Here is a 60,948-nt window from a genome sequence, read left to right as displayed (position 1 = left end):
TAAGGGTCTTAATGATTATCTTGGCAAACATTTTTCCCTACCAGTTCTCAAGTCGTAAACACAGGAGAGAAAATTAAATCACACTTGGATGGATCACCAGAAAAAAAAAAAGTCCTCACTTGCCCTTCAGGGCTTCCGTATATCTTATTTGTAATGTCAGAATTTGGAGTTACTAATTGTGTGAAAACTTTTCATCACTTTGTATCAATCAATTCACAATTTGTACAAATCAAACTTATAATTCAACTTTTGTGGCTGTTTGTGTTGTAAGTTGTTGCATAATTTAGCGTATTTGCATGACGGTTATCTTTGATGTATTTTTATATGGATGTACATGTTATCCCTCCTGTTATTCTGTACATATAGACAGTCCACCCGCCGTTGTCATGAAGCAGCATGATCCCTCATTCCTCTAAAAAGAAAACAACAGCAGCAAATCACCCTGATGAAATAAAAAGAATTTATTCACTTTACAAAGGTAAAACTCTGACCATGACCTGTTCTCTCACACACCTCCAGGCTCAAGTGCCCTAGTAAGCGTCTACCCATGATATTGGCTTCTTTTGCATTATTACATGCACACGCACATACACACCAGACACCAGTAGGACCATTGGTAAAACACTTAAGATACATACAGTACACATAGTGGGCAGAAAGAGGGAGAGAAACACAAATCTCTTTAATAAATACCATACATACACTTAACAAAAGTTACAACTAATCCAGCTGGTATGATACAAACCAAAAATAAAGAAATGCTTTAATGTTTGTACAAGCTGTTGTGGTATTTCATATATATATATATATTTATATTTATATAATTTATATATTAAAACTATTTCAAACGTTTTACTACTAGGCCAAATAAAGCCAGACATTCATTTGTATATAACAGTTTCTTCTTCAATAACCTATTTATTTGAAATAAACTTTTAGTGTCTCCAGAATTTGAGTGCAAATATCTATTCCTTATGGATGAAACGGTAAAAACAACTAGCGAGGTAACGCACACTTACATACAGTAGACTGTGTTGCACATCTCCCAGTCAGATACAGTAGAACCCCTTACATTCCTAAAATAAAAGGCAATAAGTTAAATAGTTTTAAAAAGGAATGGACAACCAAAACAAACACAAACATATAAATAATTTAAATAATAAAATTAAAAAAAGACAAATTCAAGACTATATTGTGCAAAACCAGAAGTGAACCTTTGTGTTTCTGCTCTGGGTTGGTGGGCGCTCGGGTTCGGACCAGACAAGTGGAAACATTGAAATCACAGTCACAGGAATAAAACACATCATCTTCCAAACAGGAATGTTCTAGCAGTGAGTCTGCCACACAAACAGGCATTTGAGGGCAGGTGGGCGGGCAGGCGTACAGATGGCAGACACAGCAGAGTGGACACACACTTGAGGGCCGAAACGGGCCGGGCTGGCCGAGCCCAAACCAGGAGAGGCCGGAGTGAGTGACGGGCAGCCAGTGAAATGGGGAGTGGTGGGGGGTGGGGTCACTACAGGAGCAATGCACCATCAATTCTTCCATAGGGGCTGAGAAAAGCCGGGCAAAAAGGCAGGGGGGCAAAACCATTGAAACAAAATGCAGATTCCAACAACTCGATTCACACTGGAAACCACTGACTTAATAACAAACCACAGTGCTGGTTACAGTAGATGCTAAGAGATTTTCAGCTGTGGGCACAAAATGACGACAGTTACACACTTTTAAAATTTTTGCTTGAGCACTTTTACAGAGCACTATCAATAGACCTGTGATTGCACCGCGTAACGAGAACAGGACATGCATAGCTTCCCTATGGACACACTCTAAGAGTAGAGATTCTTCAATAAAATTACAATAAATCTAGCTTTAAAATCAAGTATGATACCTTTTGCTTGTAACTTTTGCTTTCAGCCTTTGGGAAAAAAAATATTTGCAGCTCCATTTCTCATTCTGGATATGATTTACATGAAGTGTAAACCCATGAACACTGCACGCTGTGGAAGAGGCCAAAAGCGTTGTGATCTTTTGACTAACTCCTCCCCTTCACTTACACTATTAATTCCTAGCGAGTGTTACAAGCTGTATGTGTTTTTTCTTTCTGTCTCTTTCCTCTTTGGACCCTCACAAGTGGAAGTAGGTGTTACAGAATGTCGACCAAGCTGCTGGGGATGTTGTAGCGGTCGGGGAGGACCCTCATCTTCAGGGTGCCGTCTGCGCCGCAGGTGAAGATGCGGTTGCCGGGACGCGTCTCAACCTGCATGACGCCGGCACCAATGTTGCGGAAGATGGACTGCTTGGCGTGCTCGGTGCTAAAAGAGTGCATGAGGCCGTGGCCGGCTAACTTCCACACCTTGAAATAGAGAAAGCACAGAGAGGATGGAACAGGTGTTAAGTTTCTTTTTTCACACCAGCCTACTGATCTTTTCTTCCGTGATGTAGAGCCTGCTGCTGCGACTGTCAGATTCAATTTGAGAGCTGTGCCACTTTCTCAGTGGTGTAAAAATGATTTCGTACAAAACAAGTCTGTTTCTGTTCTTTATCAAACGGCTCACATTTTATAACGGCCGCTAATCAAGCTGACAAATGTCTCACCAGAACCAGCATGGTATAATGTGCAGCACTCAGACGGCACAGTTGTGGCATTTTGATTGAAAATGTGTCTGATGTCGGGTTCAGACTCGAGGATTGTAGCCCTGATTTTCCACTCGCTGACAGTTTTTGGAGTTTGCCAAGTAAAGCCCCCAGATGAGAGGCAAATCATCGTTTGGGTGGTGCTCAAACACTATAAGAGAACTCTTCAAAGTCGTGATCTAAGAGCTCGCCAAGAGCTAGCCGGTGCCTTGAAGATGCCCAAAAGATATAAAGCAGCCAATGAGAGCGGAGAAATCGAGAAGGAAAGACAGAAGAGGACCAGAGCACCAAGGCTGCTGAGAACAGACGTCTCAGAAGCATCACTCCACTGCTACTTCACTGATTCTATGACCAGCAGCAAAGGCACAGAAATAATGGAATAATGCTTAAAATGTACATTTATAGAAGCCCTGAGGGGCGAGTGAGAATTTTCTTTCTGGTGATCCATTTGCTAAATCTGATCAGAATTATTTTCTCTCCTGTGTTTATGACTTGAGAACTGGTGAAAAAAAGATTTTGCCAGGGTAGTCTGTTAAAGTTTCTTTTTCCCATCTGTGGTTTTCATGTGTGAAACCGAGCGCAATTTCTGCTGAATTTTTCATTCTGCTTCACACGATTTTTTTTTCTCGTGAATTTTTTTTTTTTTTTTTTTATTCCACTTGGTTTCACACATGGAAAAAAAGTCTCCTGAAGAGTTTTGTATTTTTAGGGGGAAAAAGAAGAAAATTAAGGAACTTTGATTATCTTGGCAAAACCTTTTTTCACCAGTTCTCAAATCATAATCACAAAAGAGAAAACATTTTAGATCAGACTTAAAAAATGGATCACCAGATCGACTGGTGTTGGTAAGTCACTCCATTGATTTATAAGTTAATATGAGTGACTCATATAGTATCTGTTGTCAACAACTGCTTTATATGGATATAAAAACCTTCTCCTGCTGATCATTAAATCTCTGCGGGGCCAGATGTTGATAAATCTGAAGCCTTTTATTTAGGCACATCCGCCCCAGATCTGTTCATTAAATCACCATCTAACGGCACCAGGTTGCTAAAAAACAACCTCTGCACACATCAGACCGACCGGCTTTAGCTCAGTATTTTTCTGTTTATGCATTAGACTTCGGATTACCGGGCTCATTAGTCACGACCTCCTCTCTAACTTTCTCTTCAAAGTTAAATGTTTTCAGATGTCACTTTTCCCCTCAACTTTATAGAGTGAAAGACGCATGTTTTGGTCTGAGATGCTGGTGCTCTAGTGCAATATCTAGGAGAGTGAATGTCATATTTCAGCTTTAAGTCCAACTTTTATAAGTTACAATTGCTGTATGACAGCATTATGAGCAGTAAATGTGCGAACCGGGTGTTTGACTCTGACTCGACTTTGTCTCCTGTCTCAGCATTTTCTGATTTCATAAAGAATAAGACATAAATCCTAAGTACAAACTCAAAATGCCACTGTGAAGTGTTGATGTGTTTTGGCAGATCAGTGAGTGTGTGTGTGATGGAGCATGCGTCACCTTCATGTTGCCCTCTGCAGAGCCGGTGACGAAGAAGTCCTCGAAGGCATCCAGTGCGAGGGCCTTGATGGCTGAGTCATGGGCCTGGAAAGTATGGAGCAGCTGCCTCTGGCGGATGTCGAACACGCACACAAAGCCCTTTCTGCCTCCGGTGATCAGCAGCTGCTGTTTGGGAGCGTACTGCAGCACAGTGGCCCCGTTCTCATGGCAGGGGAAGGCTGAAGGGGTGGGAAAGAAGAAAAGTGGAATTAGATCACAAAAGATGTCGAGGGGAAAATCATTAAAACAGGCTTATTCAAAGCAATCTGTGATTTCTTACCATGGACCATGGTATTGCTAGGTGAAATCAGAGTATCCCACAGGCAAACATTTCTGCGGGAGAGGGAAAACAAGGGTGATATTAGTCGGTTAATACCAGAGAGATAGAGCTGTTTGTCAGTGCAGACACCGACCTGTTATCATTGGACTGTCCGGCGGTGGCGATGAGGCTGGAGGATGTGATGAAGGCGAAATCACCGCAGGTCTTAGTGTGACACTGCCAGCTCTGTCAGCAGGAACAGAACAAGAAAAACAAACATATTAATTTTAATGTAACATATTTTGAAGAGAAATGCAAATACTGTACTTAAGAAGATTTTTCAGGTATCTGTACTTCACTTGAGTATTTTGACGGTTCCTCCCTCCATCTGAACACAAATATCTGTACTTTCTCCTCCTAACATTTTCAAAACAGGCTCGTTACTTTAGTTTGAATGCATTTGAGGGGAATTATGGATTATTTTTATTTTGCGTCATTACACGCCGCCTTCCCAACATCATCAGTGCACATCACGCACGGCAGACGTAGTGAGACGAAACGATGTAAGAAGACGGAAACAGACAGAGAGGGAGACTGGAACGGGGAGAAAAGGTGTGTTAGTGCCTCTTATCTGCAGAGACCCTGCAGCCCTCTGCCTGGATTTTCTTATTTTCTCACTTTGTTGCTGCTTGGGACGTTTTACCAACACAAAATGTGGCTATGTGACGACCTGGGAATGAGACGCAACAATCAACTATCCTTGTGGTGTGTTTAGGAACAGCTGGGACAAATCCTCCTGATTCTACCCTTAAGTTTAATTGTCTTTGAATTATGTTAATGTGATGTGAGCTTCAGTTAACTTTGCACAGAAATGGCCGGTAGAAATGTCTTCAGAGGGAAACTTTTTACTTTGATACTTTCAGAGCCTGTACTTTATTACTTTTACTTGAGTAAAGAAGTATTTTTACACAAGTATCTGTACTTCTACTGGAGGAAAGATATGTGTACTTTTGCCACCTCTGATATTTTGTTTTTGTCTTTTGTTGTCTAAAGATGTGTATTTCTGTATTTGTGTGCTTGGGTGGTGATTAAAGAGGTGAGGGAAGCAGGAAGTGACCTCACCAGGTAGGGTTTGGGGTTGGAGGACGTCTGATTGACCTGCCAGAGACTGAGGAAGCCTTCTCCGTCAGCAACCCCACACTACAAGAAGAGTACAGAGCAATCAGAACAATCACACCAGATAGACAAAACACAGATGCTGCAGTGTGTGTGTGTGTGTGTGTGTGTGTGTGTGCGTGTGTGCGTGTTTGTACCTTATTGCCCTGGGAGTTGAAATAGAGCCGGGTGACTCTTGCGTTGCCTGCTTGTCTGAAGCAAATGAGCTGCTGAGGTCTGTTCCATTCAAACATTCTCACACTGCCGTCCTGAGCTCCCGTCATGTCTGACGCACAAACACACATACGCACAACATAGGCGGGGAGAGATGGAAGCAGACAGAGAATAACGATAAAGCAGGAAAATCATATGAGATGAAATTAACCAAAAGATCATTGAATTTAAAATGTATGCTGGTGACCATGGGCTTCAGAGTGGGCACTTACAATACTGATAGATGGGATGAGACGTCATTCTCTTCACGTTATTTAGGTTCCTCTTCATAATCTGAAAAACAATTTATCAATATAACACATGATGTCCAGAACATTATAGTTAATATAACTGTAGTTTTTAGCAGGGATGAGTGAGTACATCATTATCTGTATCTGTGCTCTGAATGGGTGGGGCTTAAATTGAAAGTGGGCGTGGTTAACACAGGTTGTTAACCTAAGACTGTAATTGTCATGAATTGATCAGAAGTTATATATACACTATTTATATTTACTACATTTACTATTCATTCGAACATCATTCACAGAAGGATAAAAAGAGTGAAACCGAGTGAAATAAAGGTTTGCCAGTTTCTTCTCCTGAAATTTTTCTCCTTCACCTTCACATAATTTTTTTTGTCCCCCCTCAGGCGAGTTTTTATTTATTCATATATGAAACCAAGTGAAAAAAGTTTTGCCAGTTTTTTCTCTTGAAATTTTTTTTTCTCCCAAAAAAAAGTTTCTTCTGGAAATGTTTTTGAAGTTTACCACTTCAACTTGTTGACATGAGGGACAAAAGATAAAACTGAGATAGTCTGATAAAAAAGGGGACTGTAGGATGTGAATCTGGCCCTTCCTCTTGTGAGGACTGTTGGTGCCTATATGATGTGAAGATGAGGATGCGGCAACCGTCAGTCCAGGTATTAAATGTCTGGATCTTAACTAAGCAGACCTGCCTGCAGTCTTAGGAAAGCTCGTTCTGTAACCCTCTGAATCTGATGACACCCTCTGTCCTGTCTTGCTCGTTGTATCACACTCAACATTTATCAACACGGCTGGGACATGGAGAACCCTGACTGCGTGTTAACTGTGACGCAGACGTGTACCTTGGCTCGCCGGCTGTGAGAGCTGCTGTTATCTGTGTTTGTATGCGCCCATCTCTGCCGTGCAAACACACCTCCTCTTTGTATCAGCCTCCATAGACTCAGCAGGCCAGCTGTTTAGTCGGCACGGCTCAGTTTGGCTCAAAGTTGATAAGAATTAAAAATATAAACTTCTCCTGATTATGTGCAGCGCCCACAGACTGCAGAATTAAATGCAAGTAGTCAAATGTCTATTTTACTTTACTAAAGCATCTACTGTGGAGAACAGACTGTTATAAAGTACGACTGCAGAGTGATATTCTCTGCTGTCTACAGGCTCTAAAACAGAGCTTAGTTTCCCCCTGCTGACCATCAATGAGAACTACATAGCCATTGCTTCCTGGTTTGGCTGTGTTTGTGTATATCTGTGTTTGTAGTAGACAGACTCGTACCACACTGGCTCCCATGCTGGTCTGGCCGCTGCCAAGCCACGGCATGGATGCAGAGACCGGCATCTGTGGTGGTGCAAAGGGGACAGAGCTGGCCTGGGCGATGTTGGTATGAGAGGAGCGATGGTCGATGTCGTCAGAGCTGTGAAACAAACCACAGCCAGAGCACGTCACACACAGATGTTTAAGAGAGATATTTAAAACATGGATATTGTACAAAGACCAGATATTCACATGTATATAAATATATAAAAAAGAAAATGTTGGTTTCACAGATGAAATAAAATTGAGGAACTTAAAACGATTCTCCTTGCAAAACTTTTTGTTTCACCAGTTCTCAAGCCATAAACACAGGAGAGAAAACAATTTAGATCAGACTTAGAAAATGGATCATTTATCTCTTGTTAGCAAGACGCGAAAATAAAAAATGTAACTGTTTACTGTGTGTGTGCACGAGCAGCAAGGATTGGAATAGGTAATCTGAGGACAGACCAGTGTCACCAATATCTGCCCTGAATCTCACCTGCGGGACTCCTTATCAAAGTCCTCCCCGATCCAGGTGTAGGGCTGGACGGACACCAGACTCGACACGTCCACCTCCTGGACGTCATGAGTGGAGGCCAACACGATCTCGTTGGAGTTGGCCTGGAAATGGAGGGAAGAAGGAGGGTGAGGGATGAGGAGGGAAGAAAAGACAATATTGAAATATAAAGACTTTGCAACAGTTTGCTCTGAGGCCGAGTCTGTTGATGCTTTTAAAAGGCATCTCAAGACCCACCCAATTTTTCTCAGATGTATTGGTTTTATATTACAGTTTAATAGTTTTGTTTGCCTATATGTATACGTATGTCTTTTGTGAAGCACTTTGGTAAAAAACTTTTGAAATGCTATATAAATGAAATAAACTTGAAACTTGAAACTTAGTTTCTGAGAAAGACACTGATGTGAATTTGTACATTCAGAGGAAAGTTCCTGTAAAGATGATCTAATCACCCTTTTGTACTTTGTACAAAATTACATTACAAGTAGTTCTTTCCAGGAAACATCAGGGGAAATAATCACAAAATGATGCGATGCTTCCAACTAATGACTTACCCTATTAATGGCAAATGCCATGATTATATCCGACTCCTTGTGAATGATTTTAGCTTTGCCTCCTGGGTAGCCCAAATCTGCCTCCACCTGGAAAATTCAAAGAAACATGAGACATAAAGGTTTAATTTGTCAATAAAATTAAAGCTGCAGTAAAAATACAAAAATGCATGTTTTGAAGCCTATTTTTCAAAAAGACAGAAAACCTCCAAAACACTGGCTTTGGGCCATCAGGTTGCTCCAAAAATATTCCCACTTCAGGTGAAGGTAGCATAAAGTACAGCTACATTCACAGGGGGAGAGGAGTAATCATATAAAAAGGTAGACACTTAAATATTGATCATTCTGACTGTTGGTTTCCCCGTGGAAAAAACCCTGCACGATAAGCAAGCCTTACACAGCGCTGACAGTGAGCATGCATGTTAGTAGATCTACTGTATGTGCCAACTCTCTCAGGAAGAGTTATTTTTTTGTTTTTTGCTTTTAAGTCCAGCAGAATCAGTCCAGCTAGAGAGGAGAAGGAGTGAGAAACACAGGGAGAAGTGTTATTGGTAGGGATCGGATGTGAGGTTATGTGAGCGGATGTCATAAGTGTCCCAGTGAGAGGGAAAGATTAGACATTAGGTCTAAGCCTTTAGAGCCTTGAGTAGATTTTATGCCAGAAAAACTGTCAGAGTGGTCACTATCAGGCCGAGCTGGACGGAGACATCAGGAGCTTCACCCAGTTTGGTGCCAACTGCAAAACTAAACTCTGTGCAAATTGGTGCACAGTAATTCTTTTAAACTTTAATGCACTTGCTCCATCAAGCTTGGCTTAGTAGCGTCTCTCCCAGACAGACAGACAGACAGACGGACGGACAGAGCCAGGGCCTGGGCTGGTACAGTAAATGATACTACCTTATAGGGACTGCTAGCTCCTGCTATGCAGTTTGGGCTTATATGGTCCATATGGTTCTCTACAGACTACACAACACACACAGAGGCAATATAGACACACAACACACAAACACGGCACGACACAAAACACATGCACAAACACGGGAAAATAAAACATGGAATGAAAAGAAAATGTAAAAAGGGTTGACAGGATCTTTGATGTCAAATGTAAAAAAACTCTGAACTCAGTGCACCTCATTAGCATGGAGCTACAGTCGTGTAGCAGGATGAATGGAAATATCAACTATGGATCTGACTGGTAGAGTTTAATTCCAAGTACTGTAAGGCTGAAATAATGTTGTAATAATAAAGAAACTAAGCATCTCGGGCCATGATCCCTTTGATTTTTGTCTGATTTTGCACGGGCAGCCACAGTTGCAGTCTGTCATGAGAGCGATTACATAATAATGAAGAGTTCCAGACATCAGAGAAGACCGAGAACCGTCCTGTTCTTTGGTTAACGAAAACAAAAATATCACCAACTACAGATAAATGCTCAGTGAGCACTTATCTGTGTATCAATGATGAGATGCCCCACAGGCACGTCAGTGTATGTGTCGGACAGTCATGATCAAATTTGACAGGCTTCTGATAAAGACCTCAATAAATAACTTTCTCAAAGCTCGTCTCTAGAGTCTCGCAGTGCAAACGAGTCTGTGTGTCGATTCTGTTTCCATTCTTATTAGTAAACTACTGTAGACATGCTGCTCAAAAAGAAATAAGGTGCAATTAAATTCAGACTGAATTGGCCCAAATATAATATTCTATATACATTATTGTTCATAAAACTGCATTCATTATATTATATAATATAATATTAGTCAATCGGAAGAAACAAACTATTTTGATAGTCGATTCATTGTTTAAGTTGCTGGTTCCAGCTCGTTAAGTCGAAGGATTTGCTGCTTTTCTTTGTCTTTATGATCGTACATGAAGAGTCTTTGGGTTATGGACTGTTGGTTGGACAGTCTCTGTCTGATGCTACATGTTGTTTGATGACTATTGCATACCTCTGCAGTCCGATCATGGGTATCGTGTGATTATTATGTCAAGTTCTTACATATTGCACCTTTAAATAACTATGATATAAATCTGTTTAGGCGGTTTTATTTTTGTAAGAAAAAAAGCTCTTTAAATACATAGAATTCATTTTTCATTTCCACAATCCGTTGGGATCCTACCCTATACCATTTTGCATCTCAAGAAAATGCTTGTTTGCTTTTGGCCTGTCGCTGCTGTTAAGTTTGATTTTTGGCTCTAGCAATTAAATGCAAGACTACCCCACTTTTAAAAATGTAATGTCTCAGAGAATATGGTCTTATATTTGGGCCAATGCAGTACTTGTGTGAGGGGAAGTGAACACAATGTAAATATGAACTAACAGGACTTGTTAAATAAAACAATGGTGGGTTTATTCATCATAGCAAATGAAGATGGAACTGAGAAAAAAAAAAAGCTGAATTTGTTTGATGCATGTGAGCTGCTGACCTCACTCTGCTTCCTTTTCTTAGTGAAGATGTAACGGATCAAAGTCTCCTGAAGAACTTCCTGTTTGACCAGGAAATGCCAAAGACGTCGAGCTGGGAAGGAAAGGTGGTTCTTTGTCCTGGAAGAAAACATATAGACAAAGAGAAGTAGGTCACATTCGAGGGTATCTACTAACAGGTCTTATGTCATGTTTTATTTTCAGTAACATGGAATACGAGATTATGTGATGCTGCATGTGTGACTGAAATTGGCGACATGTTTGTTCTCTATTGTGTGAAAAGCATTAAAACACTACTGATATGGAAACGCCAATATGACTTTTATAGTGGATTTTTCTTTACTTAAACACCCTGCATCTCTATTAGATTTTTGCTCACTGGTCTTTGTGGCTCACTAATCTTTTATCTGTTGTCTTATGGCTACAACTACAGTTTTTGTTGTTTATTGTTGTCATTGGTATGTTTTTCATTGTGTTATTTGCAAATTAATTTTTTTTATTTTACCTGTTGATGTATCTATGGAAGCCCTGAGGGACAAGTGAAGAAAGTCTAATCTAAATTGTTTTCTCTCCTGTGTTTATGACTTGAGAACTGGTGGAAAAAAACGTTTTGCCAGGATAATCTTTCATAGTTCCTTAATTTTTGTAATTCTTTTTTGTGAAGAAAAAAATGTAGATGTAGATGTTGTTTGAATGCTATTAATCACTGAGCTCTAGTGTTTGAGAGTGTGTCTCCTTTTCTGTATGTTGTATATGATTTCTACTCACTTGAAGGGTGTGTTGTCTGGCTCCAGCATGGCCTTGTGTCGGAGTATGGCTGGGCCACCTCCTGCGCTGAGGTCAGTGGGGTAAGTGTTGATGTAGTTGGGAGGAGGGCCGTCAAACTTGTTCATTCGCTCCAGCAGAAGCTGCTCCCAGTTCTCTAAAGTCTTCAACACAGCATTGCCGAGAGGGGAGGTGACTGGCAGGTCTGTGGCACAAACACATATAGATATACTGTTTACAGGCAGCAGCAACAACAATTAGTTCATTTATGTATATTTTTATAAATTACATTAAAATATTTCAATGTATTTTCATATAGAATATATCATCAGTACCTGTGAAGTCGAGGCCAGTGAGAGGGAGGAAGTTCTTGACGTTGTGATGAGCCAGTTTCACCATGACCAGGCGGATCAGAGCCCAGCTACGTATCACACAGACACACATGCAGGAAGATTAAAAGCTGAGGCAAAGACTCCACATTACAGCTGAGTAACCAGACGAATCTGGGAACTCATGGTTCATTTGCTCTGGCAGAAGCATCTGGCACCCCTCCTGTTCAGACAGATTTCCATCTGACTCGTCCTGTGCTGGGCCAACCACAACCATTTATCAAATCTGGAGCGGGTTTGATACATTGACTTAATATTTAGTCTCTGGTTTGATACGACGCTCAGTTAGCCAAGGGTGTTTGAGCACGAGTAATAGTTGTTGTCTGAAGCAGGTAAGCAGTTACATAAACTTGTCTCACCTTGGCAGTCAACTTCACCTATGCTTTGATCTGTGCATGTATCAGCTATCATGTCGACTAGCTCAGCGCTACGTTGTACATTTCGTTGCTCTGATTGGTCTATCCAACTCCATCCAGATACATCAATACAAGGCGATCCAAATTAGGTGGCAGGAAAACCAATGAGTGCAAGCCCTACCTGTAGGAGTTGGGGTCAGAGTGCTCCGTTATCTGTGTGTCAGAAAGGAAGGCGTCGTCATCGTCTTCATCATCCTCTGCACCGCTCTCGTCTGAGTCACAAAGAGCATTGCTGTCCGACAGTGGCAGGAAGGGCTGAGAGGGAGGAAATAATGATGGAAGAGAAAAAAGCAAATGAAAAAGGCAGATAGGGAAATGATGAATCACCGATCTCATTAGCCGATTCGAAAGAACTCAATGACTTACTTTGGCCACAAAGTAGTCCCACATGCTCAGCTCGGGCGGGATGAACTTTTCCCTGTATGCTGGTCTCTCTGTGGGCACAGGAGGCGGGGCAGCTGGTGTCTCCTTCACAGGGCGCCCAGGAACCAGCATCCTCATGTTGAACCTACGTCTGTATCGATCCACATCCTCCGCTGGGGGCTGAGGGGGAGCCACTAGGGGAAGGAGAAGAGCGAACAGAGATGCTATCTTTCAAAAACAATGAACTCTGATAAGGTCAGTTTGCAGCAGACTGCAGTATGCTGCAGTTCTGAACAAATGACGAGGATGAGCTGAGACTCATCGTCATTTTAAAGCCAAAAGAAGGTCAAGAAATAGAGCAGGCGGAAGTGAACTGCATCCACAACCTACACAGAAAACAGCATCCACGATAGAGCTCATACATATTTAACCATTACCTTAACGCTGTCTAAAATGTGGTTTCTGTCTACGATATAAGTTTCAGTCACAGCACACGAAAGACAATCGACACATTTGGAAAAGAGAGGAACAAATGCACGAACACAAAACGTTTAGGAATGAGGCACGGGGCAAGACACACTGGGTTGTGCACAAACCTGCACCATTATCGTGGGTGACTATCTCTGACGTCCCACCAGACAAAACAAGACAAGACACAAACCAGAGTAGACAGTGCAGTTAGACACACAGATACGACACGGATCATTACATAATTGGATCAGTTAATATTCAATGTGGTGCGTGGCACAAAATAATACACACATCAAACAACGATGGAGAATTTGTTGAGCAGTCGTGCGAAACATTTTCTTGTTTTCGCAGCACTTGAAGGAAGCAAACACGATGAGACTGGTGACTGTGACATGTTTATTTGTTTCAAGATTAATGTTAATTTGAACATTAAAGGGAACATTTGCATGGTATATAATGTCTGTATGTTTGTGACATGCATGTTAGACTGCAGCTGTGCTCAAGAAGGGTTTTTGCATTCAGCAAAGTGATTCCTATCAACATCTGGCATTTATGATTCCCCCTGAGCAACTCTTCAAAAGGCTCTTGGCTCTGCTGAGAGCTATCTCAGACTCTACACTGATACAGAGTCTAAATGTCAGCCCGTATCTTCCTCCCCCACAAATACATTGTGAGCACAGATTACTTTGGCCTAATGAATATGAATGAACTGTGTCAAGTTCAGTAAGCATACTTCGACTTATACAGCACAGCTACTCAGAAAATGTCTACAAATTTAAGAATCTGACAAACAGCTGAATCAAGTCACACACCAACTACTATCAGTCTAATTACTACCTCTACTACAAATGACTGATATAGAGTAAATCTGGTCCACTCACATTCTTAATAAACATTTAAAGATGCAGATATGGTCAGAATTCAAGGGTTGCTCCAAAAATATGGATATAAGCATATCACCAGTGTAACCGCCAACTGCTGCTAACTATACTTTTTGCTGTAGCTAGCTGATTAGCTAATTATCTCAGTTAGCCATGGAGCTAGTGGCCTTGTTACCTGACTCCAGTTTGCCTGGACAGTGGCCTCAGAAAGAGTCACCGCAGCCAACAGGGCTCAGCCGACAGCAGGCTGGGATTGAACACAGCCTCCAAGACAGATCGATGTCAGTTTAAAGAAAGGGGACAAGGTATGGAGGCGATTTACAGCGGCTCCGTTCAGGACTATGTGTCTAGGGACAAGAAGATACGGTGGGCAGGGACAAAAGAGAGTCGGCAAACAGCAGCGGGAAAAATGTCACATAGAGCTGGAATATTTTCACATCTTACTCTGAATTGAGGATTTTTTTCAGACCAAACTAGATGCGATTGTGGAAAGACAAAAAAAGACTGTTTTGGTGAGTTTTATTTAGTTTATGTCGAGTTTTAATGAAATTAAGTGTGTTTTATAATGAGTTAACTAGACAATTAAGCTTGTCTTAGCTCGGAGACAAACAAAAGAAACTTTTATTCAGAAGGTTGTATTTTTCTGTTTAGTAAGGAAAAGAGGTGTAAAAAATATTTTTCATGAAATTTTGTGTTCGCATACTTGGGCTGTCGCGAATACCATTTTCTGAGTTCTGGAGCATTGGTAGTAATCAAGAGCAAATATTTGAAGCTTTGCTCTGAGGCAGGAGGGGGCTCCGAGCAAGACTCATGATAAAGTCAGCCAGACATTTCTACATTTTCAGCTGAGATGGATGACATAGTGCTGCTACATGTCTTTCTATTCAATTAAAGTCATTTTTTAAAGAATTCTACTACCCTACAATAATGTTTGAATTGTTACTTATTATGGAATAAAAAGACATTTTCTAAAACGTTTGGTGTGATTTATGCATGTTTGTAATACAGAGGGTTTTGGTTTAATGAAGTCCCATTAGCCCATGTGCACTTTTGTGACATAGTAACAGTTATTTTGCAGTTTGCCCCTACTGGTAGCCTACATTTAGCAAAATAATAAATAATAAATGTCCAAAATATAAATACAAATACCTACCCAACGAACAAATATCAGAGTAGTAGAATATTCAGGTCCAACCGTGTTGTTTACTTATTAAACTAAGTGGCAAACTTGGCACTCGCATACATTTCCCAAGTAAAACTACAGGGGGCTATACTGTCAGACAGGACGGGATGGGGCTAGCTGGTTAGCATGCTAACTTCAGCACACATCTTTGCAACTTGTCTTTGACACTGACCTTTTTTTTATGTTTTAAACAAAAATTCTGGCCATATCTTACAAATTGCCCCTTTATTGTTACCAACTAGAAAAAAACAGAACTAGTACCGAAGTATTTCATTAGTCTAATAACTTATCAAGCTGTACCTGGTTCAGCCTCAGATTTAGTCTCAGAGGGCTGCTCAGCCTTGGCCTCTGAACAGTCCTTGCTAGTCCCAGCTGTTGCTTCAGTGGCACAACAGGAATGAGACAATGAGATGGGGACGTGACAACATGTACATGCAGTGCAGTACACACACACTCACACAGACACACACAGCTGTCTGGTCATTATAACACTGAACACAGATGACTATGTCTTCATAGCATTAGTAAGCTTTGTTGTTTGTAATGGGCATTCAGTAGTAGCTGCGCAAAAGAGGGGGAAGGGGAGGGGGGTAAGTCAAGCATCTGCTCAATGCACACCTGTACAGTTACCATGCACTGCAATCCTGCAAACCAGCACTGCAATCCACCAGCCCAGTTACTCACAGCTGGCCTTAGTTGCTGGTGCCACAGTGCCCGACCCCTCTCCCCTTGAAACGGGAGGAGGGGGTCGTTTGGGGCGCTGGGTTTCAGTGGGGGTGGGAGTGGGGATTGGGGTGAGGATGCTCTGCTCAGGTCTTCCTGTCTCCTGAGACTCGTCTGGCCTGGCTGCCTCAAAATCAGCTGGCACTGGGACACAGGGCAGAGGGCACACTCACACAAGACACTACACAGCAGCGGCAGCAGCAGCATCTTAGGAGCATCAACAGGACAGGACTTGGTGTACTTCTATGTAACTATGTAGGAAAGCCTGAGGGATGGAAGCGTTGCCTCAGATCAGAGATAAGTCAGGAGGTAAAGAGTCAACAGATGGAGCAGAGGAAGACAAGGGCAAGAAAAGAGTATGGTGACAGACGACCAGGGAGGAAGACGAATGACAACAAAGACGATGGTGATGGAATTAAAAGTATTTGAATTAACTACAAATTAGTCATTTTACCTGGTGGAGCCTCGGGCCTCTTTGGCTTAATAACGACTTTGGCCCCTCCCCCAAAGACGGCGGCCCACACGCGGTTGTTGAGCGGATGTGCTGCCAGACGGAAGAGTTCATTGCTGCTGTGAGTGCCGAGGCCGTGGATGAGCAGTGCAAGATAAACAGCCACGACCGCTTCGCACAGCAGCACGTTGAGCCTCGGCTGGTCCTCCTCTCTGGCAGACGTCAACAGAGAAATCAGGGACGACACACCTGCAGAGAGAGGACACACACATACAAAACATGGCATTTGTGTAATTTACAAAAACTTCTGAAGCAGAACAAAACACTATCTTTGCACAATACACAACACATTTATGAAACATTCGCATGATGGCGTGATCAGTCTCTGTCTTTCCGTTTCCTTCCCAGAGGCCATGAAGCTCCTATTATAGAACACCATCTGCCTCTCTGCATAAACACAGACTGCCTGCTCTGCTCGGCCTCTCCCTCTGCTTTTCATATTCTCTCTCAATCATGTCTTTGATGCTCACACATATGCCATTTTCCCTTTCTATGCATTCTGTGAGGATTCTGGAATATGAGCTGACTCAGTTTCAAGGTATAACTGAATCTGGAGAAGCAGGCGCTTTGTTACCTGGCCACTGTGCAGGAGCAGAGTTGGGAGTTATGTGTTCTTCGATGCTTTCTGTGCGGAGTCGTTTCCTCTCACTGAGCAACAGGCCCTGGTACACCATCCCTGTAAACTGGTTGGTCTCTGCCTGGCTGCTGCAAAGCCAACAACAGAAAAGTAAACTGTTTAAATGTGTAAAAATGTGGGGAAATAATATCATTGGCTTTCTTTTCTGGGATGAAATGAAAAGACACAAAATCAGGGTGTAGTTAACTTAGCATCGAGGGACATTTTCCAGAAATGTTTAACTACTACTTTAACTTAAAATTGCTGTCTCGGAGAAAGAATTAGTGACTCTAAAAGTCAGACTACCCAACCTGTCTGAAGTTGGCGCACAAGCTTGACTGGGGGTCAAGGTTGAAAATAACATCTTTTCTTATCAATTTGGAATCTTGTAGCTTCCAGAGACTTGGATCACCCAGGATGAGCTGTATGGAGCCATTTTATGGTTTTCTTTTAGGCTGTTTTTCTACATTTTAAAATATTTTTTTTAAAAAGTCCCATCTACTTCAGCTGTTTAGGAGAATGCTGTAGCTCTGTTTTGCTGTGAAGCTCCAGGAATGATTTGTGAACTACAAAACTTCCCCCGACTTGGGGGTGAGTAGATAATGACTGAATTTTCATTTTTGGGTGAACTTTTCCTTTAAGGCATACAAAATCTTGCAGAGACTGTTGGACCTGTGGCCCAGTTACCTGTAGCTGTGGCTGTCACACAGTGCTTGATAGATGCAAGCAGACAGAGATGCTGCGAGTGTGTGCAGAGCATTCACCTGAGAGTGGAAGACAACATCAAAATGAAAGATTTCAGATGACTGCAGAATCTGTGCTTAGTCTATATAAAGTTAGATTCTTAGTTGAGTTCTGACCCGATCATCCATGAAGTCAGGATGCGGAGGAGTCTCCATGAGGGTGACGGTGTGGAGGATGTCGTGAATGTGGTTGCTGAGGTGAAGAACTGGATTAGCTATGACTGTCTTGGTGGTGGCGATGCAAGCAGACAGCAGAGGCAGAGTTGTGGGCAGAGGCAGAGGAGACTGCAGCTGCTTCACTGTGAGTTCCTACAGAGTCAAACAAGAAGTGAAGATTTGATTTTGCTCAAGAGAGATAGTTTCACATTAATCCAGAAGAAGCATATATGCATTCATGAGTGTCTGAGTGTGTATGTGTACCTGCTGGCTCTCCTGCAGAAGGAACAGAAGCTCCATGCGTACAGATGTCACTCCTCCACCCTTGGCTCCGTGCAGGCTGCAGTAGGACAGAAACACCCTCAGCAGGGCCTGGTTCTTCCTCAGCCATGCCTTGCGCCTCTCAGAGTGCTGCTGCTTGGCCTGAAGACGACGTCGTTCCATCTGGTGGCGCTCGTAGGCGCCGGCCTCGATACGCTCCAGGGCTTCATCTGATATGTCTACTGACGCTGTGCGCTCTCCCCAACGCTCCACCTCTGACTCCTCCTCCTTCCCCTCCACCTTTGTGTGAACAGAATTTATGGTGTATAACCATGATCAACCAGGGAGAAAGAATATAAAGCTTCATAGAATACATCAAATATTATCAAAGTGTACCTTGTAGTTACAGATCTTATGCATGGCTGCGATCTCTTTCTCCAGCCAACTGTAGAGCTGAAAGCGGAGCTTCCCTCCATCCACCTCGAAGCCTGTTGCCAGCGTACGCAGCTCTGTCATCAGGATCTTCAGACAGGCACGGAACTTCAGCTGCTCTGCTATCACGTCCACCTCTGACTCACCCTGAAAAATATAAGAGATATGAGAGTGGGTTTAAGGTGTAAGATATAGCCACCAGTTGAAGGTAGAAACCTTCTGCTGCTTAGTTAGCTTCAGCTTAGGGACCCTATTAGATGAATTAGACCTCGAACCACAGTTGGTTCAGGATATATTATTTCTACCTGTGAGTTCTCTCGCTGCAGTTTGGCTCCACCACCCTCTGAGCCTCCGTCTGCTTTGGTTTCAGTTTCTGGTTTCTTCATGGTCAGACCACCATCGTCATCCTCATCTTCATCATCATCATCCTTGTCTTCTCCCCAGTCCAGATTCAGTCCTTCATCCTCCACCTTGACAAGAGGCTGGCTCCAATCCAAACCCCCCGCACTGTCATTCCCTCCCCAGGCAGGAGCTGCTGCGGAGCCCCAGTCCAAACCTCCCTGCGTGCCATTTTCCAGAGGTTGGTTCGAATTCAAATTGGCCTTGGAGGAGGCTTTGCTGAGAGGTGAGGAGCCAGATTTTTTGGTAACTTTGGGAATCTTGGAGAGAACTTCGAGAGCCAGAACAGGACAGCCCACCTACAGAAGATTTAGAAACGATCAAAACCATGTCTTAACACTTTCGTGATTTACATTTTCTCAGGCTGTAGAGGGAGGTAGTCCCAAGTGCATCAAGAATTGTTTTGGAGTGAGCCGCCATATTATTGATGAGCTCACCTTGAAGTGTGCATTGGCAGTGGTGAAGAACAGTTTGCGCTCTATAAGGTTGATCTCATCTGCGCTGCTCTTCTCAGCAGTGAGGCCCACATTTGTTGCTGTGCCCTCTGGTTTTGCAAAGTGGCGACGGATGATCAAAGGGTGTGTCCTCAGGTAGTTATAGAAACTAAACACCACTGGGTTGCAAGATTTTACCATCACATCTAACAGAGAGATGAAGACAAAAAAAGAAAAATGCACATAATGAACAGAGCAAACAGGTTTTAGAGGATCTTGCTGACTGAAATGTTGAAACCAACTGACCAGGGTTCTCATCATCATCTTTGGGGATCCGCTCCAACAGTGTGTCCAGGGCTCGGGTGTAGTCCTTCATGATCCAGTAGGCTATGCTGCGCAGGAACGGGTCAGGGTGCAGCCTGGAACAGTGGTAACCACTTCCATCCTTGTTACAGCCCAGGACCTTCTCATAAAGGAGGCCTTGGCAGGTGGATGAGTTCTCAAAGTCAGCCTCATACAGTCTTGCTACTATCATGGCTAACTGGAGATCCTCCATCTTCTCCAACAACACCTACACAACACAGAGCAGCAGAGGAGAGGTGAGACTGGGTTCAAACTGCAGTTTAAATCAGTAAACGAAAACATAATAGAGAGAGCATTCATTCTTTTTGGACAGGAAAGCAAAGGCTTGTGTTTTCCGCCTCTTCACATTGTATCAGGGCGTTGTTTCATGACGTTTCAAAACCTGGTGACAACTTGTGGTGTTTCCATGGAGTGGTGGAAGAGAAACAGAGAAGCAGGTTGACAGTTGTCGGAGAGAGATTAAGAGAAATAATCAGAGTCTGTAGTTTTGAGCATTGTATTTTCTTGTCATGACCAAAGTGCATTTTGCAACACTTTCCCCTCTTATATTGTCTTTTTGTTGCCTTGATGGCAAAGAAAATATACTCAGCCGAGGAGATGGGAGTGTTAAGAAATATTTCAATATTTCATGTTTCTACATTTAGAAAACTTTTTTTATCTAGTATAATTAAAAAAGAAAAGAAAACATGGATGATTTATTTGTATTTTTTCTATTTATGACACAATTTCAGTGGTTTTATCAATTATTTATGGACTATCATAACCTGTTAGCTCAGGTTTTAGGGATATGTAGTATTTGAAAATACTCTAAGAAAGAGGTAGGCCCTGCAGATCATTTCTATTCTAAAAAGTGCAGAAATTTAAGACATGTATTATTTCCATTGAAACATGGAAGTGAAGCACTCAAAGCTCATGTTTCTGTTTCTGTTTCTTTTTCTTTAACTATCTGTATATTTTGACTGTGTGATATGAAAGCCCAGGCCAAGGAAAACTCTGCAGGCTTTTCAAGCATCTTATCAGTATAATTTAGACTTCTCTCATGTGATTTAAAGGCTGTGGAATACTCAGCTCTCTCAGCAACAGATATCTGCACTATTAGTGATGCACTGATTAAACTCTCATACAGACACATCTTCGTCCTCCATACTGTTTCCATAGAACAAAGCTATGCCAAGTTTCCACTGTGAGGGAAACGGAGTGCTGGAGCAGACTCAACACTTATAAGCCATGTCTGTGTATCTTGTGTGTTGCTGAGTGTAAAAGTGTGTGTGTTGTTCGCACCTCTATGGCGTCTTTGAGTGATCCAGCCAGTAGGAAGAAGGCAGCGGATTGTTCAAAGCGCTGCTTCCCCAGCAGGGAGAAAGCATTTTTCAGAGCTGCCTTTCGCCAGCGGTCTTCAGTGAAGTTGTTTTTGAAGAACTGAGTCATCTTCTCATCATGCTGAGACCTGAGAGAAGAAAAACCACACATCTCAGCATCCCATAAAGGTTATGTGAGAAACTTCAATTAAATTGGACAGCAGCTAAATTAAAAATAATGATGATACCTGAAGAGTCCCCACAGGACAGCTTTCTTCTTCATGGCCAAGTAGAACAGAGCAGCATCTAAAGGGTCATTGTGTCTCTGGAACGCAGCTTTACCTATCTGAATACACACAAACATTACAGTTACATAACAACGTGGAAATAAAATATTAAAACACTGCAAATCATCACACATGCCGGTGCACATGTTCATTTTATTTAGCTACTGTTAAAGACCCACTTACATTAGCTATTTGCTTTAATTTGCATTGATCTCTAAGATAATCATAGCTGCTTATCATCATGAATGCAGACTTCCTGTCGGAAATAAATTTCAGCTGGTTAGCACAGAGAAGAACTCATGTCTCCAGAGACAATAAATATCACACTGCACACTGCACTACGAATTTTGCAGTCAGAACAGTTAGGTTTGATGGCTGAACAACAGGAAGTGTACAAATGACCTGAATAAGCTGCTGTATTTTTAAATCGTATAATGTCTTTGTTTGGTTTGGACATGTTGCTTCGACTATTTCTAGAAGGTAGCTTATGTCAATGTTCTTACTGACTGCATTATACTGTAAGGTGTTGATGTTTTTGGAATCCAGGAAATCCTGGAAAACAGAAAATTAATATTCTAGCTTTACATAGCTGGTTTTAATAAAAGGACTGTTTTAAAGGATAGTATTGTATTGTCAGGTATACCCGTTTATGTCAACCAACCCATCCCCAGTGCTAAACTTTCTGCAACTGGTCCAAAATATAATCTAGCTACATCATCTTGTGGGGGAGTTCATGTTTCCAATTTTAAAAACAAACTCCTGTGAATCTGTTAAGCCCCTTTTACAAATGTACTGCCACCCAGAACCTTTCTGGACATTACCCAGAGAAAGTGTATGTGTGAATGTTAAAGTCGAAATCAGCTGGTCCCGACATTAAACAGATTTTGCCCTGCCAACTCCCTGTGAGTACAAAATCTATGCAATGCGTGTGGTATGTGTAAATAGAGCAAGTCATTGTCCGGAGAATTCACAGCAAGTGAATTAGCGGGTTGATGACGTTGCATGAAGTGTAGCTGCTTCTTATTCTTTTCACTCTTTCATTGATGTTGCAATTAAGTCCAAATACATGTAGTATTCATATAAAAAAACAGGCATCATTACATAAAAATTCCCTTCTCTCACCTGCATGTTAAACCCAGGTGCCACCCCTCCCCTACACCAAATGGAGTATTTATAGTAGGTGAGAATATGTCAGACAAAGACAATCTCCTGTTATGTGCTACATGTGTTCATATGAGCAAATGGTTTCAGTCTGAGTTTGTCCTGGTACCTTTTCCACCATTTTCCGCAGAGTGTTGATGTTGCGTATCCACCAACCCACTCCAACAGCTCTGAGCTCAGACCACTGTGGGTCGCCTCTCTGCATGGCTGGGATCATGTTCAGCAGCTCTTCTTCCGCCTCCGAGTGGAAGGCCCATGCAAAGTGGCATGTTGATAGGCCTGCCACAGAGAACGAGGGAGATTAATTTGTAAGATAAAATGCTCAACATCTCATAACCAGTAAGTGACAGTATATTGGTGTTACTGTCATACAGTACAAAACAGCTTTTAATGCGTTTCTAAGCAGTGTGTTTTACCCTGGTGGAGCAGCTGCATGCGGTAGAGTGGGGGCAGAGAGGTGAGCAGGCAGGTGTGAAGACGCATGGCCAGCAGGTACCTCAGTCCACACTCATCGAGAGCCTCAGCACCTACACAAACACAACACCAGGGAGCTGTCAGCTTTGTCATTGTTCTTCCAACGACCAGTTTATTAAAATGGCAGCCAGAGAGCCAAGTCCTTTAAACCTCCAGGATCATTTCAGTTCATGCGATGCTTTCAGAGACAGCAGTGTCTCTTGTCCCTGAACCTTCTTACCCTCTCTGTGCTTACTTATCCCTGGAACAACCTGCTAATGTCTTCCTCTCAAAAGACTAAATAAATAGGATGGAAAATTGAAGAAATAAGACAAAGATAATGGAAAAAGTGCAGCGTCTGTTCACATATAGTTAAAGAGGACAGTGTATGCACTGTTGTTTATGTTAATGAAGATTTGATGGCTGGAGATTAACCTTATCCAGGAACACACAATCAAGAAAAATTATGCTTAGCTTTTATGTCTATAACCTTAAGTCAACATTAATAAAATATTATCTCTTACCAAGGCTAACAGTCAGTGAACTGGTAGACAATGAGGGGGAGGAACACCCCAAAGGAAGGTATGCAGGTATGTGTGCATCATGTATCTTAAATAATAAGTTCATAATCAAAATAAGGCGAGACTGTCATCAACAAAGGAAAAATGTGTGTGTTGTCACGTGTCCTCATCCCTGAAATATCAGAGCTACAGAATTAGGACTCTGCAGCTGGTCAGTTGTCTGGGATACTTCAGTGGGTAAATGGAAACAACTCTAAATATAAGAGCTTTGGTGGCCTCCGGTGTCTGTCACATGGATGCTAGCATTAAAATTATTTTTTTAAGTATGGCAAAATGGCTAAAAAATGATTTAAAACAACCAGGTGTGTCTACTCCAGATAAAGGAGAAGAGCTCAGCAAACTGTTATATTTAGTTAGGTAAATGAAATACTGAGAGATTTATTTTGCGAGTTGAAAAGGTGTATAATAGAAAGAAAACTGTGAGAAAAATTAAATGGAAGCAGGGTGCTAAAAATGTACCTTTTTGTCCACCATCCAAATGGCTACAGAATATTCAAATTGTATCAGCCATTCTGCTACTAACTGTAATCCCTGATCAGACGTAACCTAAAGCTATTGAAGAGAGTTTAATGTATTTGAGTGCTGTGTTACAATATAAGGCAGAATGTATTTTAATGTGATGACTCATGTTCAAGGAAAACAGACACAACAGTCTCTTCCCCCAGTAAACCTTTGGGCAACATGTTATATTTACTCTATGTTATATAAGCGTCTGAACATATGATACATATCATACATAACATAATCGTATATACAAACCTGTGTACTGCTGATCAGTGGAGCTGGTGACCTCAGCACTGGTGGTTGCAACGGTATCAGCCAAGGCTACCAAGAACATCTGCTCCAGTCTGGTCAGTCCTGGGAGGCTGGAGTGCATGAGGTGACTGGATAATACCTGGACACACAAAGGAAGACAGTGATGAAGGAGAGCAACAAGAAAATCAGAATAACAGGCAGAACATTTGCAAAAACTAAATAAACATAAAATAAACAGATCAGTTTCCTTCAGTGCATCTTTGCTCATGCTCAGCAAACCTTACCAAAACTCAAGAAGTTGCCCTGTTTAAAATGTAAATGTGATGCACATGTTTACGTCCATTATCTATCTTCCCTCTTCAGTTTAACATAAATAACTAACTAATAATAATAGTGCAATTTCCCTTTTTCGGAGCCCCTTTTCAACTATACATTAATACCTGCGCATGCTCTGGTCCAAAGTAGGTAGGTCCATATTGAGAGAGGTTGATAACTCGAGACTTCTTCTCTGGTTTGTCGGTGGCAAAGTTCATGAAGTCATCTGTGGTAACTGTTGGCACCTGTTAACACAGGAGAAAAGGAGTTACAAGTATCAGTGGACTACAAATTTAACAACTACATCAGAGCCCTCCTAACTCTACTTACCTGGAAGAGGTCAGAGTACTGGTCATCTGAGGACTTGTGGGCTCCCTCACCATCTGCCACCTTCGTCCCCTTCACAGCCTCCTCCGCTCCCTTGTACGAGGTGTCCAGGTCAGCCAACATGAGGGAGTAGAGGGGCAACGGAGGGATGGAGTTGATCTCTGTGTAGTCCCTGCCTCCATCGCGGCCAGCCACAATGGTGTCTTTTGCTGTGCTGCCAGTCACACTGATGGTCCGGGACAGATGTCTCCTGGCTCCGCCCTCACCTGCCTCCACATCCCTCACCACGGCAACTTCGCCAGCGATACACTTCACCAGGTGAGCGAGGATGGCCTGAAATAGAGAACAGCAGTGAGTTACAGATATTCCGTTTACTGTCATTGAGGAGGAAAGAAACTATATTATAATATTCAAATTTAATAAGCTGAAATCAGAGAATTTTTAGCCTTTTTTGGTTAAAAATGTAGTCAAACTATTTGATTATAAAAACAGCTGGCGATTAATTTGATAATTGACAACTAATCGACTCACTGATTAATTGTCTTAGCTCTACCCTATTTATTAGGCAGTGTCTGTTATGGAGGACTGAAACTGTCAAAATAAAAATGAAATATAAATAAATGGTTCAATAAATTAATTAATATGCCATTAAATACACCAAAAATAATATTAAATACAAAGGCAGGCATTAATGTATTTATAAAATGTGACTTAAATTGATATTTCAGCTTATTTTGCTTCTGTATTTATTTAACATTGTTAAATATGAACACATTTTTATATATTAACTTGTTCATTTTTAAATGTATTTATTAACTTTTTTATTTCTGGATTTATTTCTGTGTTATTACCGCTACATTTCCCCCCTATTTATTTCCACAAACATTTCCTTTTCATTATGCAAATTAGTGGGCTGTCAATCAAAGTGTGTCACAGGTTCAACTTTTCGACTAATGGTTGACTGCTAGTGTCAGTCCTCCATATCTGTGGCCATCTGTCTTTTCTGATACTGTTAGGCTCACTGTTCTCCAGCCTTCTAGAGATTTTAACAGCTTATCTTTAAATAAATAATGAGAACGTCAAATGACCATTCGCTTATTCCAGTTGTGTCACTGAATGAAGAGGGAACAGACTCACCTTGGCACGGCGAACCTTGCCCAGGTCCATGAGCTCCAGCAACTGTGTGGGATGGTACTGGGGTAGAGTTGGGGAGAGGGAGTGAGCCGCCTCAAACAGTCCTCCTTCCTGAAGTCCTGCTGGAGCACGAAGGGCCTCATCCACCGCGGCACTCCCTTCAAACACACTCTTAGACCTGGCTCTACCTTCAAAGGCCGAGGAGGAAACTGCGGTTTGACCTCCAGCGATGTCTGCGGATGAGAGGTTGCCCTCATCTCCCTCACCAAGCTTCTTGTCCTGGTGCCACTGGGCATACACGTGCATCTCACAGTCCATGCCCACCACCAGGATGCCGTCTCTCACCCAGGACAGGGAGACTGGCAGAGACGGTGTTCCATCCACGGAGGACAGGAGGTCCACGGACCGAAGCAGGATCCAGCGTGAGCGGATCCCCTGCTTGATACTGCCCCCTAGAGGAAGGGTGATGACAGCCACCCCCTCCTTGCTGCTGGTCTGCTCGTTCACCATCCCAGAGATCCGACCATACATGAGAATGTTGGATCCAACTCCTACGGTGAGGATGTGAGATCCGTCTTCCTTTGACAGCCAGTCCAGGTGGACATAGTGCTTGATGTTGGGGGAGCTGTGGTCTCTGGTCATGTAGAGGTCAGATCTGGCAAGGAGAAAATGATTATGAGACACCCATTCTGTTAAACATGTAGTGGCTGACAGAATATGATACAAACACACAAGCAGTGCACTCCTGACCTGCTGTACACAAAGAGATTGGAGTCCACACTGACTCTTGGATCCAGGGTCGACGAGGGTCTGGTGAAATCGTCCAGGTGGAGAGTTTGCTCTAAAACCCACTCTGAGCCACCAGTGGACTCACACTCATAGATGGACACGTGCATGGAGAAGTCCTCTCCGGAACCCAGCAGCTGAGGACAAGATGAGCAGCTTTCTTACTATGTCTGTTTTCTTAGACTATATGTCATCTGTAGATACTAAAGATCAGACTTATCAACTGGTGGCACATGGACTGAATGCGGCTCTTTGATCATTAGATTAGTAGGCTGATTGACCCATTCATTAGTTCTGTCTGTTGCACAGCAGAGAAATCCTCTTATTAGTTTTAACCCAGGCTTTTTAAGCAAGGTGAATTTAGGAGAGCCAAACTAACAACCTACTTATAAGATTAAAATGGTGCATTGTTTTTTCTGCACTTTTGTACACATAATGATTCTTTTTCAGTAGTAAAAACTAATAAACAAAGTGGAGAAAATATAAAAAGTGCATTGTTTCATCACATTTAAATTGTTAGCTATGCAGGTAAGACAAAGTAATAAATGTTAAACACCTTGCCACCTTCTATAAAAGTAATTACATGAGCTTGCTGTAGACACTGTGAATTCAGCTCCACATACTTCAAACATAGAGCAACTACACAATGCTCGATTCACTTCTTCTTAGGGCTGAACAATTAATAGAAATATTTACTTAAATCCCAATATGGTAGAGTTGAGTGCAATATCCAGATCGCAAAGACTGCATTTTTTTTAGAAAGGTAAAAAAAACAGCATTATAATGAAGTATTGGTGCAGAGATGTCATGTCCTACACATATTGTTCTCCAGATGTAAGTAAACATGTTTGTTTGGTACAGACCACAACAAATGTCACATCATCATGATTTTACAAGTCTTTTCCATGAAAATTAAAATTGTTTTGCAAAAAGGATGCCTTTCACTGATTGTGCATCATGTTACAATCTTAATATCTGTAAGAATAATCACAATATGATTTGTTTTACCATTACCTTCAGCCCTACTTTTCACCAATCCCCAATGACTGTTTTCAAATGCACCGCAATGTATAATGTATATGTTTATCTGATCTAGTTCCTCCCAAACCATTTTCTCCTTTACATAAATATGTATTAATATGCTGATATATGGAATTGTTATCTAGTTTTGGAGGATCCAGGCTACACAGCCAAATTATGTTTATTCACTGCATTTACATTTTTATTGCAATTTTCCACCTCAAGTTGATTGCCACAGTTAAATAAATTCCCACACCTCTATAGGTCTCTGGTGCATCAAACTGAAAACAGCATTACAAAGCCACATTCCAATTTCCTACCTGTCCTTGTCGTGGCTTTTTAAAGGCCACCGCTAGCCTGCCGATGTAGGAGCAGGACACGGCTACAGGCCGTCCAGACACAGCCACAGCGCTGTTGTTGTCTTCCTCTTCGTTCATCAGGGCCCAGGGCTCCCAGCGGTACACCCGGTTGTCCTGGTCTTCTTCGCTATACCCGTCATCACACTCTACCGCACAGTGCCAGAAGCGCACGCGAGAGTCAGAGCAGGTGGTAACAATCAGGTAGGGAGCCAGGCACACAGGGTAGATAGAGGAGGAACTCAGATGACCTGGCAGAGAGGAGAGGCAGGACGAGGAATTAGAAAAATCCAAGCAGGTTACTGCAAAGCATGTAAACCTGTTCTGTGATTTCTTGCGTTAACCTAATTTCTTGGTCTCTTGCTTTCTACATAACGTGTGGCAAAAAGATTTTCCATGTACTTCTTGGACTCTGCCTGACCTCACTAACAGATGGAAGCCCCTTTCACATGTCTCATTTTATTTCTGAACCAAATGCATCCTAAAATAAAGACAGACCTTTTCAGGGCTTGGCCACCTACTCAACCATGGGAAAAAAACAGTCTAACAAAAAGATGGTGTGAGTCATTTGTGTGAAAACCATCCCCACCTGCAGAGGGGGTGGCCCTGGTAACCTCGACCCCGTGAGGCAGGTCGAGCCTCTTGCTGTACACCAGCTTGGAGCTGAGGATGAGTTTGCTTGCTGACTGTAAGTTGGCTGTCGAGGCTGACCGTGGAAGGGGTCTGATAGGAGAGGTCTCCGGGGATGAGTCGGCATTCATAGCTTGATTGGGAACCATTAGCTGGCTTTGGAAACTGTAGTCTGGGCTCGGCTCATCATCTGGACACAGAGACACAGGGAATATAACAGATGTAGAGGCAGTTTTGTAGATATAATGGTAGGCTTTTACTTCCAATTATGTCAATAACTGCTTAGCTGTGTGTACCCAACACTTACCAACACAAGCCTGCACAGACTTGAGGTGCAGGTGCCACATCTGCAGCACAGAGTTCCTGTTGAGATCCTTTTCTATCACCACCAGGAAGAACTTCTCAGAGAATGGGGCAGGTTGATAATCTGGATATAGATATTACATTATTATCTTCTTCTATTGACAGTAAGGTTTGAGAAAATATTAGGAAACAGATCTTAACATAGTTTTAATTTGATCATATGCTTTACCTTCACCAGATGGGAAGGCCGGTGTGAATGCTTCTTGCTCTTTCTGAGGCTTGTAACCGAGAATGAAGTCCTCTTGGAAGACATGCAGCAGCTGGGTGTTGGCGCCACACTGGATGCACATGGAAACAGCATCACACAGGTTACTAAAGGTCTATTGATCAGATGGTTTCAGGATTTTTGTGCCCTGAATTTCTGTCCATCACTGCCCCAAGGAGGGTGTGATAAACACAGAGCAGCTGCTCACCTGGTTTGTTATGGCGTCCAACTCTATGATACATCCGGGTCTGGCAGTGGACTGCTGGCTGACGATGTTAAACACTTCGCCAACCAGTTTCTAAACAGAGACACACGTGAAAAATGGTTAACTATCCATTTAGTTTAATTTTCAAATAAAGGCAGCATTCAAAGGAAATTATTAAAAAAGCTCACAGGTGTTGAAAAGATGGCATGTAACAAGACTTTCATATCTGAATGATGTGGTTAAATAAGATTTGTAATGTAGTTGTTTTAGACTCGTCAGCCTCAAATATGCCTGCTCATTAGCCTACTTTGGACTGGAATCCTGGTCCTCTGTGATAAAAGCTTTAAAAGATCCCCAGTGTGAGACATGAGGACCCAGATACACAAAATTCACTGAACAGAGACTCTAAACAAAGACTTTCACATCCAAATGAGCAATAACATTTTTCGTGTGTAGTGCCGTGCGAGTGTGTTCACTTACAGACGTTTCAGGATCTGACAGCTCATCCAGGAGTTTTCTGGCATCCACCACAGCTTGATAGAGGCGCAAGTTTTTCCCATCTGATGCCACGAAGCAGGCGCTGGCACTGTTACAGTAAGTTCCTGAGGGACACAACACAGAGTTCATAGGGAAGTCCTGCAGTGCCAACTCATGCAATTATTACTATTTTATCAACACATATTGATCCAAAGACATTTATTAAATATTTGGTATTTTTATTACAAAGTTGGACAATACTCATAAACTGAACTATGTGCCTTTACTAATACAAAACTCAAAATTACTTTTAGGGATTAAGTTCCTTCCTCAGGCAGCATGGAGACTAAATCCATGTTGGATCTTAATTGGAAAATTATATAATGCTGCTTTCATAGTTAAGTCATTAAAATATGTTTATATCCTGGAAGGCATAATGGCCATTGAGGAAATACTGTACTCAATTTTTTTGTGCAAATCTAGTCTGGCATTGCCAGACCAATCATCATTCTGCTACAGGGGAAAAAATGCTCTGACTTGTTTGTATTCTTGGAACCAATCACAACCGTCTTGGGCGGCACTAAACAGCACCCTTGCAAAATAGTGTTGGGTGGAACCTGTTTTGTCCATGGATAGGCCAGCCCAGGCTTTAAAATGGCTAAACTCCCCTAAAGAAATGGTACAAGCTGCTTTTTATTATGTTTATTATGGGTTAGGGTAGCTTGCAATTTTCAGCATGTAGGTTGCTAGCCTGGAGGTTGTTGTTTTTGTTTCCTGTATAAACAGGGATTTAAAAAACAGTAACATGCAGGTAGTGGAAGCGTGGAGATGGCCAGCTAGATCAAACAGTCTGCATCTGGTGAGTCGGACTAGTGCAAATCCATTTTAGCGGCCGTGATGCCATTGTGTACTGTATATACATTTAGCATAGTCTTGTACTGACATATAGCAATCCAGATATTTTGCTGTATGAGATAAAGCAGAGGCTCATATGATTCAAACTTCCACTTCTACATTAAAGTCCTTGTTAAAGGTGCAATATGTAAGAACTTTAACATTCAAAAATGTACTAAAATTATCAATAGAATGAGAATAACAGTTCTGACCTTATCACATCTATCTACTGTGTTACAATGATATATACTGCAGTTATCATGTTAAGCAGCTAGCCTAAACAATTACCCTCCCATGGCCCTCCAAATGCGCAGTCCAGACTGCTAAGTTCACGGCTCACTGAGCTAATTAGTTAACGGCAGCATCAGTTAGCAGCCATTAGCAGTGACTCCAGCAATCTTTTTTTAATTCAACAGGTGGTCAATTCTTCTATATTGCACCTTTAAGTTCTCGATAATTATTTTCACCTGACAACAATGTTTCTGCCGTGTCCTTCATCACTGAGGTTAAAATTTCCACAATATTAAAAATGCATGGTGTGTTTACCGAGTACAGAGCTGGGAATGAGGGTAGGTAGCCAGGCGACATTGCTGAAGGCAGAGGTGTGCAGAGAGTTGATACGGGCCAGTTCAGAGACCCCTCCGGTCCAGGACAGGGGTCCAATGTGGTCCACCCTCCACAAGATCAGTTCACTATAGATGGCGTTGGGGTCATGAAAGGTCCTTGTTGCTGCATTACGAAGCTGCTTCCTGCTAATGGAAAAGTAACGCATCATTAGAACTGCTTCATGGAGAGGCCAACAAGACCATTGCAACAGTATGAACGTGTGTCAGTGAGTGCATTTCATTCATGTGCCCCTTGCTATCTATTCCTTAACCTTTGCTTTCTGCCTTCCCTGCTCTATACCTGGGAAGTCCCTTTGGTAGGGGAAAAGTAGGAGGCTGCTCTCCTTCCAGGCTGCCAGGGGCTGAGGGCGGGGTGAGTAGTGCGTTATGATGAGAGGAGGTCAGCAGCAGCGGCAGCACAGTGTGGCAGGCTTGGTCATTGAGATGGAAGCGGTGGCCGCAGTACCGGAACTTGTGAGAGACGGTCAATACATTGGAGAAGGCAGAACGCTCAGCAAATGTCACGGCCCACTGAAGACAGAGGCAAACAAAAAATTAAGTTAAGTGTTTGGGAACACCTTGATCAACAGAAGTCATTTAAAAACATGAAAAAAAATTGCAACAAGCTCTCAAATGTGTTCCTAACAACCTTTTACCTGGTTGAGAGATCCATCGACATGCTTGGAGACCATCATGACAGCAGGACATATGCCAGGACGTGGGTTGGGGGAGGAGGCCAGGGCGGGTGAACCCAGGCCAAGTGAGGCTGAAGCAGAGTGGGAGACACGTTGAACCATCCTCCCCTGCTCCCCTGCTCCGCCACTCTCACTTTCAGTCAAAGTGAAGGAGTACATCAGGATGTTTTTACTCAGTGAGTTGGCATCACCTGTAGGAAACGCCACTGGAATGCGGGAGGAGAAGGACACCTGTGGGAGAGACAGAGGGAAATATGAGGAACAAAGGCACACATTCTCCAAGGAAGTCCATACATATTGTGACCGAAAAAGCAATTCATACCAATTTGACACCAAATAGTTCATCAAAAGCAACATTAACAATATGCTAAATTTTTCTATGATGTATTTTTTTATTTTACTAAACCATTGATTTTTATATAAGATATTAGTGACTGTTGCTGTTTTTATGATGCCATATTTAAGATATTTATTTTTTGTTACTTTAGCACTTTCATCCCAACCTTTTATTATTACAGACACACCTATTCACTGTTCTTATGTCATGTATTTTAACCCATGCCAGAGGTAGTTCTTTAGCATATGCCTGTTTGTATGAACTGTCTTTACAATGTCCTTTTGTTTTATTTGTAATTTTTTAAGTTTTGCTTTGGAAGCCACAGACAAATTTCCATGTGAGTGGACAAAAAAGATTTCTACGTATACTATTTCACTTGCTAGTTTCTGTTTACAACTAAACCATAAACACACAGATCTTATTGCTTATTACAGTACATGCATACTGTTCACTATCAATTTCTACAGTATACTGTATACTGTCTTATTATACAATGCCAAAGTGTGTGTTCACTTACTATGGTCTGATTGATAAAGCTATATTTCTGCATACAGTACTGTATCAGTGAAGCGTATGCAAAGTAATCACAATGAATAAGGAACAGTGAAATTTCATGCAAACTTCATTGTAGAGATGTTCTTAGCTGATCTCATCCAGGTTGATTCAGGCACATTTTACAGGATTGGCTTCAGCTAAAAGAGGCCAATCAAATTTTGAACATTCTTTGCTCTGTTTTGTCCTCTTCAGCCTGCTTGTGTTGCAGCACAGTTCTCATTTAGGACAGCTGGGCTGTACAGTGTGAGCATCTCGCTGCATACCAAAGGGAAAATTTGAGTGTGTGAACGTGAAAAATTATTTGGGCGCAGCAATGAGAATTCAGATTCTGAGGTTACACAGACACACAGAAATAACGTTGACACCACCTAATCTGTCCTTCCTCTACTACATACAGTATACACATCATTTGGGTAGTGGCTTCTCATTTTTATCCCACGCTAACCATCGCTTTCATCAGTTAAAACTCACATACAACATCAAGAGCGCATCACACCTGTTGTCACTAATTAACGTCAATTCTGTGAGCAACTAGATGACAGGTAAAAATGTAATTTGGTGTTTCTGTTGTCTGGTTGAAGTGTTCAGCCTACAATTTTAACTGAAACACCTCTAACTCTTCTAGCTGATCACATTATGTCAATTTCTTCTCCAATTTAAATATGGCATTAATATCACATCAATAATTCAGAATTATAAACTTAATAGTATTGGCAATACTATTTAAATATTTAATGACTAAGATCTGGATTGGGGTCCAAAAACTTGATTGGGACATCCATGTATTTGTATACAAGAATTACAGTATTATACATACAGTATATGAAAACTGTCAAGTAATGTGTGAAGCTTCACAAAGCTAAATGTTCATAATTTGATTACATTTACATATATAAAATAAATATTACTCAGGAAAGGCAAGAAGATTTGTAGAAAATAGTTTTATGAACTGTGACATGACAAAGTTTTAAGAGCCCACAGTGTCTTCGCCGGAGGGAAAAAAAGTCTTACGTAAAGCTGGGGGAGTGCTGAGTCACCTTACATTTTAGAAAAACTTCAACTACAACTACACTGCTGCCACTCTGAGTGTATGAGTGAGTTAGGGAGTGAGTGAAACATGTTTTACAATCAGGATGCAAAAATGTTTTTTTCATCATTTACTGCTCACCTGAACCTGTCTGAAGATGCCCTGGTTGAATTCGTCCAAGTACTTCACATGCCACACCAGGAAAGATCCATCGGCAGGGTGGATGGTGAACAGCATGTCTGGGCTCTTGTTCCACTCTGTGGTCAGAGTCTCCATCTTCCTCTCCAGCAGCATGGAGGGCAAAGGCATGCTTGAACTGGATCCTGGAGAGGACGCCTTGGTGCTTCCCTGCTCCCCCGGCTCCCCCTCCTCACCGTGCTCTGAGGAGGCTTTGTCAGACATCTCGTCTAGGTCTACAAGCCAGAAAACAATGTGCTTTAAAACACAATATTGCTTTTAAGCTAGTATGTTTTAAGGAACTTGTGCTGGCCTGACTGAGGGTCTTACCAAAGTCAAACTTCATAGGGGATCCTTCAGGGTCCAGGGGGTCCTCAGTAGTCTGCTCCAGCTGCTGTTCAGAGAACTTACGGAGCTGCAGCATAAAGAGGTCCATGGAGGAGGTGAAGCTGAGGTCCTTATTGTTGAGCCAGTGAACAACAAAGCCTCCACCACCAGTGCCATCATCTGGGTTGAACACTGCAGAGTCAGCCAGCGTTGCTGGGATGTCTGACAGAGGAAGAGGAAGGCAGGAGGAGGAAGTTATATATGGATGAAGAGTAAAAAGGGCAAATAAAATATCGAAACACGTCTGATACAGCTCCAAGAAAGACACTCTACCTGTGTTGGGGTTAATACTGGCTGAGATATGGAAGTGACACAGGGCGTTGGCATGATGAGCGATGTGGCGGTGAGTGTGAGCGTCCTGTGTGCCAAGCTGAGAGGGCAGCAGCTCACTGTGTGCCACCAGAGCAGAGGATCGTCGGCGACCCCGGCGTAGATGCTTCAGGTGGTGAATTGACTAATCAAGTAAAGCACAACAATAAAACATGGAGAACAGGTAAATATAATGACCTTTATCAGGAACAGTATATACTTCATGTTTACTCTTATGAGTTATTTCTGATGAGATCTGACTGAATAAATAAATGTACCTCCAAAGCATGCTGGATCTTGTCCTTGTTGCCTGCCAGGCCTGGCAGACTGGAGCTAAAGGAGTGTGTGTTCTCAGAGATCTGTCCTCCGAGCAGGCTGTCTTCTGGCAGCAGGGTCTCTGACCACAACCTACACACACCATCCTCGCAGGATGTCAGCAGCACATTGCACACCGAGCCCCTAGAACACAACAGGAGAATGCTCCTGTTAACCAATCAGCGCTTTCTTTATTTTTCGTCAATCTGTCCAATATTTTTACTCTCAAAACATTCAAAGCACACAAATAATGTTATGTATATAATTTTGGAATCAAGAAAGAGTTGAGTGTCGAGGCCAAAATATAATGGGTAGTGGTATTTGGCATATGAGCAGCGTGATTTACTCTACACAATCTCTACAAGTTATTAGACTATTTTCCAAAAAGCCAGCTGCTTCTTACAACCCTCACTATAGACATGATGAATTTTATTGTAACAAGAAAAATGCTAATAAATTGAGTGCATGTGGGTGGAATAATTCTAACATCTCCAGATTTTTACTGCATGAGAGGAAATAACCAGAGCGTTCTTTATGTGTAGATCCAATAAACACAGACAAAACTGTTTAAATGGTCTTGTTGGATGCTTTATACAGACTGAGAATATTTCTGATAAAAAATTGCAACTGACACCAGTGTTTCCCCTATATGCATGTAGCAGCGGCGGTGCTCCTGATTTTTCTTTTTTTGTTGGGTGTTTATCTCATTTATTTTCGTGTTAGCCTATATTATTTTGCGCTATGGACACTTCATATAGCTACAGGTCAATTAACACACCTGTGAGTAAAGGCACACAAGCAGAAAAGAGAGGAAGCGTTCTTATAACTTTAGAAACTAACGTTACATTACTTTGCACGGTTACACACTGTCAGTAAAGCATAGAAACGTAAGTTGAATTTTATTCTCACTACTGATGCTTCATATTCAGGTCAATTCACACACGAGTAAAGCATGAACTTTAAGCGCAAAGTTCCTCGTTTATATCCTTTATGCCATAAAGGATATAAATGAGGAACTTTGCGTTTACCTGAATATGTCAGCCCAATGATTATGACAACAAGCATAGGGTAGATGTAAACACTGTCACAAGAAATGCTGAACATGGAGTCATGTCCCCCCCCTGCCCAGTATATCCCTGTAAACACAACTAGTAGTGTTTGCAGGAGCAATGTAGCTTTTCTTAGCTGGCAGGGTGACACATTTTTTTTTCAGAACTACATTTGGTGTCCCCTTCAGGAATTGCTCTTGAGAAAATGTTATGTAATTTTGAGTGGTGGGACTCGATTAAAAAAAATTAACCTAATTAATTAAAGGCTTTGTAATTAATTAATCTCAATGAATCGCATATCAATATTTGACACGAGAAGCAACATTTTTCAATTTAAATGGATTTTGGTATATGACTGAATCAATGAATAGACACATAAATGAGCTTACGCTTGCTTTTCAGTGTCATAAAGCTGATGAATTTAGTTTGAAATTGTCTTTCCGCATGGCAGTTCATAAGTTGGGTCAGACGACGCTATCTGTAGCACCGCTTCTAGCCCCTGATCTTCTACCACCGAGAGTGGCCGACAGTCCACTGCAATCCACTTCGCCAGTGCGTTTGTTAATTTGTCAGTCGTGGACTTACTCATTTTGGCTCTGAACCCTGTCATCTTGTCGAGTGTGGATTGCTGACACTGCCTGCTCGAACTAGGAGCGTTGTCTGTGCTAGCTGCAACATGTTTGGCATTGAGGTGGTAGCGGAGGCTGGAAGTGCTCCAGTGAAATTCTTTCTTGCACAATTTGCACACAACTGTGCTTTTATCCAGGTTTCCACCCGGTAGTTTTTTAAAACTAACATTTCCGCCCACCGAACCCAGCAACGACTTCTCATCGGTTTCCATTTCTCGTGTTGTGTCCTGTGCATCAGTATTATGGGTTTGCCGGGAACTTGTGCTGTTTGGAGTGCAAAAATAAATTGTGATTAAATGCGTTATTTTTTTTGTCGGGTTATTTTTTCTGTAATTAATTAATCGTAATTAACGCGATAAAGTCCCAGCCCTAGTAATTTTTCCCTCCAAAGCTGATTATAATGTAAATTAGTTTAAAAAACTGGCTCATTACACCTTATATGTACTGGCAGACCAACAGAAGCTTTCTGGACATCGCACTTTGCGGCTGTACAAACATTTTTTTTGCATGGGTGTGACACCTCCATTGCTACAACTCAATCCTAGGGGAAACACTGGACACTGTATACTATTTTTTGCTCAGCCTCTGATCTCTTGCATGAGGGGGAAAGAAATGCAAAAATGAGATAAAAGAAAGAGATTGCATTACATTGATTCAATCACTGATTTACTCAGTGGAACAAACAAACTCCCTCTCTCTGGCTGCTTCCACCACCAATGCAACAGTCGTAGTTTGCTGAACAGTCACAGATAAGTGCGAATGGTACAAAATGACCAGACACATAGCAGCTAGTAGTGCTCGTCAGTGACAGGACTGCACATTTTTGCAGGAAAATCTACACTTTGTGTAAATAAAAGCATTTTTCAATGTTGCATCTGAGAAAGAAATTAATACAGAAATGTATAGAGGAAAGGATAAAAAATACTATAGTCAATATCAAATGAAAATGGAAAGAGGAAAATGTCTTTCCTGAGTCAAAAAAAGTGACGTCCTTTCGGAGACAACAAGCATGTGCTGTAGTCATCAAGATAAATATGTTACTGACTGTGGGATTGTGTGTGTGCTTTCTTACTTGGGCATAAACTTGCTGGTCTTCCTCCAGGACATACCAGTGACCGAGCGAGGATGGGCCAAGTAAACAAAGGAGAAGTTAACAGGAGGAGGCCTTTTATCGGAGAGGTCCTGGACCACCACTGCAGAGCGCCAGCCCGTGGTGGGATACCACACCTTAAGCAAACAGTCATCCTGTGTATGCGAACACATGCATGAAAAAACATTACATAACAACATCACCGCAGGCCTTAGAATTACACAAACATATCAAAAATGTGCTGTTTTGCAACGTGTTTACATGAATCATATACCTTCCCAACTGTTGCAAAGTACTCCCCATCAGGAGACCACTTGGCAACATGAACAGATGCTGCAGTCCTGAGAGAAACACAAGCATAAACAACGATATCAGCTATATTCACTTCTCCACGGGAAACTCTTAACTCTCCACACACACAATTGGTTCTTCTGTCAGCTGTCACTGCGGTTGTGTGGTTACTTTGTGCATGAGTTATCGCTGGTCATTTCTGAGCTTGCACTTCCCTGTTCTAGTTTCTTTCCTGGGTATGCATGTGTGTCATCAGTTGACAATTACTAATATGGTATCATGTGTCTATGTCTGTTTGCACAGCTTAAAGCAGAGGCCACAGATTCAAAAAAGTGGCTCGCAACAGCGCGAACAAACCTTTCACGTGAGTAGTTTGGATAATCAGTAACTGCCTATAAGTTTTTATTAGGAAAAAGTGTAATTCTGCAAGTTTTAAGAGGAAGATTTCAAGATAATTTTTGTCAGTTCAGGACAGGCCAACTCTTTACTGCATGAATGTCAGAAAAAAGGCTAAACACAGCAAAAAAGACAGAGACATTTGGCTCCTGTTTAACTTTCAACGGGCATAAGTGGAAAAAAACAGTGCATGCTTGGAACATTCAACTGTTCTCTCAATGCCCCGACATTATTACCTCCAGCAAGGAGGTAATATTTTCACCTGAGTTCGTATGTTTGTTGGTTGGTTTGTCAGAAGGATTTAAGGCGTTTTTGACATTTTCATTAATTTCTCAGGGAATAATGCATGTATCTTGATGGAAAAAAAAACAGCGCATTTAGGTGGCTAGCACCTGTGAGTAAGTACAATTTGATGCGGATCCTAGATCTGGTGAGCTGACATGGTCAAGAGGGTAGTGATGGTTTAAAATTTCGAGTGATACAGGGCTACCGAGTTTGATATTGGATTAGGCTTGATTGACAGAGGTATGCACTCTAATGAGCGCTGCTGTTGTTCCCAAATGCAAATTAGACTTTGCAAATGGGAATAAGTCTAGATTCTATACTTATTCCCATTTGCGAAGTCTAATTTCTAGACTCTAGAACCTCTCAGTGTATTTTGGGTGCAGGCACCGACCAAAATGTCTCTGAACGTAATTGGATAGACCCACAAAGAATAAGAGCCACAAAATGTGTGACACAAAACACAGCAGGCAGAGTGGAGCTGCGTTTAGCATCGATACGTCTGTAGGCATACAAACGTACTTAAGCATTTCGGTGACTAAATGACTAGGTACAAAAAGTTTTTGGAATTGGACCAGTAGATCACCTCAGCCAGCAGATCACCTCAGCCAGCAGCCGCGAACCAGGCTGCAGTGGCTGCCACATGATAAACCATGGGTTCAACTGCTCCCATCAAAGTACGTTTACGTGTTTTTGCCACTAAGAGGCTTTGATTGTTATTCTGTGTTTGACAACACTGTGGAATGCAGAATTTTTTACTTCATAGAAACAAAATAAAACTCCCCAAAACCATGTTGGTTAGTCTCTCCACTGTTCCAACAAACACTAACTCTGGCTTAGTCAAAATACACCCTTCATTCACTGAGTTAGATGTGAAATTATTCTGGCTCTACATGCAGAGCATTTCAGTTTCTTGGTTGTTTCGTATCAAAGCGTCCAATATTAGATAAATGGTTATGATTGGACCGACACAGACAAATCTGTCTGAACAGGACGGGTATCAGATACATCTGCCAAAAGATATAAAACACAAGTTTGCAGATTCATCTGGTTCCCATCCTACTGAACAACAAATCCATTTCAATTTTCGATCACAAAATTGACAGTAAATTTTGGTACTTTCAAAGATGAGCAAAATAAATTTTTCACACTCACTTACAAGTAACAAGCTTGGTTAAAGAAAACTGTTACAAGACAACAGATCAAGAGTTGAGGAAATGAAGATAAATGAGGACACAGGTCTGCTGACATTGCTGTCAGAATATTACATGTTTGCTTCTGCACTAGACATAAGAGAACATTTAATGCAATAGAAATTTATGTACTTGGCCCTAAAAAATCTTTGGATTGTGACTCTGCTGCTGACCTAATGTACATGACCTCTAAGAAACAAGATTTTTTCCCATGTCATGATGCTTTTACAGTATGTACTAAAGTAATAACCTACTTGCACTGCCAGACACAGTTCCAGTCATTGAGGACAGGGTGGGGCTTGTCGTCATTTATCTGTCCATCCTCCTCCTCTATCAGGGCATCTGTCAGTGGTGGGGCCCACAGCTGGAGCCGCTCGGTTGCTGCTAGGATGCGGTTCCCTGAGGACACAAAAAAAACACCATGTTACACACCTCACGTCCCACGTTGACAAATGCAGTACACAGAGCCACATGCACAGTGACTATTACATAATGGACATGTTGTTCCAGACAAACCGCAGGGGGGTGTAATAGGAGCAGCGCGTAGTGTGGATTAATTTATTCAGACAGTCAGAGAATCAGTTTAACACAGAAAGCATTGGCGTACCTTGTGGGTCCCAGGCCAGGTTGTAGGTGATGGCATCAAGGAAGAACTGTCCTGTCTTTTGCCACTGATAGTTAAGCTGCTGTTAGTGACAGGAGAGCGACACACACCATGCAGTGTTATTGGCACACAAGTGTGATTAAACTCACTAGATACTGATTTAAACCACTATATAAGTCTAAAATACTGACAATCATGCTCACCTTGTGGCGTTTGTTTGGGTTGGTAGAAAGAGGTTCAAAGATGCAGACTGTGTTTCCGTAGGATGCGGCGATCTAAAAATAAAGATCTGTGTTCATCATCACAACATTACTCACCCCATCAGTGCTTCTGCACAGCCATTCTCAAAGGAGAGGGGTAGAGGGGGGTGGTGTTGTGGGAGAGCAGGATGGCAAAGGAGAGGAAAGCATGGGCAGTACAAATGCAGGGCTAAATGGACTTATTTGTGCTCAGCATAATTGACAATGTCTTCTGGCTACACAGAGAAACTAAAACTGCGTGTGGGAGAGTGTCTGAGTGTGCAGTCAACACTTACCCTGCCAAGCTGGTGGGAGCACTCCACACAGCCCACCTGTATGTTTCCATTCTGAGCGCCGGGGATAATCTGCACACAGTCAAAGTCACTGGCCAAGATCACTACATCACAACCTGAGCCATAGGCCTGGAAAAGAAATGGGCACAGGGGGAGGAACCGAATCAGATTGAGTCAGAGTAAACAAATGAAAACAAAGCAGAAATAGAAGAAATAACAGTTTTGACGTTTTTTTCAAAGACGTCTATGTACTGTTTTGCAGAGATAACCATTGAAGTCAGCATGCTAACCAGCCAGTCCTGGTCCACCCCATCTCATTTTACCACTTTGTACCATAAGAGGTGACAGTCTAATAGTGCAGCCCAGACCTCCGGAGGTGGGCATTGACTGATGCCTGACCTCTCGTGCTTCAAGCCTGAACCAGCCATGTTTTTGTTGTCCCAGAGCCAGAGTCTCGATTGAGGCCGCTGCAGACTATTAGCAGCGTGGCTAACAGAGCTTACTCGCGTACTGCATTAACAGTTCACAGTTACTCGGGTGATACACTGTGTCTCTACTTGTTTTGAGTGTAAATTCGATTGCCGGCCAAATCTTACATACTGCGGCTTTAAATAATACATCATATTTATTAAACTAGGGATATATGTAAAATAGCAGGCTATCCATAGATATCTCTGAAATTATAGACAATAAATAGAGCCGATATTACTTAGTCTACAAGCACAACATCTACACACTGTTACAGCAGGTAGTGGTATTGACCTTTATTAGAGCTGGACGATATGGCCTTAAAAATAGGCCATATATACACAATATACACAATATATATCTCAATATTTTGACATCTTTTCAAAGGCACTTCATAAATGCTAGGACTACAACATCATAATCGTACACAATGATTTTGGATAAAAAAATCATCATTAATGTGGATATAATGACTAAGTGGGTAAAGGCAAGTATTAGAGGAGAAGAAGAAGAAGAAAAAGAAAAAGAAGAAAAAAAAAAGAAGAAAAAGAAGAAGAAGAGCACACAGTTGTTGCATTCATGACGTAAAACTGCTGCAACTGAGTAGCGCCACAGAGTGTAGACTACAGAGCCAAACATGTTGTCCATGTGAATGTTTTCTTACAGTTTCAGAGGGAGATAAGACATTTGCAATTTGCATACATGTTCCTAAAGGAGAAGGAGGAAGAATCTTTTTTTTAACAAACTAAATCTTAATGGAGCTATGAAATATTATATCATTCATCTTTGCTCAGTACATCCTAGCTTTTTTTACCCTCAGGTGTGTATGAAAGACAGGTTAGAAACCCCAATTTAAAATACAAAAATGCAAAATCATAGGTTATCTTATCGATATTATTCATGAGAAGCAGAAATTATCAGTCATTGGTATCAGGTATAATAAACTTAGTGTCTACTGCTTTATGGCTCTGTCTATTATGTTTCTTACTGCTTTGAATTTCCACATGAATATATTTAAACTGGAAATACAACATAATGTCATATAAATAACTAAAAGGAGCCCATCATAGCACTCAGTGGCACTAATATGAATATTGCATTAGCAGTGTGAGTTATTACAACAGGATTAGCGCAGCGTGCCATTTCCTTAAACCACCATAGCACTGGCAGGTGGTAAATCCAGCACAGAAGAACATAACAGTAAAACTGATATAAGATGCCATTTTGCAGATCTACTGCATGACAAAAAGTAGACACACACAGCACATGCTTAATGCCCAAGCCTATTGGGCAGCTCTGTGTTAATATTTGGATAATGGGCAGCGAGGTAAACCGATACAATGGCGGTTGCTGGCATTTGGGAGTCATGTGCAGAATGGCAGCAGTGGCAGCAGCACCTGGGAGACAGGCAAGCTGGCCTCGACGCAAAGGTACAGTCAGGATGACGGTTCGTGTCGTTCATTATTCAGGAGAACAGGAGGAGAGGCTGGGAACCACTGGGTCACACAACAGGACGACGTTACAGCCAGTGGTATTATATATAGTGACAGGCGGGGACGAAGTTAAAGTGAAGATTGTCATACGATCATACTTCACACATTATTAAATAATACATAAGAGACAGGTAGAAGCAAAAGTAAGGAAGGCGCAGTGTGTGCTTTACTATCACTGCGGCATTTGCTCCTGCACATTACAGCTGGAATTAAAAGCGGTCACCGTCACGCACTGTCTAGGACTGCTCTGCACCTCCCTCACACACACACACACACACACACACGGACACACGAATGTGTAAGTCCGTTTTACTCGCATTATCAGCTAGGTAATTTGGACCTGGTGGGACATTCAGCCAGGCTGGTAAGCAGAGTGAATCTGCCTTAAACAGGATGAACCATCGGTACTGCTTTACTTTTGTGGTTTTCAGCTTCTGTGTGTACTGTATTTCTTTTACACGTACATGTAAAACAATAAGGCACTTAATACAATACAAAGTTGATGATACATTAGTAGTAGCAGCTTAATACTGATACATGGCATCATGGTTAACGTTGACACAACTACAGAAGATTTAATGGCATAAACAAAGAGTTAGGACTAAAATATCAGTGTCTTTATTGACTCAGAAATTTGGAGTCTGCTTACAGATCAGTTGTTTTTATGTTCGTTTTCTGGAAATGAAATATTCAACAGTCATTAAAAGAAAATTACATCTCCCATCTCTTGCATCTCAATGATGTTCACAGAAACTCTACGCTTTGGTCTTTATTAAGCAACAGATTTTAAGAGATTTGCCTGCACAACTGTGTTCATCTATGGAGGGGGTTGGAGAAAAAGTCTGACTGATATTCAGATAAGAGATTAGAATTCTTATGACCATTAGTCAACTAAGAATCTATTCCAATCAAAGGCAGCCCTTCAAATAAACAAGTACATGAGGGTCTGCTGGATGCCCATTCTAATTAATTCAATGTTGCGCCAGCTGTCAAGATTTTTATTTGATTCAGCAACCCACAGCATTAAGAAGCCACTGATTCTGTCTATGAATGTACTTGGATCTACACCCAAGTATCTTCAGCTTATAAATCTGCTGACTTAATGAGTGCAACCCTGCAGCAGCAACGCTTCCTTCCTGTCAGTCATGAAAGCTGCTTACATCACAAAAGTTGCTGCCTTTGGACAAATATTACCTCTCTAACACATTAACATTGACGAAGCACTTGAAACTAAGGTGAGCAGAGAAACGATTGTAATGTGATCTTACCGTTTTGTAGAATTCGAACTATATTTATTTAACTATTGTGTAGTGCAGACGTGATCTTTTGCTGGAATTGCTCTTATCCTGGCATTGTGGGAGCTTACTATTATTTCATATAAGATTTACAGAAGTCCTGATGTTGCAAAATAATCACAATTTCCCAGAGTCCAAAGTGTCATCTTCAAATTGCTTCTTTTGTCCAACCAATTGTCCAAAACCAAAAGACTCTCCACTTACTGTCATAAATGACAAGAAAAGCAGCAAATACTCACATTTAAGATGCTGGAACCAGCAAGTTTCTGACATTTTTGCTTGAAAAAAGAATTTTCTTTCATCTGAGTAATTGATTAATCAACTACTCATTACAAATCTAATCAAAAACATCCCTGACTGAATCACCTTTTTGAGCTGGTTTCTTCGGCCCAACTCTGGGAAACCCTTGTATCGTGCTTTAAAAAGCACACTCAGCAAACTCTATTTCTAGTTTATTAAAAGACAGCATGGTCATCCACGTCATGTTTTTATTACTGATGAGAGCTACACAAATCGATCCACATCATACTTGTTAAGAGCATATTAAATGTTATTTGAACACTGTAATGGCGAACATCGTGACGCAGGGATTTAGCTGCTTTTCAGGATAAATGTATTTTGAAAGAAAGGAGTGAATGCAGTCACGTGCTGTGGTAATGAAAGTAGATAAGAGGAAGAGAGTGAGAGATCACTTCTGCTAATGCAACTCAGTCCCTGTGCCTAACGCAATCATGCGAGCATGTTCCACTGACACAGCTGCTGCCATGTGTACCATGCTGCCATGTTTGTAGATGACTTTGAGCTGTAGTCAAAAGCCGTAGCTGCAAATATTTAGAAACATGCAATGATCAATTTTGGCCTGTAGCCCTGTCTCTCTGTAAAATATGTATGAAGAAACTGTCCCTGGCAAACCCTATAGAACAGACCTGTACTTTGATCCCAGTGTCTACGGAAGTCCAGCAAGTGTAAACCCACCGTGACATCAGCCATTGGTTTGTGGACTACTGTTTTGAAGCCTCGGCTATGGCATTATGGCTGTCACCATCTTGTTTCTTTGGAGCCAAAAGTGAGGATACATATTGCTAAGCCTCTATCCTGATTGGATCTGACTGAGAACCTGAGAAAGCACTGTGGTAGTGACTTGCAAATTATAAGATAGCCACGCATTCAAGCACACCCTGTTTTATTGTCTATTTTAGACAACTGTGTAGTAAGAAAGTCAATTTTTGAATCTCATTCCCAACTTGTCAAATACTAGCCCTTTTCACACAGTGATACTTTGGGATGGCGACCGACCCAACCCACAATCCCAAAGTGCAAGTATTTGATGAGTTGGGAGTGAGACTCAAAAATCAACTTTCTTAGAAAGTGGAGCTTTAATTTACAAAATGAACATCATTCATATTGAAGAAGACTATCAATTGAGACCATAAATGAATTAGTAAACTATTTATTGAGGTAATAAATCAAGTCGCACGTAGGATCATTTTCTCATAAGCTTACTTTTAATCAGACTCTTTTTAAAACCAGTGTAGTCGCCCTGCACCATGTTATCATTTATAAAGAATGCTACGTTTGGCTTATGATTCCTGAACTGTAGGACAAAAAAAAAAAATGTGTGCCCTAGTTCCTTTAATTTGGGAAGGGTGAACCTATTTCTGCCAGATTTTCAGCTATTTTGGATTTTGGTATGTAACTAAGGAGCTTGTAAAAGTTTAACCATTCATGTTTTGATATGCCATATGATTGTTGAGTAAATGGTTCACATAAATTGCCATAACTCCATGACTAAATGTACTGTGCAATTTTTACCAAATTTAAAGGGCAATATCTATTGTAGCAATCCACCAACATGTTAAAAGACCCATTGGTCATGGGTATGAAACACTTGAAATTTTGGAAAAGCCATACTTGTCTAATACAGACACTTGAATATTTTCATATAGGATTTCAGTAACCTCAGAAAACTGGCATCACTATCTTACATTAAGTCATGATATCTGTATTCTGATGTAGATCAAGATCCACATTCATAATTAATACTCTCCGTTATAAAGATTACAAAATTGAGAGGAATATGCAGCTTTGGTGGGTTATGCACTCTCCCTGTGCTTTGTAGTTTGCACGTGTATTCTATTTTTAGTGGATCACACATCTGCCGCTTTGCATATCAAACCAGCTAGGCTGTTCATCTACAACCACAGGTAAAAAAAACACCCAAAAAACCCACTATAATACACATAATACAGAAATCATCTTTCTAACCATGATGTTTACAACTTCTCAAGAGGACATTATCATCTGGTCTTCAAATGACACTTAATAGCTAAAGGCAATGGCAAACAGTTCAGTCATATTTGTCATTCAGCTGATAAAAGATTCAAACCATTCTGAACGATCAAAAATGGAAAATTATTCATGTAATGGTAATAACTAGATTACTGACAGTCGACCATTAAGTTTTCACTTTGATAAATAATACAATTTCTTTTGGTGTTGAACAGATCTCCTCTTACTTATGTCTAGGGTGCATTATTAACAGTTTATAGTGTGCTATGGTAGAAATGTGTCCACCGGTAGAGATTTGGCAATACAGTTTCAAAGCGGGAGAGAGTTATAGCAAATCAGGGCTGGATTTTTGCGTGATCTTGTGATCAAATCCAGCTGCCTCGCAAGGTAACGTGAATTGGTTACCATGATGACCACATGCCATGAGAGTGAAACTCGTTGGTGGTAAGGAACCTCTGAGGTGGTTTGCCAACCACCGCAGAAGAAAACACGGAGGAGGAGAATGATTGTAAATACAGAACAGGAGGCATCCCAACCAAACCAAGATGAGGTTGAAGCTTCCATTTGGAATGAATGTTAGTTTTACTGTTTTGAGTCTTTGGTTTTCAAATGTGATGAAGTATGGCACATTATAGTTATTTTTAAACTGAATTTACAGAACTGTATTGTGATATCGTTACCATCATGTACAATTATGTAAACCATGATAGACAATTTTGGCCACATCACCCACTCTCTATTTATTTCCATCTACTTCCTTCACATTCTTACTCATAGTTCTAGCCAGGGAGTTATCAACACAAAACTATACTCACACCAACAGGTGTGGAAATTTCTCGATTCTAAGATGCATCACAATGCAGCTGTGGAAGATTCTGCATCGATGCAGAGACAGAGCATAATCTGGAGATCGCAGCCTACACAAAACTGTAGCCTGCCGATGTTGCTTGTTGATTCTCTGGTCATGGTTGGACAATACAGTTGGCACAAAAATTGTGGGTGAACATTAGGCTAATGTTACAACAGTGTTTCCCACACATTAATTTATTTGTGGCGGTCCACTAAAACCAGGTAAACCAGTAAAACCAACGAAGAAGAGGAGGAGGACTATTTAACGCAGCAGACCGTAACTTCCTCTGCAAAGAAGATGGCTGGCTTCATCGTCGAAATCAAGCCCCCACAAACGCCAGACCTTGAAGCCAGTTTTTGTCTTGGCCAAGCCATGTAATTACATCGTCATGTGATGCAACATTGTGAAAGACACGTCTGTAAAACGGTAATAAAAGCCGCACAACCCCTGTGAAAATGACTCGTTTTGCTGTCAGAATTTCAGCAGTTCAGTACAATAAAATTTGGATTTTATCCCCATTCAAGTTAGCTGGGCACTAAACTGAAAGTTAGCCGGCTCACACCCTATGGCACCCCAGCTGGACAGCCAACGCCACAATTAAAGTCTGATTCTGTGAGAAACACTGTGCTATAATATGTTGGGAGATATGGTAGAGGGAAGCAGATACCTGCAGTGAGTGATACAAATGCACTCATTTTTTTAAAAGTGAACATCTGGTGACATTTAGGAATTTATTAACTTATTGGGTAGCATGAACTGGACGCTGTGTGTAAAATCTCCCTCTCAAATCGTAATCAATTCGAATCTTGAGGCCAGTGAAGAACCACACCTCTACCAACCATCCACCCAAGCTTCAAAATGACAGGGCACCTATATTTTACTGTCCGTCATTCAGACGCCATTTAATCTTAAAAATTTCTCTCAATATTCCAAAGCACAAAGTTAAGCATGCAACATTGTAGAAACTGAAGCACAGACAAATATATCCAATGAAGCACTAGCCTCATGTTTGCTCATTTGAACTGGTGCACTGGCTGCTGTTGGTTAGGTGTGTGTATTTGTGTGTGTGTGTGCGTGTGTGGCAGGGTCTGGCCTAGGAGCCCTAGGGGTCAGCGTGAGTGTAACTGCATCGGACATGATGTCTAGTGTTCTTCAAATATCCTCTCAGACACAGAAAGAAAACACCAGGCATAGAAACATGGGCCCTGCGGCGACATGCCAGGCTTTAGCCTCACAACCAGCTCTGTCCTATGTTGTTGAGCAGATATGACCCTAGGTACAAAGCCCGTCTGTTTACATTCAAACATCCTTGATCTGGGGTTAGTTAAAGGTGCACTATATCGTAAAGGACTGAGGCAATCAGAAAGGAGGGAGTAAAGTGTGTCTGTTTCTAAAAAATATATAAAAATAAAACAACGAAGCAGCACCTCACTAATAGGAAGCAGACAGACCAAGCCCAGATTTGGCAGCCATTAGAGAGGCTCACAGTGTTCTCAGCATGAGGGAATGGTTGTGTGCAACATAGCTGCTGAACAATTTACTGTGAGCCTGTATTGGCAGAATCTAATGAACGCAGTCACTTTGCTTTTGGTGAAAACTATGATCAAAAAGACTACATGAATCCGGTCCTGGTGACTGACATGGCGGCTGCATCCGCTTGAGTCATCAACAGGAAAAAAATCAATTAAAATAGGACATTTTCTCAGCTTTCAATCTTTGTGATTGCATGAAAACATGAATAATGCTCTTTATATGAATAGGTTACGGTAAACAAACTACGACCCTCCTCCTTACGGGATGTGAAAGATCATCCAGCTATCATAATAAAATCATCATCTTTCATCTTCCGCTTTCAGTACAAGAGCTGACTCAGGATGCTTAAACCAAAAGAGACACAACATCTGCTTGGGTCACAAACTACTGTGCACTTTTTATCTGCTCTTTTGTCCATCACAAAATAGGCTGTAATATTATTGGATCTTCCCATGTCTCGCTTCACAAAAATGGATTATTGACTGTGCTTCTCGGTCCTGTCAACTTGAAGCACCGAGAGAAATGCTGGGAAGTTGCCAGACCTCAGACAGACAAAGAATATGTATAGCTCAAAGAGGTCGATAAATAGCAGACACAGGATTTGGCTGAAGGTAAAAGTGTTTGGATAAATTCATGAACTCAAACTGAGCTAGACACCGGTTATATAAATGAAAGGTATTTCTATCTCGCTCAACTTCAAATGATGACAGATGGCAGCACGTTTGTGAATGTTATATTCGACACCAACACACTTTCATTCAGCCCTCTAGCTCATGTATCCATATATGGCTCTCTACGTCATGACTGGCGCAGCTGATGCTAGGATGACAGCGAGCTAATGATCCGTGAGGAGGATTTAACGCCAAATGGTAGCAAGCTTAGCTAGTTCTGCAAACCAGACTTAAAACAGCTTTTTCACGCTGTATCGATGCGCACTTTTTGTCAAGCCCCTTGCGTCTTCACCTGTACCGTGCACTGCAAAACACCGTCGGAGCGTGTCCCTTTTACAAATATTTCCCTATAATGTTATGGCTGCGCAGAGGGATTCCCTTGCAGTAATTCTAACGTAACGAGATGCAGCTAAAGGTCATTTGAGTGGCTAGCGTCTTGGAATGATAAATAATATAACGTTACCCTGAAGGAGTAGATGCAGACATTATCATTGAGCTTCTGAGTGAGGACGGTAGCTTGTAAATGCCTGAGAGGCTGTCAAGATAAATGAAAGAGGGGCTTGTGATAAGGCTGCCCCGAGTAGTCTTGGCTCACTGTTTGTGAATCCCTCGGTGCGGCAGATTGGCTAGCACACTACCCGGCTAGCTAGTGCTTTACCTCGCTAGCCAGCCCGTTTACTGCCAATACAGCGCGAGCGAGCGAGCGAGCTAGCTAGCTAACTATCCAGCTAGCTAGTCAGTCGTTAGCTTCAGTGGGTGTCATCTTGAGCAAATACAGCAGTATCAAAATAAAACTCACCGTGAAAGGTATGTCATTCACGCTTCCCACCGAATAGCAGCAATCTCCAGGGTTCACAGCTCCCGTCAGCACCTGGTGCAGATGCATTTTCCTTCTATTTTAGCAGCAGAGGGGATTTTTTAATTATTAATAACGAGTCCACCCTTTCGGTTTCTCCATCTAGCAACGACTGGGAATTCCATCAGTAAACGTTATCGTTGTCCTCGGCCCGGCAGCGTCGTCTTCATCCACAAAACGGGTCGGGTTCCGGGATATTAGTGTTCGGTCGGTGTGAGTGTAGTCTCACCTGGCCCTGTCATCTATTTAAACGGGTAAAACTCGCCGCCCGTCGCCTCTCGCTGTCAACACCATCCCCACGATTAATCGTGAGAGCCGAGGCAGCGGGATCTCTGCAGCGAACCTGACATGCGCGTTCACGACGTTGTCAAGGCACGACTGAATGGCCATAGAGACGTGACACATAGACCGGGACATACCGGCTCCTGGGTTGAATTTAGAGCTTCATTGGGCTTGTTCATAAATAATAAAGACAGTCAGTTACGGTGTCACGTCCATTCTTTACAACGACCTAAAAACTTCTTGTAATGATGAACCGATATTCTTTCTGGAGAACTGCACAGCAGCTCTAGCACTGATTTTCTATGTTTACGGCGCGCCGGCATGTAGAGCGAGCAGCCCTCTGTCGATGATCTGAGTTCATTGATCATAAATGTGGAGTCTGGAGTTCAACCAAGAGCTGATGGGGTAGTGATGTTATCAGTGACCGAATGAGAGAGAACTGTCGACATATACAGCGTTAAAATGAAGCTTGTGGCAACCAAGAAAAGTCGGATTTATTTGTATGATGCTGAAACATGCAGGGGCACACATTACATTTTCCAGGGCATTTTTAACAAACTAATTGTTGTGATTTGTATCCAGTGCTTTAATATGATTTTCCATGAATCCATCATAGTAAAGTTAAATTTAAAGTAAGAAATGCTCCTAATTATGGCAAAAAAAAGAGGCTAATTATTGTAAAAATGGCATTTAAAACACATATGATATCCAAAAAAACAGTGGGCTAGGACTTTGACAGTCCTAAAAGAACCAAACAGTTTTCTTATAAAGGGATAAAAAGTATTTTATGATTTTTTAAATGTAAAGAAAGGGAAGGGATTTTATTAAAACCAATACGCACACACATAACAAATATCCAATTGGACTGTGGGAATCCTTAAAGAACTTAAACTTTAGTATTCCTGTGAGATATTTAGAAATGTATGGGAATCCTGAAGGACACTACTGGAAAAGATGAAAGTCCTATAGTGCTTTTTGACTGTCTCAAGGGGCTTTACAATCCTTTACAAGCCATATGTGTTACTCTAACAGATTTATAGAGCCTTAGTGTTTCCTTATGTGCAGTTAGTGGTGGTCTTCACTTCCCATTCAAGCCTTGTGGTGTCACATGAAATATTTGAAAAGTCTCTATGATGCATATGAAACACTGCTGCAATCACTCAATTATCACTAAGGCAAAAACTATCTTTGCAACCTAGGGATTGAAATTGTTCCACTGAAATTATTAAATTGCTCAAATTGTCTTACATGATAGTAAATCAAATATATTCGAGGTTTGGACTGTTAGTCAAACAGTAAGAGCAATTTCGAGCGTGACACTGGGCTCTGGGTAATTACAATGGGCATTTTTCACTACTTTCTGGTATCTTATAAACCCAATGATTGATAACCAAGCAAAAAAAAAGATCATTAAAATAATCATTAGTTGCACTCCAGTGTCAGGGGGCAACAGCTGCTATCACAACTACAACATAAGAAATGCTACTACGATGATGTCCACTACTGTTTGACATACAGAGAACAGAGCGAGTGAGCTCGACCCAGCTGAGGGTTCATCGCAGCTGCAACTCTCCCTCATCTCCTTATCTGCTCTCATTCATCTCACTGACGAGATTTAATGCAGCAAATCACCATTATACTGCTTATCCCCTCTCCCTTTTGTACCCCCTCTTACACATTCATTGTCACTGTGTATCCTTCATTGTCTCTGGATAAATGATGAGAGGACTGACAGGGATCCATGGTGGTGATACACACAACCAACCATCATGGCATTGGCCTAGTTATTTAAGCCACACTGACATCATCAGGCAGGGCCTGCCTGCCAGCCAGCATGACACACAGGACAGCAGAACAGAAAATTGCGAGGCAGGAACCCAGAGAGAATGTGACACATACACATAAGCAGTGTCAACAACAATGGCGGGGCACACTCATCCTGTAGCATGTGTAATACTGCGGCTGTCCATTTAACATTTGGTGACGACCGTTCTTTGAACTACGAGTGTCAGACTATACAGCTGTTCTGTAATCATAGACAGGACACAGTGACATTATACATTATATATCATCAGCAATAGATACAGCACAGGGAAGTACTCGCTGTGCCCGATTGATTTCTTGATATTTTAGTAATGACTGTCATGGAATAACCAAAAGGAAGAGTTCACCCAAAAATGAAAAATCATTCATTATCTACTCACCTTTCACCTTCATCAAAAATGCAGCTTGGTGATGAAAAGTAGGTTGAAGTTTCATAGTCCACAAAACATTTCTGGAGTTTCACAGCCACACAGCGTTGCAGCATTCTCCTAAACAACTGAAGTAGATGGGCACGTGTTTTAAAGCTGCAATATGTAAGACTTTTGGTTGAAAACATTAAAAACTTAACTGAAACTATCAAGAGAAAGTGTGAAGGAATAACAGTTTTACATTATGACATCTATGTATTATGGTGTAAAGCATGTTTAGCATGCTAACCAGCTAGCTATGTCCTGGTCTTAAACTAATTTACTAACTTAGCTAATGGCAGCAGAAGGTAGTAATTAGTGGTTACTCTAGTGATATGCTGTGTTTCTGAGTATGAATTCAACAGGCGGCCAATTCTTTCATCTTGCACCTTTGAAATATAAAACAAAAAAACAAAAACAAAGAAACAACAACAGGAAAATATATAAAATGGCTCCATACAGCTAGTCTGGCATCAGGGCTTCTGGATGGAAGCCATTTTGTGATTGTTTCCCCAGCTGTTTGTCTTGCATTTTAAAAAAAGGGGTGAAAAAAGATGCATGCTAACGCTTTTAGCTTAGCAGCTACAGTGTGCTACAAGTTTTTCAGGTTTAAAAAAGGGTGTAAATAACGTCTTGGGGCTTCTGTGGACTTGGATTGGAGCCATTTTACATATAGTATATACAGTATACACTTTTGGTTGTTTTTAAGCGTTTTAAAACAAGTCCTTATTTACTTCAGCTGTTTAGGAAAATGCTGCAAGGCGGTTTTGCTGTGTAGCTCCAGAAATTTTTCGTGGACTACGAAACTTCACCCGGCATTCCGTTGCGATGGGGCTGAGTAGATAATGACTACATTTTAATTTATGTGTGAACTATTCCTTTAAAGACCAGTGTAAGATTAAGACTGTAAAACCAGACCTTTGCAAGTTATTATAAATCAGGACCTAATCCCTGCATGACTACGTAGCATTATGTAACCCAGATAACCATCCAGGAAATTGAAAGTCAGTGAAATCTTGCTTGTGATCTGCTTCTTTCAGCTCCTAAAGGGCTGGCTGCTGCTTACCTCCAAGCAGGTCTCTCTAACTGAAAAAAATAATCTAGCTATCATATCTCAAATGTTTTAGGGCAATTTCTACTCCTCAGCGCTTTCATAAGCTCGGCAAAAATAGATGGACACGCTCATGCAGACTTGTGCCTGTCCATTTTGTTTATTAATGAGATGATGGAGGGGCATCCACTTTAGAATATTAAGAAACTGGGGATTCATCCCTTAAGTACCAGAGGTATTGGCCAAGAGTCAAGAGAGAACAGAGCCAGCGAAGAGTATATAAAGATATTCCATTGATTCAGTGTAGCTGACCTGTGAAAGAGGAGTGTGTTTAGATCACTAAAAGGAGGCTCATGCATGTGTAGCTGCGTGTGTGAGATAGAGACAGAGATGGTGGACACTGTGAGTAATAGCTATTGCATGTATGGATATTGCAGTAGGGTTGGAAGAAGGTTGATGCAGTGTTTGTAGTCCCTGCGGTGCCACTGGGAGACAGAATCTTGATCTACAGAGAACAGAATTAAATGCATTATAGATTTTCTCATTTCATGGATGGCTGCTAGCTGGAGGGAGCTCCAGTCTGAGGTCCTGAGGTGCACATTCTGCACCCCCGGAACAAAAATGTAATGGAGCTTATTCACAAGCTTAAATAATTTAATCAGTGTACTGTTTGAATGTAACTGTCATAAAGTGATAACATTTCCAGCGTGAGTGCCGTAGTTTTTTTGTCGAAGCAGCACATAGAGACTTGAGATAAACAACAGCTTGAGCACAATCTTGTGTCTTCATGTTAAATGAGGTGAAGCAAATCTGACATTTCAGTTAGACTTTGCTTTAAACTAAATAATCAGTTTGAATGTCTGAGGAATCTTCTTTTTAAATCTAATTTTACGACCAAGAGAATCTCTATTCATGCGACGCTGTGTGATCTGGCATTTTTGTGAGTACTGGCACGTGCATTTTGCCTTGTCACTGTTTCAAAAGAAATGGGCCTCAACCACTAGGGAGCAAAGAATAACCAACATAATTATTCAGTGGTTGTCTGAAAATGTGGCTGAAAATGAGTTATGTTAGAAATGATGAGACGAACGCATTGTGATGTTTGCAAATAATGCTAATGGGGCCCAGGAGAGCAAGGACAGCATTACTATTACAATATGCTGATTGTTGCTTTGAAATGTCAGCGTTATATAGAGACGTAATGGGGGATAGAGGAGATTCAAGATAGCTTTCAGAACTGCTATTAAATTACTCTATTAGCTCCTAGCCTCTACAAAAAGACACATTGATGGCAGCTATGAGTTAAAATAAGATATATCTAATGTCTTTTCATGAAATCAGGTGATATAATCAGGTTAGCTTATATATTTAAACACCCTTACAATTTCCCAACACAATCAGGAGACTACACTTACACAGTAATTTAGTCGTTCTATTATTTCTTTATTATCTGCTTAGAAAGGAGGTTAAATATGGCGGAAAAGCAGCGCTGCAGTCCAAAGAACAAGACTCTTGAATAGATTGGGCAGGATTCTCATCCATCCACTTGTGAGGAAGCAGGCTTAAAAACGGGCTACTCAAGTGCTCATCCATTGACCCTATTCATGAACAGATGTGTTGCCTCCAGCCCCAGAGCATGCTGCATGTAGTCACTCTGTCTCCAGCTTCTTCCCTCTAGCATTCACAATGCTGATTATGTTCAAACAAATGATACTAATGAAGACCACCTTGCCTGATTATTGACAAATTAATACAATATGCAAATGGGAAAATCTGTGACATAAATGTACAAAGAATGCATCAACATATAAACATTTAAAATGGAGGAAGCAGCTGAATGAAACTGAATGATGTGCTATTATACATCTTTTATATTTGATAACCGTAAGTTATTAAAGCTTTATGATGATTTGACAAATTCAACATTTGGAGAAAAATAGACCCTAAAAGCAATCATCTCTTTCAATCTTCTCAAACTATCCAATTAAATATGTTGTTTGGTTTCACAACAACATGCTTAAATAAGAGAAGAGCAGAGGAAAACATTTCCTAACAGTGTCAATAAAACTCTTTTATTAAGGTGCAGAGATCACCTTTAACTCTGATGTAAACACAGACCTTTTTAAAAGCCTGTAATGACACTTTACCACTTTGTACAGAAGTGTCTGTTATACAGACCGAAAGCTGTGGCCCAGGGCAAGGTCTACTCTGGATAATGTGGAAACTTTTCTGGCTTTTTTTTTTTTTGTTAACTTTATTTGATTTGTGTGTGTGTGTGTGTGTGTGTGTGTGTGTGTGTGTGTGTGTGTGTGTGTAAAAGGATACAAATGGAGCACTTAAAATGTTTAAAAGAGAAATCCTGCAAATGTGCCAACTTAAATGCCCCAATAAATAAACAGACCGTTCTCATTCCAAGGTTGTCAAATACTGACAGTTATTCATCATGCCTCCTCAGCGTCTCATACAGACACACAAGGTATCTTTAAGTTTCTGAATGAGACGCACTGTGCTTTCAAATCACTTCAATGTAGACCCATCTGCAGCAATATGAGACTCTTAGAGCAACAGCTCCACAGGACGTATACAATCTAAATGTTAGTGATCTTTTCCTAACCAAGCCTAACCAAGAAGTTTTTATGCCTATACCTAGCCAAACCTCGGCAGTTACACAACACTAACCATGAAGTGAAACCCTTCTCTTTGGCAAGAAGGCTTTGCGCATTGTGAAAAAGCGAAGCCGAAGTGCCCTCTTGGATGCCCCCTATGATGATCAAGTGCCTTAGGGTGTGATAAAGTGTCTTTTAAGTTGCTCTTCAAGGTAACAAAATGTGATTAAGTGCCCTTAGGGTGCCCTTCCAGTCAAATAGTTAATAGTTCCCTGTGTGTTTTATTACAGAAGTGCAGTAGTTATAATAAAATGATATATATATTTTTTATTTTAACCAGGGTTTGTGACTATTTCATGATACATTTATCAAGACTTCCTGCACGCTGGTGCCCCACTGCATACAGCTGCTGCCCTTTTTTTTTTGCCCCTGCCCCTCAAACAGTTCACTACTGCCAGATTGCAACCGTTAATTACTTACTACTTACAATATACTACAAGGAACAAGACCATCAGCTAGAAGATTAATTTATATATAGTTTAGACTTACAAGGACATTGCACATTAATAACAGTTCTGTAAATCTGCCAGTTTAACTTTAATTCAATCTAATTTAATTTAATTTGCCCCTGGGCAGGTTTCATGACAGCTACAATAGACACCTAAAATACATAGGCATTAACAGTGCCTGTAGAAATAGCCTGTCAAGTTATAAGATTAAAACGATTTTTCATGGCGGAGTGCTGAGGATGAATTGTGGAGTCTCAGGAAAAGAAGAATAATGGTGTTAAAAGGACATCGCTTCTGTCTTTCATTGGCTTCCTCAGGAAATGCACAGGCTAGCTAGATCAAGATCTTTAGACATGAGTCGATGGTGCTCATACTGCTTTTGTCCACAGGGGGCACCAGAATCAACAAAAAATGAAAGTTCCTTGTAGCAGCTTTAATAAGACAACAACTAAGTAGTCAGCAGCTAGGGCCTCTGAATGGGCCGATGCTAATGTTTTTTTATTTCCTGGAGGAAAAATTACAACCACAATTTGTGATCTTCCCAACCTTTTTATTTGTTCTCTTATCACCAGGCTTTTACAGACAGTGGTTATTTCTTCCTCAACATTACAGTGTTCGATTTTGGTGTGAATGTTTTTAAACCTCTTCGACTTCACCATAGTCTCGTCTCATCTGCTCTCGCTTCCTCTCTCCTGCTCCTCCTCCATCTCTGTCGCACACAGTCGCTGCAATCCTGCTCAGCCTCTCACAGATTTCTGTGTCTGCCGAGATACTGAAGATTGATGACAGCTATTCCAGAGCATCGTCTCTGTCTTTGACACCGCCTCTTCTTTTCCTTCGCTCTCTCCACACTCTTGTTGCTCTCCCCTCCTCTTCCTGCTCCGAGGAAGGTCAGCCTCTTTAACTGTGGTTTAACTAGTCCATCTGTCTCTCCTGATTTCCTGTCCAGCCAGCCTTGGGCTAACTGATGAATCTCTCACACCTGCAGTTGTTTCAGGGATTATTCACTGCCACTGCTGATGTGTATGTGTGTGTCTTTCTCTCTCTGTATGTGTGTGTGTGTGTGTGTGAATGATTTCCTTTCCTATTCAGGAGTTCAGAAACCCATTCAGGTCTGTCCCTGAGCTCAATAATGCAATTTAATTGTGTGTGTCTATGTGTGGGTGAGGTCGCTGAGTGCGTTGGCAATGTGAAGTTTCCTCTGCCCCCTTTTGTGCTGTAATGTGATTTCCTGTTATTTCATCTCCACGTTATTGAGCTTTATTGTGCTTCTCCGTCTTATTCATATTTGAACCAAATATTATTCTATTTTTGGCAGGTGCCCGTGCTCGCAGTGTCTATTTTCCAGGTACCTGTGCATATGAGTGATGTACTGTGGTGTGTAATTTGTCAGACACAAATATGAGTCTGTCTATGCAAAGTACAGTGCATGATAGAGGACCAGATGGTGGGCGTGAGCAGATTTCTCTGAAGTGTGAAGAGAAGATCAAGGGCTTGGCACAATCACGCACACACACACACACACACACACACACACACACACACACACACACACACACAGAGACCATACCAAAGCTTATAATCCCAGATGAGTTGCAACAGGTTACTGGATCACTGTGACAGACAGTGATGAGCTCCTGAAAGATAGTAGAAGAGAGGACGTATCAGAGAGAGCCTAACAGATGATCATTTTGTTTATATTATGCACTGGCTTTATATACATGCATGCATCTCAGAAGACTTTACTGGCATTCATTGGTGCATGCACATCTGCAAATTTGCATGTGAGGTTATTTCTCTGCATTTTCAAACATTTTGCATTGAGATAGGTCCACACACCTGTTATTTATATAGGCATCATAGGGCTTCACCTTATGGAACAAGCCTATATTGACATATACTGAAAAATATAATGGCATATATTAAAAATACATTTTAATATATTGAAGAAGTCCACATATTTGACAATACATGCTAATATGTTGTCATTTTGCTTCAAAAGTATATTACAAAATAAAATGAATACACATTTTGATTATACATTTGTACTATATAAGTACTGATATGTATTTAAAAATAAATTAAAGAGGGCTCTGTGGATCTTCTGTGCTGTGCTGGAAGCCAGTTGTTCTAAACTATTGTTAGCTACTGTTACTCTCTGTTAGCGGTGCAGAGAGAGGCACCGAGAAGAGGCACCGAGAAGAGGCACTTGAACGTGCATAAGGTCATGTCATGGAAAATCTGACCCAAGTCCTTCACAAAGAAATCCACAGTCCAGCAGCTTTAAACAACTCCAACAGATCGTCCAAAGGCATGTATAGGCAACAAGAGAGAAAGGGAAGGTCTCATGTTGAATGTTATGTTACAATCCGCTCACATATGGCCAAAAATGAAGCGATTAATACATGTACACTGCTACAAAGTTTTGCATATAGCCCCCTTTAAAATATATTGTGCATATCTTACTAGATAACATATACAGTAATATGCTGGCTCTGGACATCAGTTTGACTTCAGAAAGATGCTGTTTAATTTTAGTTAATGAAAATTGGCTTGATGTCAAAACCCAATGTTGGAAACACTGAAATATGGTTACTTCAGCAGCTTAAAACCAACCAAACATCTACGTCAGATGTCGTCAGTCAACTTGACATTGGCATCGGAGGTTGTCCTGACATTGAATTTTGGTAACCCTCCATCACAACCTACATTCAACCAAATATAAATGTCTAATAACGTTCATAGTCAGCTACGATTTTTTTCTTTTTACAACATATGAAATAAGGCGATAATTATTAGGCTATATTTGTCAATATATAGAGAATTTATCATTTTATATATTTTATAATATATTGCAAGAAAATTATTGAATACAATGTATATTTCAGTAAATATGAAATGACCTGTCCATGTACACAGGCTTATGTTTGTGCACTCTCCATATCTGAGTAATATGTAATGACAAGTTTAATTTAACAAATAATGCAAAAAAAATGTCTACATATTTCTGTTGGATAAGGGTCTACAGTTTCTTCCTGTGTTATCCCAGCAGATTTTCTTTAATAAAGGATGCTGGTCATATTACTGTTTCAATACTAGCTTGGGTAAAACCCTGAGTTCA

General features: G+C 41.3%; 1 protein-coding gene across 3 annotated transcripts; it reads right to left on the bottom strand.

Moving 5' to 3' along the window:
- Nucleotides 1-437: 437 nt before the first annotated feature.
- Nucleotides 438-51,423, bottom strand: dmxl2 (Dmx-like 2). Of its 3 annotated transcripts, none has more exons than XM_073464340.1 (54): nt 51,092-51,423; nt 41,697-41,822; nt 41,365-41,436; nt 41,165-41,243; nt 40,812-40,956; nt 38,670-38,736; nt 38,378-38,550; nt 35,591-35,771; nt 35,277-35,457; nt 34,947-35,165; nt 34,581-34,852; nt 32,482-32,751; nt 32,127-32,356; nt 31,767-31,972; nt 30,330-30,451; nt 29,853-29,942; nt 29,609-29,717; nt 29,384-29,503; nt 29,036-29,266; nt 28,411-28,697; nt 27,035-27,207; nt 26,288-26,939; nt 25,154-25,483; nt 24,949-25,068; nt 24,512-24,647; nt 23,135-23,245; nt 22,828-22,997; nt 21,519-21,616; nt 21,254-21,419; nt 19,916-20,180; nt 19,613-19,815; nt 19,082-19,474; nt 18,741-18,923; nt 18,348-18,644; nt 18,045-18,236; nt 17,872-17,948; nt 17,143-17,273; nt 16,512-16,757; nt 12,803-12,993; nt 12,558-12,691; nt 11,967-12,052; nt 11,635-11,836; nt 10,869-10,986; nt 9,342-9,407; nt 8,448-8,534; nt 7,876-7,997; nt 7,356-7,494; nt 6,056-6,116; nt 5,768-5,895; nt 5,577-5,654; nt 4,609-4,700; nt 4,476-4,528; nt 4,157-4,374; nt 438-2,356 (listed from the first exon to the last, which is right to left on the bottom strand). In XM_073464340.1, the coding sequence occupies exons 1-54, from the start codon at nt 51,176-51,178 to the stop codon at nt 2,147-2,149; spliced, it is 9,195 nt and encodes a 3,064-aa protein (XP_073320441.1). In that variant the 5' UTR covers nt 51,179-51,423; the 3' UTR covers nt 438-2,146. The 3 variants fall into 3 exon arrangements, with proteins under 3 accessions (XP_073320441.1, XP_073320442.1, XP_073320443.1); XM_073464341.1 differs by having other exon boundaries at nt 31,767-31,969; XM_073464342.1 differs by having other exon boundaries at nt 41,165-41,240.
- Nucleotides 51,424-60,948: the final 9,525 nt, after the last annotated feature.

The sequence above is a fragment of the Pagrus major genome, chromosome 4 (genome assembly GCF_040436345.1).
Source record: "Pagrus major chromosome 4, Pma_NU_1.0".
Lineage (NCBI taxonomy): Eukaryota > Metazoa > Chordata > Actinopteri > Spariformes > Sparidae > Pagrus > Pagrus major.
Note: the sequence above shows the minus strand (reverse complement) of the source record. Positions and strands in the feature narration are given on the sequence as shown.

Excerpts from the sequence above, each read along its gene's own strand:
- dmxl2 (XM_073464340.1), bottom strand. The coding sequence starts at position 51,178 with ATGCATCTGCACCAGGTGCTGACGGGAGCTGTGAACCCTGGAGATTGC. Across the intron at positions 41,823-51,091 it reads TGAATGACATACCTTTCACG|GCCTATGGCTCAGGTTGTGA; the intron begins GTGAGTTTTATT and ends TTTCTTTTCCAG. Across the intron at positions 29,267-29,383 it reads GTCTGTGCAGGCTTGTGTTG|ATGATGAGCCGAGCCCAGAC; the intron begins GTAAGTGTTGGG and ends CTCTGTGTCCAG.